At 38.8% G+C, this 72,089-nt stretch overlaps 1 protein-coding gene and 1 pseudogene across 1 annotated transcript; both read left to right on the top strand.

Annotated features, from left to right (window-relative positions):
* Positions 1 to 46,262: 46,262 nt before the first annotated feature.
* Positions 46,263 to 48,276, top strand: LOC149207329 (UDP-glycosyltransferase 89B2 pseudogene; annotated as a pseudogene).
* A 3,758-nt stretch (positions 48,277 to 52,034) lies between these two features.
* Positions 52,035 to 53,233, top strand: LOC149207328 (uncharacterized). Its single transcript, XM_089398005.1, has 2 exons — positions 52,035 to 52,124; positions 52,232 to 53,233. The coding sequence occupies exons 1-2, from the start codon at positions 52,035 to 52,037 to the stop codon at positions 53,231 to 53,233; spliced, it is 1,092 nt and encodes a 363-aa protein (XP_089254131.1).
* The last annotated feature ends 18,856 nt before the right edge of the window (positions 53,234 to 72,089 follow it).

Here is a 72,089-nt window from a genome sequence, read left to right as displayed (position 1 = left end):
TGGGCTTCTCACATCCTTGGTCATCTTTTTGTAATAGGAAAGCAGCAATAGTATGCTCAGATGCAACGGAAAAGATTATGAAGTCTCTATCAAACTTCGGGCTTGTGAGGACTGGTGTTTTAGTTAAAGCTATTTTGATTTCCTCAAAGGCTTGCTTAGCTTCTATTGTCCATTTGATTTTGGAATCTTTCTTCAGCGTGTTGTTCAACAATCTTATTAGTTCAGCCAAGTTGGGTATGAATCTTCTTAGGAAATTGATCTTTCCTAGAAAAGCTTGCAATTCTTTGATATTTCTTGGGTGAGGCACTTGGAGGATAGCTTGTATTCTATCCGAGTCAATTCTTATGCCATCTTCTGAGATTATGCGACCTAAGAGTTTGCCCTCTTCTAGGCCAAACAATGATTTCTTTGGGTTCAATGATATGCCATATTTTCTGCAAATTAGGAACATTTGTCGTAAATGCTCTAAATGTTCTTCGTCTGATTTGGAAAATGTAGTGAGGTCATCAAGATATATGACTAAAAAGTCATGAATCTCCTTTCCAAAGGCTATATCCATTGCTCGTTGAAATGTGGCCCCTACATTCTTAAGTCCAAAAGGCATTTTCACATATTTGAATGTTCCCCAAGGTGTTGTAAAGGCAATTTTGTCTTGATCATCCGGGTGAACCAGGATCTGGTTAAATCCTGAGAATCCATCTAATAATGAGATCCTAGAAGCTTCCACTACCCTTTGTAAAATATGATCCATCTTTGGTAAGGGGTAGTGGTATTTGAGAGAAACTTTATTCAGGTTTCTTAAGTCAACACACAGTCTTATCTCTCCTGTTTTCTTCCTAGTGGGCACCAGATTTGAAATCCTTTCTGAAAATCTAATAGGAGCGATTATTCCAGCTTGGTACATTCTTTTGACTTCCTTTTCGATAAGAGGAAGGAGAACTAGATTAACCCTTCTAAGTTTTTGTTTAAAAGGCTTTTGATTTTCTTTTAAAGTTATTGTGTGTTGGATGACCGAAGTATCATAGGACTTCAGGTCCTCATAGCTCCATGCAAAGACATCTTGAAACTCTTTAAATAGCTCAATGTATTTCAGTTTTGGTTGGGAGGCAAGGCTTTGGACAATTTTACCATCTTAGGATTTTGTGCAGTTCCTATATCACAGTCCTCAATTTCTACATTTAAAGACTGCATTTTTTGCTTTCTTGGTATATCATTCGAATCAAATATATCCTCCAAAGGAGTCAAGCCTGTGGGCAAAAAATTATCCTTCAACTCAATTACTTCAGCTTCTCCCTCAACAATTTCATCAAGGTCCATTTGTTTCAGCTCTTGTAAATTTTTGCTGGTAAAGATTGTTGGATGCAAAATGTGATTTGTTGTTTCAGCTGATATATTTTTCTCAATTTTGTCTATTTGCTGTTGATCACAAAGGGTGCTTGTGTCTATGTTTGTGCTTGAGAATTCCTCTTTCAAAGTCAAGAAATTATTGATTTGTGTATCATTTTCAAACACTTGCCAATTTTTGACATTATCTGGAACAGCAGGTCTGTGTTTAATTTCAGCAGTGAAGTGATGGTTGGGCTCAAATGGCAGCTTGCAAGTGCTGGCAAAAGTTGCCAAACTATGCGCATGTAGATTATGGTTTCTTGGAATTTTGGTGAGCTAAAATTCTAAGAAGGTGTTAAGTATTTCAACTGCTGCCCCTCTATAAACCCTTAGCCTGAGATCATTTGTAACAAAGTTTCCCTTCATCTGTTGGATAATGAAATCTGAGTCTCCTAGAATTGAAATCTTAGTCGCCCCTAGACTTCTAATCAGTTTGAGACCTAGTAACAGAGCCTCATATTCGGCCATATTGTTTGTACATCTAAAATTCAGTCTATATGCATGTCCTTCAACATGGTCATTCTACATGTTGTGTATCCAAATACCTGCCCCTGCTCCTAGTTTATTCACTAACCCATCAAACTCTAAGTACCATAAGATTTCTTGCTTACAACTATCATCAGGAGTCTTGGAAACTGTCTTAATGGGCAGATTTGGGTTTTGTAACTCATATGGTTTGCCTTGTGTATTCATTTCATCAATTACTTCAACAATTTTTAGATCTTGAGCAGTGGATTCTTCATTAATACTTCTTCCTTGTACTGATTCTAGAAGTTTGTCATCAGTTTTGGGGCAAATTTCAACATTGTATAAGATAAACGAATCCATATCTGAATGCATGGAGTAAATGGGGAAGTTTTGGTGTTTTTCTTGACTACTGACCACATATTTCATCAATGTTTCCCGGTACAATCTCTTTGGCTGGCCAAAGACTGAAATGGTGGCATAAGACATATCTAGCTGCAAAGATCCTTGGAGTTTTTCCCCCCAAGATCTGGACAAAAGCATTCCATACTTAGGTGGGATATCAGTTACCACTACATCCATTAAAATAGTCTCGGCAGGGTATTGTACTAAAGAAACACACAAATCTTTGATTAGGCCTAGACACCTGACCTCGCTGGAATCAAATGAAAGAAGTCTTTATAAGGTCATGTGATATCTAGGTCCAATCTTTCCATCACAGATTTAGACATCAGATTATGGGAAGCTCTTGAATCAAACATTGCATTATGTAGCACTTTGTCATGAATGTTTAAGCTTACATAGAATGGAGGAACTCCTCCATCTACTGTTTTACCATTTACCTCAGGACCAAAAATTAGTTCTGGTTGGTCATCTAAAACATTGACTGCATTTCTATTTTCTGATATTTGAAGTGACCTGCTGATTTGTTCCCTATAAACCTCATGTTTAGCCAATTCAGATAGTGGAATGGCTATTTTTAACTTGCCTATTTCTGTTTCGAGGTTGAAAGGTTTTTCCACTTGCATTTTTGTATTCCGAGCAGCAAGGTTTTCCTTTTCTGTTGTGTTTTCCGTGGTTTTTTCTTCATCATGAGTGCTTTTATGTACTAAATCTGCTTTGAAATTATTTTCAGGAGAGCTGTTTGCATTCTTTTTTGGAGGAGAGGAGGTGTATGGCTAGTCACTTGATGGCTGCAAGTCTGATATATCCTCAATCGTAGGTTCCTTTGGATTGAGGTCTGTTTTACCAAGGAGTTCTGTCAAAGAGGTTTTATCCTTTGCTTTCTTAGGCTGCTTGGTATCTTTCAGCTTGCTAGGTTCAGGCACATCTACCGTTCTGCTTCTTAATTTGTATTGTTTATGGACCTCATAGACGGCTGCATCATACCCTTCTCTTAAATCAAATGATTCTCCGGATTTGGTTTGAAATTGGTTGAAATTATGGGCTTCGTGGTCATCTTGTGTTAAGAAGATTTGTTGCTCATTGTTTAGCCCCATTAGGTTGATTTGAGTATCCTCTGTTGGCTCACTAGAGGTTGAGGCTTCGCCATAGTTCTCTTGAAATGGGGGTCTGATATTCTGATCAGGGCTAGCCTTCCCGGTGTTAGGATTTTGATTTTTTCTAAAGTTTGGATTTCTTGTGGTGTTACTTGGTTGACCTTCCCAAGAGGATTTCCTTTCAATGGTTTCCACTCTATCACCCAACCTATCCATACCTTTAATGATTGCATCTAGTTTTTTCTCAAACACTGAAGGCTCTTCTTTGAAGGGAGTCCTTCTTTCAGCTCTAGCTCGGGCTCTTTTAGAGATCAGATTTGCCTCTACACTAATAGCTATGCTCTGCATGTCTTCTAAGCTTGGAGGAGCTCTTTCCCTTAGCTGATATGCTATGTCAGAATCAAATCCATTAGGGTATTTGATCAAGGCCAAGTCTGGTGGAGGTCTAAGGTTTTGAGGGATAACATTGTAGACGTTATTGAATCTATCACAGTAGTCTTGGATAGTTTCTTGTGGGCCTCTTTTCAAGCTTTCATATTCAGACAGGATATGCAATGGGTCCTTCTTCTTTTCCTATATGTTCAAAAATGTTTGGTAAAGGGCATCCGGATCAGCAATTGTGTTTGTAGCAAGTGCCCTGAACCAGGTCCTTACATCACTGGTTAAGCTTTGGACAAAATTTTCATTCTGACATCGTTATCATCAATTTCATAGTTCTCAAAATAGTCCATCATTTTCTTAGTGTGTTGTTGGGTTGTAGAGGAGCCAGTACCATCGAAATAGGTGATTTTTCTTTGATAGTCTTGAGGCATAGCCCCTAGATTTGCAGGCAACTGCAGAGGAGCATATCGGTTTTCCATATTTACAGGTATAAATGGGATAGCTGGAAGCACAGGGATAACAGCTGAGATAAATGGAGTGGATGGAGGAGTGGAAAATGTGCTTTGAAGTGATGATGGTGAACTGGGAGAAGCTGCAACAATAGTAGAAAAGACTGCTGCTTTTCCAGGAGGAGATTGGTTAGGGTTTTGCTGAAGTATATCAAGATTTAAATCAGTAGAATTTTCTAGACTTTCTTGTCTTTTAAGGCTTTTAAAGATCAAATTAGGGTTTTCAAAAATAGTTGGAGGATTGGGATCTGGATTTGATCTAGTGTAACGAGTTTTCTTCTTTGGAGCCAGCTTCTAAATCTGTTTTTGGTATTTTCTAAAGATATTTGTAGAATGATGCTTTTGATAATATCTTTTTAGGAAAATATAAATTGTAAGAGCGTTAAATTTTCCTGAAGATTTTTTGGAAACAAGAGGAAACTGATCAAATTTTGAGACAGCTGCTTAAAGCCTAATGCTAGACTGGAGATTGACTGAAGCAACTTTTATTTACTCCTGTAAATGCACAGCAAAAACAGTTTCAAAGGCTACCTGGCTAACTTCAGGCTCCATCTGTAGCTTTAGAAAATAGACAGCAGTAACAAACACAGTCATTCAGTTCCCCAGTGGAGTCGCCAATGATGTTATCACTCAGGTTGTTCCCCAAAAGCAGTGGAAAAGGGAATACGGCCGAGGTAACCACTAACCAATCTTTTAGCTGCAGATTCTAGCCAATCTGCAACTAGAGAGGGCTCTCTCTTTATGATTTAGCTTTGTTTTGCTATATGTTAGGCTAGTTATGAAGTACAAGTATTTGTTTGGTGTTTGGAAGGTGACATTCAATAAAACGGAGCTGCAAAGTATGAGAAGTTCAGACCATTGGGTTAATGGAGTCAGTGAAAATGAATTTCTGGGTATGGTTTCTTAGGCAAAAGGAGGAACTACAGAGCAAGATAATTAAACATAGAACAATTTTCAAGCTAGAATAAGATGAAATGAAGTCAGGGAATGAAAGGAAATTAAGAATCTTTCATTATGCTAACAGAGGGAAAATGTGTAAATACTATCAAGGAGAAGTTAAGAATTCCCTAATTGTATTCAGGGTGTAAGAACCAGGGAGACAGGAGCAGTCAAGAATTCTTGCCTATGCTAGTCCTGAAGAAAACATAAAAATTGACAGGAATTGAACACAGAGTACAGCAAAGTAAATTATGGGCTATTCTTTTTTCCTGCAATTCAGAATATGATATATAGATGATATATAAAACATAGGAACAGTAAAACAAGAGTTAAAAAGACTTATTGATCCATGAGGTAACACGAGAATTCTGCAACATATTCTTTTGCCATTAATCCCACAACCAGCAAGTTCATCAGCAAAACATTCCAGCAATCTTTATTCAGAAGGGTTCTCAAAATTTACAGCGCAGGTCCAGAATGATATTCACCAACCAACAATAATACATCTCTAAGGGAGGTATTTATAAAAAGAGTTACAAAATATCTCATAGAGAAAATATCAAGCAATAACTTTATCCATATACTTCTTCAAAGAAGTAAATGACATTGAAAACAGAGCGCAATGAATGCAGGAGTAACTTCCGTTGTACTAGCTGCCTTAGGTGGTCTGATATATTTGACTTTTTGACTCAACAAGTCGGCTGGTAGCTGTCTCTTTAATTTGCGTTCCTGCGTTGCTGTCCCGGCCCTTCCATCTGTGCCTGATTCTGCTTAAATGAGCTACAGTTCTAGCTTGATTGCCTTCCTCTGTTGTTTTCATCTTTATAATATGTGGCATGCGCATTAAATTTGATTAAATGCAGGTGATCAAAAAGAGAACTAAAACTACCTTGGTAACACCTCTAGCATGCTCTGCCACCATTGGTTTGTTGGCAACTGGTGTCTTTGTAGTTTTATCAATGTTTCATCAGCTTCAGTATACCTGTAGTAATTGGGCTGGACTTCAAAAAGATGTGTTATTTCATGCTCGATAAAGAACAGATTTTCCAACTTGTCATATAAGCTCTGTCCAGAGGGAGGCACTATGTCTTCTGAAGTGCTTGATGATGCTTTGATCTAATTGGTAACATATGTATTCACCCTGTGAGCATATTGTTCATGTGTTAATAGTCTTTGATTGTTGGTTAATAAGTTGGGTAACCCTTTGCTCTGCAAGACTATCAACTTCTCTGTAAAGGCATTTATTTCTGTCTGGATTTCTTGGCACTTTCTTTCCAGGTTTTGTACAAAATTCCTCATGGTCAGCACCTTTTTCACTGTCAAAATGGTGCATGTTCTGTCCTTGATATCCAGAGCTGCTAGTTGTTCCCTGGTGTGAGTATTCAAAAAATGAATTAGTCTATTGGCCTGTTCGGGCATGTTCCCTAATAATGCTCTGGCCTTTTGAATCTCAACTTGAGCTATTTCTATCAATTCAATTTGCTCATAGATAGTCTGTATTGATCTCCATTGATCAGTGATGGACTGGCCAATTTTGGTCCACAAAATTGTTTTGATTTATGATAGAGCTTTATGAAGGGTAAGATCTTTTTCCAAGGATTTTACCTTATTTTCCAAGGCCTTTACCTCTCTTGTTTTTTCAGCCACAGTTATCTTAGATTTATCATAATTCACCTCTAACTTGGCTAGTTTCTCTTTGGCTTCCTTTAGCTCTGCCATTTGGAGTTCTAATTCTTTTATTTCCTTCATCAACTTTTCCATGCTCATGCTAGTATCTGGTATTGTTGTTGTTGTTGTTGTAGTTGTTGCTGAAGCCGAGGTACCTGCTGCTGATGCTGGGACAGCAGGAGGGACTGTTGTTGTAGTTGTAGGAGGAGCTATTGTGCTTATTGGAGCTGTTTCTAGTGGTTGGGAGGTCGACACTCCCTGCTTTCCTTGTAGTACTTCCTCCAATGCCTTCTCTGTTTCTGCTAATCTCTCATTCATCCTCATCAGTAAACCCATTGTGTCATCCTCTGCTTTCTGCTGTGCAACTTCTGTGGTTTGTGGATGCATTGTGATTGGCAGCTTTAATTGCTTTTTGAGGGCTGCAATGTCTTCTTCTTTCTTTTTTATTAATGCCTGGATACCTTTGGGATCCTTGGGATCATGTCCTAGCTCTATGATAATTTCTTCTAAGGATTTAATTCTGTTATCCTTAGCCAAAGAAGAAGCCTTTTCCAACTCTAATTGGGCAGCAGTATTATGTAATGAATTTTGCAATTTGTGAGCTAATAGTGCTTTGTTTGCCAGGGTGGAGTACACCATTTCTCCGGTTTGTTTATGTAATTCAATCTGGTCCATTGGGTGGATGTCTTTAGAGAGAACTTCCAGATTGGTCCTGATATAATTAGCAGCTGACTGTGGCTGCTGCATTGTGGGCTTGAAGTGACTAAGGGTCATTTTCCCTTCTTGAATATCATAGGCTGCCATTAGCCTTTTTGATTTGTGGGAGCCATTCTCAGTAATCGATTATAAAGTTGGATCCTTACTGGCTCATTTCTAGCCTTTATTTCAGTAAATGCTTTCTTGATATCTGAGCCTTGCTTGCTCTGTGGCCTGGTGGATGTAACCTCCACACTATGTTGTCTCTCTTGCTCTTGCTGATATGAGCTAGTTGATGTTTCCAAAATTGGAGGAATCCGTTGTTCAGTTCTTTCCTCACTGCTCAGGTTGCCTGTTGTCTCTCCCAAGAGTTCCTCTTCAGAGTAAGGATTTGACCTTTGCCTCTTTTCCCCTTGTTGTTCTGCTGATCCACTTACAGGTGTGTCTTCTTGTCTCTCTCTTTTTTTGGCTCTTTCTTCATTGGGAGGAGTTTGTAACACGGGGATTTCAGGTACCTTTGTCTGTGTTGAAGGACCTTGCCCTTGGCTTTGTTCCTTTGATGTATCTAGCTTATCTTCCATTGTTTCCTATTCCCCACCTATTACCTCCTTGCCTTTAGCAGATGCTGTGCTGGCCCTTTGTAATGGTTGTTGAGAAGTCCCAGCAAAAGATGTGTCACCTCTTATGTGTTGGGGCAGCTTGAAGGATACCTGTCCAAAAGAATCCAAGTCAAGCGTTTTTTCAAGCCCTTTAATAGCCTTTTCCAATTTTTCTTCTTCAGTAATCTCTTTATCTAATGTGCCTTCTACCCATTCTTGTTGATTAGCATATTGTTGAATTTCAGGGATTTTGTGGTGAACATATCCTGTAAGCTTGTTTTTGACTCTTCTAGAACTTATGAAATGTTCAGGGTCATATGGTGACCAATGAAAACTTTGTTTCAGCATAAGTTGATCCCTTAAAATCTTATCTGCTTCTTCCCAGGCTTCTTCCCTTTTATTGAAGATAAAAGGGCCCAATTGATTTCTTATCTTGAGTTGTGCCTTTTTCCTAGCACCATAGAAATGAGTCAAATCTGAACTAATAAATTGCCTGAAGTATTCCACGGCAAACAGTCTCATAGGGACATACTTTGGTAGCTTGTAGGGGGATAATTCACAGCCATAAATCCTGATCACTGTGTGATTTTGGTAAAAATACCAGTGACCTATACTGTAGGCCTTTGAGAGATGTAAAATTTTATGCATTTCAGCAGAGAGCCTGGCAGGAGGATTGTCATCAACAAAAAAGTGGCCAGATATATGAACAAGTCAATAAACTCACAATATGTATAAGGGGAGTTGTGGACTTCATGGAATACTGAGGTCCAGAAAATTACAGACCTCTTTTCTCCTTTGAAATCCAATCTTCTAAGAGAAATTTGGAAACTATCAGGTTGACAGTACAACAGAAAATTATAGATTTAGGATGTGTATTTGAACACTCTTTCTCTGTCCAAGCTCATGAATTACTCATGGATTTTATTAGCTATGGAGGTGGCATAATCATATTTGACAACAGGGGGCTGTCTGGGAGTAAATATGGACATCAACACTAAGACAGTTTCATCAATGTGCTCACTGGTTTTGAAACCCAAGATGTAGGAAATCATATCAGTAATGAGTGTTCCAGCTTCATTGAACCAGACTTGATTAAAAGGAGGTGGATGCCTGGGCTGGCGGTCTGGTTTCATGAATAATTGAGCAATTCTGGTAATCTCTGAACTGGGCAGTTTGGCACCTTGGTCAAGCAAGAGTCCCATGGTGAGGGGAGCCAGAGGCTGAGTTGGCTTAAAGTTCAGCATCTCATTTATGGATTGAGGAGTGATGTAGAAGAGGACAGTCCCAGATGGAGCCATAACTGCTCTTTGTGTGGGGTCATAATTTGCACAGCATAAATGGATGAAATCAGGGAGCACATTTACTGAAGGGAGGTAGTAGATAGGCATGTTGGACTCCCAGATTCCAAAGACATCAGTGTTGCTTCTGTAGCTATTTCTAATTTCACAAAAGGCTTGCAGGTGAGGCTTCTCTCCAATCATATCATTAATCTGGAAATCTCTGTCAGCAAGGGGCATCCATTCCAATTCCTTATGTGGTGCATTTAAGGGGGCAACATTCAAGGCCACTGGAGCCTCCATGCTTCAACTGTCTGTGTTTTAAATTGGAATGTGGGTCTGTGCAACAACAGAAAACAAAATACTGGCTCTGAGGTTTTTCTCAGGAAATTGCAGACTGAGTTTTAATTAGAAAACGCCTCACTGGGTAAAATTCATAGACAAAACAAAGTTTGCAGAGTTTAGTCGGAAAGCTGGATTAAAACAGTGGTAATGGTGCTCCTTTTGCAGGTGTTTTGACAAATTTAACTCAATATTTGGGCATTTTTGGAGATTTTGCAAAGGAAAGTTAAAAACAGGGGGCTTGGAAAGAAGACATTGGTAAATTCCTGTTTTTATCAACTCACTGTGTTTTTAGCTGCGGAAGTCGAGTTTTTTGCAGAAAAAATGGACAAAACAGGTATGGATGGGGCGTATTTTCAAGAGTTATGGACTGAATTTGTTGGATTATTGGTTCTTCGAGTGGAATGCAGAGAAAAAACTAGAAATACTCAGGGTTTGGGAGTAATGGAGAAATACCTGTGTTTTAGCGACGCGCCCGAGAGTAATTGGCCGGTTGGAAGATGATTTGTAGAGCAGGATGTCGGATTATGGTGGTCAAGGTGACGGACTGGAGCTTTGGTGGAAAATTCGTCGTAATTTGCATGCACAGGTTCCGCAAATCAACGAATAGAAATGGATGAAAACAATCACTTTCATGGGTTTTTAACAAAATTTGGGCTTTATGGGCTTTTTGGCGCTTTTTTGTGATGACGTCATCATGACATAAATTTTGTCATGTAGCGGGGTACGGAAGGTGACGTGTCGGATGACATGGCAGATGACGTGGCGGACACGGCGGACGAAACAGTGACGGGGTGGCAGCTGACGTGGGCAATGAAATCAGCAGCGGAAAGCGGGGGCGGTTTATGGTTTTATCACACCGCTCTATGTACCATGGTGGTTTTGGGCCGAACGGACGCGATAAACTGTGGGGGCGACACGCGTCCCGTAGTACAGTGGGAATACCGCTTTTCATCAGGTGCTATTTTTCGAATGTCGGAGGGGTTTCGATATGGACGCGAGCCGTCCGATCTGTGGGATCGGATCCGACGGTTGACGGGACGAGAAGTTAGCAGGGAGGTACGATGCGGGTCCCGCCCGTATAATATTCAATGTTTTGTAATGTTCTTCGGGGTTTTTAATATATTCACGCCTTGGGTGTATTGTTCGGGTTTGGTTATTTGATCAACCGAATGTTAATCAAATCCCAAGGTTCATGTGCACGGAGGGGCTATTATAAGGTTCCAAATGAACCTATAATTCCCAAAACACTATGGTTTACTTCTATAATTCCCGGGGCAGGGAATATTTAAGTTTTTTGGGGGTTTTTACGTATATCTTTATAAAATAGGGGCAGGGAAACATTATAAAGGAGCTATACAGTAAAGTTAATGTTAATATGGTTTTATGAATGGGGAATGCTAAGTTTATAAGGTAAAAACTTAGGTTTTTAGGGAAATGAAAGGGAAATGGAAGGATCTTTTTACACAAGAAATGTGGCTTGTTTTGGCTAAGTAAACACAAAGTTCTACTTAGTATTCCTCATAAAATGAAGTGAAGTGGGACCACTGGGCAGATCCCAATGTCCTTGAGGGGATGTTAGTAAATGATTTTTGGGGAGATTGAGAAGGGAAATTAGTCATGCTCCACCTGAACTGTAACCAAACAACTGCCATTGCACTTATGATGTTCATGAGAGATGAATTCCCTCCTATAGACAACACTGCTCATCAACCTGCTTCTGTAACACCAAAATTACCTACCCATTCTGCTACACCTAACATTTTTTCTTCATTTTATTTGGGTGCATTTGAACTAGCAAACCCTGATTCTCTTCTGTTTTCTTTTGACTGCCCTCCTATCTAAGTCTGCCCTTATCTCTTCCAGGGGCTCAGATTCAGCTGTTGAGACCCTTTGCTTCTCTACCTAACTATTTGTCTGCCAAGCTTGAACTGTTTGGACAGACTTTATTCTCTATCTCTAAAACAAGTAAATTCAAATATGGACTTGGCCAAGATTGTGCTGTTTGGCCATCCATCAGCTGTGGTAAAAGTCAAGTGATTACACACAATGGAATTCTTCAAAAAATGACACAGTAGTGGCATTTTGGACTAGCACACTTTCTTGGTCTTTTCTTTTGGGGTTCATTTTCTTTGTTCTTGACCATTTCATTCTTCTTGCCCTTTGATTTTTATTTTAGGGCATACCCTCTGTACATTTTTTAAATTTTTGATTTTTGAAAATATGGAACCTTTGCAGCATGGAAAGGATGATCATATTTGGCACTTCCACAGTCAATCATGAAATATGACACCTATTGGTATAGGAACCTAACAGCAGCAGCGCAACAAGCGAATCGTGCAAAGGCAAAGTGATAAAAAGAGAATTGAAGAAGCAGAGAAGGAGTTGCATGAGCTGAGGGAGAAACTCCAGAAAGAACAAGAGATGCGCCAACATGAGAAGGAAGCGCAACAACAACAGATTCAATAGGGGGCACATCACGTGCAGACAGACGAAGCAGCGCCCATACAAATAGTTGATTCTTCTGAACAACTGGCATCAGGCAAATAGGGTGAGCCCTCGTAGGGGAAAGAATTTTCTCATGAGATAGAACAGGCTCTTGAACAGTTGGATGCAGACATGGAGCAGCAGGAGTTGGAACAGGACACCGACCTCATGCCTCACCACAGAGAGGTCAACTCGCCCACTTCAATGCATCCAGATGATGAGCAAGTCTCGAATGACCAAGGAGGCACTGAGATCCTTGGTGGTCAGCCAAAAGAAGAGATAAGAAAAAACTCCTCTGATGAATCTGAATATAGAGTTGTGCAACCTGACAGAGTACCAACTCCAGAGGACCGAGCATCCCCTGTGCAAGTTGAAAACAAGTGATCGTGACCGATGTTCACAAGGACCTAACTACTTTGGCTGATGCAACTAGAGTGTATGCTGAAGCCACTAACTCCAGTGTTCGCTTCCTCATAATTGAGAATGAGCGAATGGTGAAGGAACTACAGGTGGCCAAGCAAGGAGGAGACTTGGTGACAATGTCCACCCGAGCTTAACTGAAGAAGGTAATACTAGATGAAGTATTGTCCTTGGACACATTCATGTGAGCATTGTACTCCAAGTTCATTACTGTGCATTAAGCAATCGTTCATCTTCATGGATGGCAGCATCGATGTGTGAGAAGAGCCGCATCTTGAAGAACATACATGCTGTCGTCGACAACATGCAAGCATGGACGATGAAGTACAAGGGAGCCCCTCTTCATTTGCGCAAGATTATGAGGGCCAATGCAGTTGAGCTGCAAGCACGTATCTGGAGTTAGATCGAGAACTATGAGGACCTACTGCAACTCATCACTGGTATACATGCTTCCCATGCACAAGTATTCAAGGGCATGGAGGTTGTGGTGCACACACATGCGATTCCATCACTTGGGACTCTCACCCAAGCAAAGACCAAGAAGCAGGTCCAACAGGAGCTTGACTTGTACTTCGACGAGTTGATGCATGTCGCCACCAGTCCAAACTTGCTTATTAGTGCAGACATCATGCGCAAGTATGCTACTGGTCCTACCAGATTGAGTACAAGGATGCGCATGCTTTCAGATGAATTGGACAAAGGAGCTCAAGCAGTGTACCTGTATGCCATGGAGGCAAGGTTCAGGTTCCAGACAGATGTCACAGCAGAACACATGGACAATATCAGAGACTACCAATCTTGGCACCAATATGTTACTATTGATCAACATGAGGATGTCGAGCAGTTGGACTTCTATAGTTTTCTAAGTCAGAGTGGTGTCTAGTTTGGCTTGTTCAAGCCATTGTTCACATGGGTACATGTGCATTGTAATGTTGAGTCATGTCAAGTGTAAGTCAAGTGTCAAGAGTGAATGTAACAGTCATAGAGTAGGTGAAGAGTCATGAGGGTAGTTGAACGGTCACAAAGGGGAATGTCAAGGGTCACCCCACCCTTTGCTATAAATAGTCCCTCATAACTCATTTTATAGGCTTTTGGTCAGCCAATATTCTACTAAGACTATCTTGAAGAAGGCTTGGACAGTATTGTAACATGCCTTGGCTTCTCCACTACACGGGGCTAGTATATCTCTTTGGAGGAGCAGACGGATGTGGCTATAACGTTCCACTATTGGGGCTAGCAGGTTTACATAGTGCATTGTATGATTGTGACTTACAGTTCTTTAATAATAAGAGCCAGCATATTTTCATGCATATGTTGTTATTGTAGTTGGACTGTTTTGGTTGCCTTAATGATATATGTTGTTTAACTTACGTACTTGTATATGAACTGATTTGTATGCAATTATATGAATCTTGTTGTTAATGTGTTGCATATGTTGTTAATGTTGTCACTGTTCGTGTCGACTGCTCTGCCAGACATCAGACAATCCTTTCTCATGAACCTTGCTATATCAACCGTCACACTCGTCTTAAACTAATCTGTGAGTGTTGTTCATGTTATCTTACCTTGTATGTTGTGATTGTCGCATCTGAGTGGACTACTCCGCCAAAAGATGTGCATGTCCTTTGTGTGGTGTGTTCCTAGCCGAGTTGGGACTGATCCCTTCCAACTTGGAACTCACCTTCACCTTCCTCTCCCTTCGAAGTGTTGGAACCTGTCGTAGACATTCCTTGACTCTCTGCATCAGTCACACCCTTGCTACTAACAGAGTTATCTTACTTGCCTCTGTAAGACATCGCGGTCAAGGAATTACCTTACGACCTACTACTGGGACTCCTACACCAAATGATCTGAGGTCTAATTTGGACTTCTTACCGGGGATATCCCCTTGACATGTTGGCAGGTCCAACACCGTCAACACTAAATTATAACGCTTCATGGGAAGTATGTTTTTCTTACAATAGTCTTTTTGGTTGTAGGTATGGTTGAACACTAAGGACAATGTTCCCTAAAGGGGGAGGGTTCTGTAATAGCCTTGGTGAAAATTCCATGTAACAAAAGTTAATAAATGAAAAATAATAACCGCGGTTATGGGACACTTATTCCAAGTTTCATGTTGGGAAAAATCATCCTAGTGTGGGTGTTCATTTGGTTTATTATGCTTAAGGAAATTGGCAAAGGCAATGGTAAAGGCTTTGAAAAGGAAAGAGGCATTAATTGGCATTTTATTTATGAAAATAAAGGAAATTAGGAGAAAAGGAAGCTGAAAGGTCAGTGGTTTCATGTGAGGAGGAAAATGAAGGAAAATAATGGAAAAATGAAGAAAATAGAAGCCTTATTAATAAAAAGGCTTCTAAGGATCAGTTGGTACCTTTTGTTAGTTTTAACCTTTTGTTAGTTCAATTTTGGAGCTCTCTCTATTCTCTCTCTCACACACTCTTAGACACTTAGAGTTTTCTTGGAGCACTTCAACATTGGATCAAGGAAATAAAATAAGGCAAGAGGAAGTAAAGCTCAAGCAAGGAAAATCAGGGCCTAGCACCTACAATGGGATTATTTGCAGGTATCAATTTGCATGGGTGATTTCCTTGCTAGCTTTTTACATGCATGGCTATGCATGTGTGTTCTTAGTTCTCTTGCTTTCTTGGGCATGGGTTTTTCTAGGTGTGATAGTGTTTTTCAGCCTTGCCTTTCCATTTGTGGATAACCATGGTGTGATGAGTTATCATGTTTTTGGTTGAGCTAGATTTCCAGATGGATTCAAAACTGGGTGAGGTGGAGCTCTGAAAGAAAGAACACATGGCTTAGTGACCCCTGAATCGAACTATGGGTTGCAGTAAAGCTAGATTTTGTGTAAACCTCGGTGGGCCTAGGAATCCTCAACCAGTGAATGGCGAGATATATTGGTAAAGCCTAGAGGTGGGTGCTCTCCATTAGGTCTAGGATTCCGATGGGATATATGGTAAACACCAGAGACTAGTGTCTCAATTATGACCTAGTGATCCCTGAATCAGACTATGGATTGCGGTAAATCCTAGAGACTAGGATACAAGAAATTCCTCACATTGTAGGTGGAGAAACTCCAGTGCAATCCATGCTTGTTTGGACCTACTGATCTGGTGAGGATTGCAGTAAAGCCTAGTTCTACTGATGAGAGTGAGGTTGTGTAGCCTCGGGAAGCCCTAGTTGATTTTTTGTTATGAGTCCCACATTCATGCTTGGAATAGGGCACAGGGGTGATTGGATGAAAGAAAGGTTGGGTTCAGCCAATCTATGATCGGGTGGTTCGTGGAAGTCCCATACTTGGTTGGCTTTTGCATCCATTAATAAGAGTTCCTTTCCTTGGTATTTTATGAGAAAATGTACTAGTTCATATGTGGCATTTATGGTTGATGTATCCCTATTATTTTTGTTGTTTATATGCTGGTTATGAGTATGTTTTATGATAGTAATGATGTATGGCTTTCATCATGTTTTGATTTGTAAATGAATGAACAATGAATATATGACCTAATAGATGATAATGCAGCTAATGTGATAAGGCATCAATGATTCTTAGTGATTCTCAGATAAGTATGAGACCCATATGCTCAGATTTGTTGTTATGACCTGTAGATTGCATATTTGTGACATGTTTGATGAAATGCTTGTCATGTCTAGTAGGGGTCCAGTCAAGTATTGTTTCAAGTATTTGTATTTGTATCATTGTCTCGATTTTACTTTTCATTCTTGAAGGTTTCATGGAGTTTTGGGAAATGGCCTGAGTTTTGGCCTTGAAAAAGTGGCACAGAATTTGGGGTCGCAAGCTCATACCTAGCTGAAAAAGACCTTTGTCTCTTGCATGCCCATGTTGTGAGAGCGATTGGAGGGCCCCAGTCACAAGCATTCCCATGTCATGGGAGTCACTGGGACTCTAGGGCAGTGAAGTGTCAAGTTGTCTCAAGGGTTGATCACTTGGAAGGGTTGGTTGGATCTTGTAGGTTCTGTGACATGTGTAGAAGGTTAGATTGGTTTTGTTTTGTTGGTTCCACTTCCTAAACTGTACATGGGGAGTTGAATTAGATTGTAGTAGCCTCTCGTCACATGTTTACCCCAGTGGACTGGTTAGCTTGGGTAAATGTGGGAGGAGGGTGTTACACAAACTTCAAGAGACACAATCAATTGTTACTTTGGACATGATCATCTAGAGTTGTTATCTATAAAATACCCAACGCTGCAACAATGAGATGTCTAGCATGAGGCCAAGCTCTAGGTGAATCTACAGGTCGTGGTATTCAAATGTAGGTTTAACAGTAGGAAATAAATCAATTTTAATTGTAAGGTTGTAAAAGCACTGAGCATAGATAATGATGGAAAAGAACTCCAGTGAATCAAGATAGAATGAAAATTTTTTGTCAAGGGAGAGCAAAGAGCATAGGAATGACTAAGAAGGAAAATGCTAAATTAAAACCTACACTTTGATACCATGTCAGGTCAGGTTTTAGTAACTCTATGCATGTGCTTTCTATTAAAAGAAACATTAATATATACATAGGAGAGAGACCTTTGGGATTCACATTCCAAAGTCTCTTCATTTTCTTATTATGTATTTACATATTTACAAAATATTTTCCCAATCTCAAAGAATTAAGTTTCAACCGATTTGGAAAAAACCATTTAGGAAACCATTTTAGGAGAAGGTTGAGTTTTCAAATACATATATATGATTGAGTAAGAAGGAAATATCCATTGCATTCACAATGAAAAAGTTTGTTTCTCGTGTTTCGAGATCCATACATCACACACATTGACACCACATTTCATAATTCATGGTTGAGAATTAATTCTTATTTGTTATGATATAAGTGGTTGTGTGAGTTTAGTGTAGGTAGTGTTACCCCAACGTAGTCAAAATTTGACTTCATAATTAGGTCTCTTTTGATGTAGATTTGATGGTGGATGCCTTTTCAAAGTATTGTTGAGGTTTTCTTCCACTTTAATATTCTTAATGGTTATGCTTGTTTTACATGTTATATATTTAATGATACCTTTATTTATCTTTCTTTTAACATTACATCATATGTGGGTTTGTGGTATATGTTATTGATTTTGTAATTCAATATTCCTTTATGTTGTTGGAGGATTTATATTTCTTTTAATTTTTGGTGCATTCTTAGTAAGTATTATTACATTATTATTTTAATCATAGTTATTTTAATCATAGTTAATGAACGAGATGGCTTTTATTAATTACATTTTATGGTGAAATAGTGTGCAATAAGGATATCTATGTAAGAAGCATCACAATGAAATAAATATTCTAATAAGTTTGGTGTATGATGAAGTAATCGTTTAACCATTAAGGAGACTATTTTGATGTGTTCTAATTATTTATTTCATTTGAGATTTATGTGCCATGGCTAAGTCCTTAAATGATACACAAGGACACTCATAATACATGATGTATGGTTATGTCTTTAAGAAGTGTTTCTTGGAAACAATTTTGTTTGGCGTGCGTCAGTAATGATTTCTCATGTCTATATGTTAGTGTTACTCACCTTTATATATTCGTGGCTTGTTTTAAAATGGGATATGATTGTAAGACCTAAAATGGTGTGTGACGCCCATGTTTTGGTCATGTGTTAGTAGGGAGTGTGTATTGGTTATAATGGTTTAGTATTGGAATTTTTATGACTGTGATAATGATGATTATTATCTCCTAAGCCCGCTAGGGTGTATCGATCATAAAAAAGGAATCAAATTAAATATTCTTTGAAATGTGATTTCGATATTTGAACATAGTTAAAACGAAACTATTATGATCATTATGGTTTGCATACAATGGGAGTTGGTTTTAGTGAATAATTATGTTATGAAATTATGTAAAATTATGTATTTCATTATAAAGGGTAGGGCATGTTAGAAAAAAGTGGAGTTCAATATCAACCTACTTTGTATTAAAAAATATTGCAAATATGTAAATCCCAAAGTGTTTTCTAGCTAGTATATCAACCAATTTTACCATGGAGGTCATAAGCAATAATCCTAATCATAACAATATTCTTTTTTTTAAGCTCATAATATTTAAAAATCAGTGTTTATTTACCATATTAGGTTTGATAAATATTTGTAATATTTTAATTTCCTCTTATTAATGATTTATTTGTCATTTTTGGGCTAAGTGTTAAACTTCACAAGGATGTAAGATTTGATATTATTGTTTTGATTAGCTTATTTTATGTTCCAATAGTTAAACTCAACCAAAAAAACTCTAGCCCGACCTATTTTTCAGCTTGTGATGGCTACTTCTTAAACTATAAACAATAATAAAGAGCCTATTCTTACCAAATTTTAGCAATTTATGCTTATGTTCTAAATATATAACTATGGTTTTAGACTCCATGAAAGTATATGTTATTTCAATAAGGAGAATGATGGAATGAGTGTTGCATTTGATATTAAAATTATAGTTAATAAAACATTTTTGGCTTTGCAATTTTATGGTAGAGGCCTATAGTTCATAACAATGTAAAATCACATAGATTCAAAATTATACACAAGTTTCCTTCTAATATCAATGGCTTTTTTCTTAACCCATTCTCAAAGCTCAACATTCCTACATGTATTTCAAGGCTGTAATAAGCCTTCAAACCATCGATAATTCTATCATTAACACTATAATTTTTTTTTAAATGGCAATTGAAATTGATGTCTAATTATTTGTAGTATTGGACATTCTGATGGTGTTATCACAATATAACTTAATTAGAGGAGAAATTATTTTCTTAGATTTCATTATCATAACCTTGGCTACCAATATTAATGGCAAACTCATAATGTTTTCAAATTTGTGAGTTTGTTATGAAGATCATCAGTAGTTTTTGCACGAAGAATGATGTCATCAACATACAATAGAAAAATGATAATAAGTTCAACCATGTTAGAATTAATGCACCTTTCCTCTTCTAAATATTGTTTGCTTTTGTCAATATAGATGTCAAAATATGTGGGAAGAAGAGGTATCATTTTTTTTTCTAAGTATGATTAGTCTATTAACAAAGGAGATAAAATTACAGCGAGACCGAAGTCTAAAACATTGCCCTGCAGAGAGGCAAAGGTGTCAAGATATACATGGAATGTGACTGCTCCAGTACAGGGAGCTCAGTCTTGCACCTTTTTCTGGGTTTACAAAAAACAAAAAGAGTTGAAATGCCATTCACCATCTGAACAAAAACATGCCCAATAGTATGGGCCGCCTGTCGAACTGTCATGACATGAAAAAACAAGCTAAACATCAGGAGATTCTTCAATAATCCGGCACCAACCTGTATCATAAATGTTTCCTTCAGGAGTCGTTGCTGTGTTGGATGGACCAGGGTCATCCGTCGCCATGTCCACGTTCGGAGCGTTGCTTGCTGGTGCCTCAGGAACCTGCAGAGGCTCTCTGCCAATCTCCAACTGGATATTCGATGTCTGAGCAGAAACAGGTTCTGGGCCTTCCTGAGGAGCACTCGGTTCGCCCTCTTGGGCTTCTTCCTGGAAAACCACTGAAATATGCGCCGTGATTCTTGGTCGATTCAGCCTGCTACAGAAGGTAAAGATCGCCGAGCCATAAGTGGGACGCCCTCTTCCGCTTCACGTGCTCGGGTAATGCCCAACAGAGAAGTCGCTAGAAGGGGAGGTCGACGCAGTGGATGGGCTGGAAGGCACCCTCCTGAGCTGTCCCTGACGAGACCTCATACGATGGTGATGACGAGGCATCGGGACGTCCAAAGCAGTGGTGAGAGAGCGAGGCGGAGTGGCAATGAAGACTGAGCCAATGGAGCGCGTGACCACAAGGACCAGGCTGGCTGATAACTGGAACACTACAATTCGCAGGCCTGGTGCCCGAGAAATCAACCGAAATGAGGACGGAGGCAGCTCTGCCATGCGTCCAGAGCTTGGAGACAGAGTCGCCTCTTCGTTTAAGCCACCATTATCATCAGGGAGGATGAGACTCGCATAAACTATGCCAAACTCAGAGCTCCAACCATTTTTTGGAGAATTCTGCGACTGAGTCACCAGGATTTGCACCCCCGCCGGCTCGCAATTGAGCTTTAAAACCTTAATCTCCTGCAAGTCTTGAGAATCATCCAAATTAATTGCCGCAGTGAATGTTGCCAAGGTTTGAAGCGAGCCAGCGCGTGCGAGCACATGGACCATGGTGCCAGACAGGGATGGTGGAACAGAGCCGATGAACATCGAGCAAGTGAACTCTGCATTAACCATATTCCCAAACCCTTCATTTATTTGCCTGTTGATTGTGCTGTACCACGTGGGCAGGTGTCGTGCCTTCTGGCACCACCTCTGTCCCATCCATAATGTTAGCTGTCTACGCACCCGCATCCGGGGGAAGAAGAGGTATCATTGCTTAACACAAATATTACAATTAATGTCGATTGAACATTCATTATTAGAATTCATCTTAGAAATAGCATTTTCATAAAAGCTAATTATAACCCTAACAATATAAAGAGGGCTAGGTCTATTTCTATAGCCTTTTCCATAGCTTGGTTCTAGCGAAATATCAAAGTATTTTCTAAAATCAACAAAATAATACATGAGATCATATTTTGAGTAGGCTACAATCCATAGAAATTGTTAGCTTGTTGATTGATTGTAGCTTATTGATTCCTGGAGCTAGTTTGTCCTTTAGTCCATTTATTATTATCCTCAATGCATTACTTAATTTTTCTTTCAAGAAATGTGTTTTTTTTTTCTAAATTGATACTAATCATGATAGTACGATATTTAGATGGATCATTTTGGTACCCATATTTGAATATAAGAACAATTAAACTTCCAATGCATTTTTAAGGGAAACCTTACTTCATAGCTTGATTAAAGTATGCTTGATATAAGGCACATATATCCAACTCCTAAGCATTAAAATCATAACTTGGTAACCTTCAATATCTTTATCATTATCATTTGTGATGGTAAGGAGAAGTGGTCTAAATGTATTCAATGACTTGAGGGTAACATGCAACTTGTTAAATTATGGATTGAGTCACCTATGTTGATATTACCTAATTCTTTAGGTTTCTAAGGATGGTGTACTCCATAATCATTTAGGTTCTCTTATACATTAACCTAGAAGTTTCTATTGATGTTTAGTCACTTAGATTTTGATGTTTTTTAATATTTTTATTAAATAATCATAAGTTTTTCTTACCTTATATATTAAACTCATCATAGAGGTAAGTATAAAATCTTTTATTTCAATCTTACATTTTAAATCCTTGAAAGATATTACCTGCCTCTGATAGGTAATTTTTAGAATATTTCTTTATGCACATAGGATTTTGCACTGCCTTTCTCTTATAATTCCCAATATTATCATTTTTCATATTATAGTTGAACAATCCCACTAAATCCTTGAGAAAATGGGAATCATTTTTATTGTCAAAGGGAACTTGATTACTAGTATCATGCATTGTGGTTTTGTTGACCATGTCCATATTTAAAGTTACCATGACGAGACAATTATTTGAGTTTGGTCCTTTATCCTTATTTTTGTCAACATTAACAGTATTTTCCAAATATTACAATACATTGACCCCTCAAACAAATAAACTATATAGTTGGTTTGCTTCAAATTAATGTCACAACCAACTCACAATAAATTTTATTCAAATTAATGTCACAACCAACTCGCAATAGATTCAACAAATTTTATTCAAATTAATGTCACAACCAACTCACAATAAATTTTATTATAGAGGATATCATATAATCAATCACACTTCTATGCTTCCATGAATGCATGTCCTAAGGTGAGAGGTAGGCTACTCATCTAACCGATTATAAATGATTAATTCATGGAAAAAAGACATCCTCAAAAGCTCGTTTCTATCCCAAAAAAATACTTTAGCATTTAAGGATTCGACTAAAATGTTCTTCATTTCATAAAGGGTTTATATTAGAATTATCCATTACAATATTGGATCAAGCCTTATTGGTTCTAGATTTAAAACCTCGAAGGAGAAGAATATCTCCTTAACTTTCAAAGTAGTGATATCATTTTTTATGTTAATAAAATAGTAATCAATAGAAAAATTGGGTCCCCCATCGTGAGTGATAATCACAACAATATTTCATAGCCGTGATGGCACAATCCAGAATCGCAGGCCACCTAGCATGCCAAACGTTCTCATCCAAGCTAGCATACAATTTGTTAAATTCTTAGGTCACTGTTGGGTCCCTATAATCCTAGTGATTACCCCATTACTATTGTAGTTATACCCCTTATTTATATTGTTGTGCCCCTATTACCCCCATATTGTTATTTCTGTGCCCCATAGAATCCCTCTATTGTTATTTTTGTGGCTTTATATTATTATTGTTAGGTCGGCTGGATTATATTGTGACTCCTTAGACTCCTATATATAGAAAGGAGGTTTTGTCATTTGTATCATCCAAGAATTGTTCATTTATGTAATGTAAAGGAGGTTGCCCCCTCGAAGAGGCTGAATTCTAAGGCATTGATCTATCTTTTCTATCTTTTCTTGAGCTGGTTTCATAACATTTGGTATCAGAGCTTTGGATTCTAGGGTTTCGCTGCTCCAAACAGGTCATCGTGGCATTTTCACTATAACTTTTTTTCTGTGACGTTTCAGAAGTCGCAAAAAAAAACCCATTTGATAAGAAATCGCACTGAACCTTGGGTCCAAATTTCAAAGCTTTTCGCGCGATATTTGCAGAGATATGATCTGAGGAAGTTGGTCTTTTGGGAGACTCCTGAATTACATTCAAAACAGGTGACCTGGGGAAAATGGTCATAACTTTCTCTCTGGGGATCGGATTGAAATTTTGTAAGAAGGTACAGAAAGAGGACGGACTGTAGTTTCTTGTGTGTGTGTTTTTTAGATTCAAAGGTTGAAACAGTGACTCGTGGCACGTCGTACAAGTTCGCTCTACTGAACCAGTCTAAAAGCAAGTCATTGTGGGAGATTTCACATAACTCTTCCTTGGAGAATCCAATTTGGCTCAAACTTATGGCATTGGAAAGAGGACGCAGAAGGATACTACAGGTAGAAATTTTAGAACTGGATAATACGAAATTACAGAGATACATCAAATTCAATATCAGGCTTCTATAAAGTGAAAAAAGGTGTGTAGTTTTTTTTTAAATTTTTGTGTAAGCTTGGTTTAACGGAATTCAAAGGGAATAGTAAAGCATTATTATCGGTAACTGATGCCCCGAGGAAAGAAAATGCAAACACCTAGTAAGGAACCTGAAAGCTCTAGCATGACTCACAAAGAAGGGGAAGAAACGCTACATGATATATCAAAATTACAAGAACAAGTGCAACAAATGTCACGCTCACAAAAGCTAACAGAAGCTAAGATAAGTGGCGTGGAATCTAAGATAAATGGCGTGGAATCTAAGATAAAGGGCATGGAAGCTAAGATGGATGATTCGAAGACAGATTTGAAGAGAGACATGGCAGATTTGAAGACAGACATGGAAGAATTGAAGAAGTTGCTACAAGAAAGGGTCACTAATGGTGAAAAGGTAGTAAAGGAAACTCATGATGAGAACAAAAGAAATGTTAATCATGATTCCATAGACGCTAATGTTGGATCAAAGAATCACCATATTCCAAAAATCGATATGAGGAAGTTTGATGGCAAGGATCCCGCCACATGGATATTACAGATGGAGCAATTCTTCGATCTCAATAATGTGCAAAACGCACAAAAGGTACGTATGGCAACTGTATATTTGGAACCAAATCAGTTTGTATGGTATCAATGGCTTTGCTCTCGTAAACAATTTATCACTTGGGCAATTTTTACGGAAGAATTGATAGCACATTATGAAGATACAAAAAGCAACACTTTTTTTAGCCAATTGATAAGTCTCAAACAAAAGGGTTCAGTAATGGAGCACATTGAGGAGTTCCAAAAATTGAACATAAGGGTAAAAGATATTCCAGAGGAGCATAGGATTGATGTGTTCATAGGGTCTTTAAAGGATAATATCCAACATGATGTTCGCCTTTGGGAACCTGATTCATTAGAGAAGGCATTCAGGTTAGCAAGAAAAATGGAAAGCAAAATTATGGCAACCAGGAAGCATACCACTCACAACTATAAAGACAGAAGTGTTGTTGCCCCTAGTCTTCCACAACCTATAAGGTTGACACCACAACAATTGGAAGAAAAAAGAGCAAAAGGGCTTTGTTACAGTTGTGATAGCAAATACACTAAAGGTCATAAGTGTGCTGAGAAGAAATTATTCTACATAGATTGTGAAGAGGAAGAAGAAAAGGAGCAAGAAAGGTCAAAAGAAGAAGATATACTCCAGGAACAAAGCCTAGATGAAGAACAAATAAATCCGACCATATCTTGTAATGCATTGGCGGGAATTACCACTCCTCAAACCATCAAGATAGAAGGACAAATCAAGAAGAAAAAGGTAATAGTGTTGATTGATTCAGGAAGCACCCACAATTTTATTCATTGTAGGGTAGCAAAAGAATTGAATTGCTTCCTATATCCAGCACCAGAGTGTCAAGTGATGATTGCAAATGGAGGAACAATAAATTGCTCTGGAAAGTGCCATAATATCAAGCTATCCATGGGAGAATATGTATTGACTAGCCCAATGCTTTCCATTCCAATGGGAGGTGCTGATGTTGTACTAGGAGTCCAATGGCTACAATCCTTGGGTACAATAGCTTTTAATTTTCAAGAACTTTTCATCAAATTTTCTACGGAAGGAAAGGAAGTTGAATTAAGGGGTATTGCAGGGAAACCAGGAAAGATAATCAGCTCTAATGGCATGACAAAGCTTCTAAAAAAGGAGCAAAGAGGTGTAATTGCACAATTATGTTCGCTAGATGTTTCCACATTGGAATCATCTATTTCTCCAGATCTCCAAAAAGTCCTGGACAATCATTCCAAGGTATTTGAGACTCCAAAAGGTCTCCCACCTATGTGTGATCATGATCATGCTATTCATCTGATTCCAGGAAGTGTTCCTCCAAACATCAGGCCGTACAGATATCCCTATGTCCAAAAAAGTGAAATTGAACGTATGGTTGCAGAAATGCTAGAGGCTGGTATAATTCAACCGAGTCAAAGTTCTTTCTCAGTGCCAGTAGTATTGGTGCACAAGAAGGATGGATCATGGCGCATGTGTCCGGATTATAGGGAGCTCAACAAGCTCACTATTAAAGATAAGTTCCCCATTCCTGTTATTGATGAATTACTGGATGAATTGCATGGATCAATTTACTTCACCAAGTTGGATCTTCGTTCGGGATATCATCAAATCAGAATGAAGATTGAAGACATTCCAAAAACGGCATTTAGAACTCATGAGGGTCATTATGAATTTTTGGTCATGCCTTTTGGCCTTACCAATGCACCTTCAACATTTCAAGGTTTGATGAATTCAATTTTCAAACCATTCCTTAGAAAATTTGTGTTAGTATTTTTTGATGATATACTAATCTACAACAAGTCTTGGAAGGATCATGTTGAACATGTTGACAGGGTGCTACAACTATTGGAGGAGAAACAATTATATGCAAAAAGATCCAAATGTTTCTTTGGAGTCCAGGAGGTGGAATATTTGGGTCATATTGTATCTCATGAAGGAGTTAAGGTAGACCCTAGCAAAATTAAAGCCATTAAGGAATGGAAAATCCCCACATCCATAAAGCATCTGCGAGGATTTCTTGGGTTGACAGGGTATTATCGCAAGTTTGTTAAGAATTATGGGAGAATAGCAGCACCTCTAACAACATTATTGAAGAAAGATTCATTTTCATGGACTCTGGAAGCAACAAAGGCCTTTGAACATCTTAAAGAGGCAATGTGCCAAGCACCGGTCTTAGCTACACCGAACTTCACAAAAACCTTTATTGTGGAATGTGATGCTTCAGGAAATGGAATTGGTGTTGTTCTAATGCAAGATGAAAGACCCATTGCTTTTGAAAGTCGTCCAATCAAGGGAAAGTTTTTAAGCAAAGCTATTTATGAGAAGGAAATGTTGGCAATACTCCATGCACTTAAGAAATGGCGACCCTACCTAATGGGAAGACACTTCAAGGTAAAAACGGATCATGATAGCCTTAAATACTTTTTAGAACAAAGATTATCCTCTGAAGAGCAACAAAAGTGGGTCACAAAGATGTTGGGTTATGACTTTGAAATCATCTACAAAAAAGGGAAGCAAAATGTGGTGGCAGATGCACTCTCAAGAAAGGATGAGGATGTGGAAGCATTGTTGTGTGCCATTTCTATTATCCAACCAATTGGATAAACGAAGCAAGGGAGGAATGGAAGAATGACGAAGAAGTGTGGGCACTTATTCGAAAGCTACAACAAGATTCCAGTACTTCTGATACATTTAGCTGGCAAAATGATTCGTTATGGTACAAAGATCGCTTATACCTCTGTAAGAATTCCCAGCTAAAACAAAAGATTCTTATGGAATTGCACACTTCTCCCTTAGGAGGGCACTCAGGATTTTTAAAAACTTACCACAGGGTTAAGAAGGAATTTTTTTGGGATGGCCTTAAATCAGATATTCAAAAGTTTGTGGCGGAATGTTTGGTTTGCCAGCAAAATAAAGTTGAAACAATTAAGACACCGGGTCTATTACAACCTTTATCCATTCCAAGCCAACGTTGGGAGGAGGTTTCAATGGATTTTATCACAGGTTTACCCAAGTCTGAGGGAAAGAGTGTCATCATGGTGGTAGTTGACAGACTTACCAAGTATGCACACTTTTGTGCATTATCACATCCATTTAAAGCCAGTACAGTTTCTACTGCATTTATGGAAACAGTTCAAAAGCTACATGGAAACCCAAAGATTATTGTAAGTGACAGAGATCCCATTTTCACTAGAAATTTTTGGACAAAATTATTTTCTTGTCTTGGTACTCAGTTAGCTCATAGCTCATCTTATCATCCTCAATCTGATGGGCAAACTGAGATAGTAAACAAATGTTTGGAAGGATATCTTTGTTGCTTTGTATCTGATAAACAAACACAATGGGTCAAATGGTTGCCTCTGGCTGAATGGTGGTATAACACTTCCTTCCATACAGCAACAAAAATGACCCCATTTATGGCACTTTATGGGTATCAACCACCATCCATCACATCATATTTAAGAGAAAATTCTAAGGTTCAGGCAGTGGAACATCACATCGAACATCAACAACAAGTCCTCCAACTCTTAAAGGATAACCTCGTGTTGGCACAAAATAGAATGAAACAACAGGCAGATCAACATCGCAGTGAAAGAAGTTTTGATGTAGGTGATTGGGTATTCCTACGGCTACAACCATATAAGCAAATGTCCCTAAAGCAAGCTAAGAAGGATAATAAATTATCACCAAAGTATTATGGTCCGTACAAGGTGTTGCAAAAGATTGGTACTATGGCATACAAATTGGAGCTTCCTGCAGCTTCTCGATTGCACCCAGTTTTCCATGTTTCATGTTTAAAGAAGGTTATAGGTGACAAGCTCCCAATTCAAACAATATTGCCAGAACTTGACGAGGAAGGAAAAATTATATGGGAACCGGAAGCAGTCACAGAAACAAGAACTCGACAGCTATGAAATTGATCAATTTCAGAGTATCTTATCAAGTGGAAGAACTTATCCACTGAAGATTCCACATGGGAGGATGAGAATTTTATGCAGAAGTATCGAGAACTACTCAAGCGTTGAGGACAACACTTTTTTTGAAGGAGAGGGGCATGTTGGGTCCCTATAATACTAGTGATTACCCCATTACTATTGTAGTTATACCCCTTATTTATATTGTTGTGCCCCTATTACCCCCATATTGTTATTTCTATGCCCCATAGAATCCCTCTATTGTTATTTTTGTGGCTTTATATTATTATTGTTAGGTCGGCTGGATTATATTGTGACTCCTTAGACTCCTATATATAGAAAGGAGGTTTTGTCATTTATATCATCCAAGAATTGTTCATTTATGTAATGTAAAGGAGGTTGCCCCCTCAAAGAGGCTGAATTCTAAGGCATTGATCTATCTTTTCTATCTTTTCTTGAGCTGGTTTCATAACAGTCACACGAGAATTTAGAAAGGAGGTTGTACTATGTGCCTTGTATATTAATGATGAAAGTGAATTATGATTTGGAAGGCCTCCCAACATCACGCGGAGGTGGAGCTCTCCCTTAGATATGCCTTTGTATTCAGAAATCAGTACTGCCAATTTTTTTGTGTTAGACATGCAGTTATCAGGTAGCTATGTCAGTCATTTCATTGCTGACATGCACCCCCCAGTCAACCTTACAATGGGTATTTATTGGTTATCTCAAACCTTGATAATTTGGGTTGTGTTGAACTTGTCGTTGGGTCCTCTCTCTCCGCCAAAATTCACTTGGCTTCTTTGGGGCTCAGGGTGGCTGACTCACTTCACGCTGATAATTCGTTTATCAAACTGCCTCCCCTGTAGAATCTCAATTCGTAGATTGCTCTAATAGGTCCTCTTCCTACCTGTGTCATGGTTTTTGGCTCTGGCCAAGCTTTACTGGAAATAATTATGAGGCGCTCCAAAGTCCTGGGATTGTGGAATTTAAAGAGTCCATCATCTCGTTCCAGAATCATTCATTTTCTCTGTATAGGCATCACACAAATTGGAATAACACAAGCAAGTGTGGCGATTCAGAGTCTCTTGACGGACACTCAGAGTCTCACTAGGCAGGGTGGTGGTTCATGGTCTCTAGTTGGCGACCTCCAGTGACTCCCAGCTCGTGCGAGTGGTTCGTGACTCGTGGTGCCCAGCTCGTGGCTTATGTTTTTGCTAGTGGCTTAATTGCTAGTGCTCATGTTGGCCATGTTGCTCGTGCTCGGGTCGGTCGTGTTGCTTGTGCTCAGGTTGGTCATGCTTATGTTCAATTTCTCATGCTCAGGTTGCTTCTTTCAAGTCACCTGGAATGCATGGCTCCGGGTAGGCTAGGCCCTATTCTTGGCGGACCTTTACATCCAAATGTGTTCTTGGAATATCTGACTTTTACATTATGAGTACTCTCTACTATCCAAATTTTTTCTCTAAAAGGTAGAGCCTACATGCATGTTGTCCCTCACTATCTTTGTAAATTTGTGGAAAGTTTTCACTTTCTCTGTGGGATGGTCGGATGACTTAGCCAAGTGTGGCAATGTAATTTCAAGATTTTAAACTTGTGCTACTGTTATGGTTTTTTTTGGCAGACTAGCACAAAGAAACTTTTTTTAATGTTTTTTTCAAGTAATGAGCAAGTGAACTTTAAAAAAAAATAACAAAATTAGAAAAGCAAAATTCTCAAGGGTTAACTGAAGTGATCATAATCCAAATGTGTGATCTCTTCTCTAAAATTGGGGAGGTCATGAGCTTGAATGTCTTGATCCCCTTAAGATTAATCTCCATAATCACAACTAACATTTTACCTATTTACCACCCATGGATCATGGGGAAGTACTGGAAAGCATTTTGTCAAGTTTTCTTGCCAAAAGGAAAAAGGTTTAAGGAGGGAAAAGTAGAAATTGTATTATTTTAGAGAGAATATTAAGTCAATTGTTTTGGTTATAAGGATTATTGATTTACACTCTAATCTTTAATTTAATATTATTTTTCTTATACCAACAAAGATGGTCTATCGCTTCAACATCCTTCATGTTTCCATATTTCAACAAGGCAATATAATATCAAATGAATTGACATCCAACATGGCCTAGGTCCCCTTCCTCCATCGGAACCCTATTCAATTCCCACTAGGGCTTCACCCTGATGACAATATCTTACCATGCTCATTCATAAATGAGGTTTCAAAATTATGAAATATAAAGTCAATATATTGTAGGTTTTGGGGATGAGGTGTAGGCTACGAGGGGGTTTATAGGTATTGACAGTCATAGAAAAGGGTATATACTAAAAGTGAAGAGTTGTTTTATTGGAAAGATGTATTAGGTGAAGGGTTCTAAAAAGGGATTTTGGGAGGTATTTATCAATAGTTAGTGAAATTAGGTGAATTCTTTAATATAACATGAATACACGTGCTATGGCACAAGTTAATTAAGTTAATACCCTATGGAAATTCTATGTATATTTGTTACTTTGAAAAGTCTTCTATTTCCTATTATTACCTATTTTTCTTTCTTTCTTAGATTTGTGTTTTTATTTTTAATTTTTTTGAACTTTTTTATCAATTAGATTTGATCTTGTCAAATACAATCTTAGTTTATGTTAGATTATGAATACACATCATTCTTTTAATTTGGAAATTTGTTAAATTAAAATGTTTAAATATCTTTTAATCAATTATACCAAGCCTATCACAAGAAGGCTCATACCAATAGATATCTCCATGCTCAATCCCACCACTGCCCAACTCAATTTTTTGTTTTCTTAAAACTCTTGTTTCCAGAATAATTTTGATTTCTACTCCCCATGACCGTAACATAGAAAGATCCATCCTCACTAACGCTCTTGAAACCAATATCTATTGTATGTCATAGATCATCAAAGTAGTCCACTCTACTTTTCATCCAAAAACTAACAACCCCCATCCCTCACTTGGAATCACTTATCATATTTTTGAGTTCTCAACCAAAAAAACATTAAAACTTACTTCAAACCTCACAAAGCTTTAAACAAATTTTCAAAATTATCAAATCTTTAAAGCATACCCCTTGAAATACACCCCTTGTATTTCAAGATGTTAACTAGATTCCTTACTTTTTAGGATAGATCATATATTAGTCTAACCAGTACATCTATCCAAACTTAATTTAAAAAAACATATTGCCAACACTTTTTATAATTAACTTACAAAATTTAATATCATTAAACATTCCCATAATATCAAACACCTCATTTCCATATTCCATAAATTAACTTTGATCATAATAAATCTCAATGTACACTCCCCACTACTCCTTTGGAATCATTAAACAAGTCCTCAAATTTGAGAAGCATCCCAAGAATATTATTTAGGAAGTCATTTATAAACTTAGGTACCCAGTGAAACCCGTTATCCATTGTCTTTTCGAATAGAAATGTTTTTAACTTCCAAGAAAATTCTTTATAAGAAATATGTCTTCGCTTTTTAATAAACCGGTAATTAAAGTTATTTTACAAAGATAATAATTATAAATGGTAACGATGTAATGGTTTTTTTTATTAAAATTTAATGATACAATTTTAAGTAAGATTGTGAGTTTTGTTGTTTGAGATACATATGTGAATGCATAAATAGATTTATCGCCATGAAAAAATTCAATGACACTAAAATTTTACAAATTAAACAACTTAAACTCGAGTTTTTAAAAATCTCTATCAGATTTTGATTAAAATTAACTAGAAAAACTGCTTTGAAAAAAACCATTTCCTCTATAAGTTAAACTACGTCATTTTAAATATTAAAATTTATAAAGTATATATGCATTTTTTTACATTTAATTATATGATAGTATTGATCATTATTTTCAATTTAAATTAAAAAAAAAAAAAATCTAATTTTTTTTTTTCTCTATGTGGTTCATGGTCCCAGAGATCAGTAAGCTACATCCACAAAATATTTATAAAGTATATATGCATTTTTTTTACATTTAATTATATGATAGTATTGATCATTATTTTCAATTTAAATTTAAATTTTTTATTTTATGATTTTTTTCTCTATGTGGTTCATGGTCCCCCGAGATCAGTTGCCGCTACATCCATAGAGATTAGTGACTGCTACATCCACAAAAAAAGTATATATGCATTTTTTTTTTACAATTGATTATATGATAGTATTGATCATTATTTTGAATTTAAATTTAAATTTTTTATTTTATGGTCCTTTTTGTCTCTGTGTGGTTCATAGTCCCCGTAGATCAGTCCGCGAAATAACGGAGATCAGTGACTGCTACATTGTTTTTGTCTATGTGTGGTTCATGGTTCTCGTAGATTAGTCCACTAAATAACGGAGATCAGTGACTGCTACATCGTTTTTGTCTCTGTGTGGTTCATGGTTCTCGTAGATTAGTCCACTAAATAACGGAGATCAGTGACTGCTACATCCACGGTTCCCGTAGATCAAACCACAAAATAATAGAGATTAGTGACTACTACATCCACCAACGGAGAACGGAGAACGGAGACTGCTACATCCACCAAAAAAGTATATATGCATTTTTTTTACATTTAATTATATGCTACATCCTGCCATCCACGAAATGATCAGTGACTGCTACCATCCACAAAATAACAGCGATTGCGACAACGATTGCGTTCAGTGATTGCTACCATCCACGAAATAATGGAGATCAGTGACTGCTACATCGAGTGTCAAGAGAATTGAACCCGTGACTTCTCAATAAAAATGATGCTTTAATAACAAGCACTTGACCAATTAAACTAACCCTCGAAGCTTATTTTATCATCATATTATTTATATCTTTTTATTAATTTTCAAAATAAAACTATTATTATATAATTTAAAAATTATTTTAAAATGTAATTTTTTTAATTTCAATAATAATTAATAAATCAAACCAACTTTTAGGAAAACAAATTATTTGGAAACAAACTTTTAGGAAACAATCTTATTGGGACGCACACTTTTAAATTATATTTTGTTGACTATAACAATTAAATGATTCAACAGCAACCATTTTTTATTTGATTGGAAAGCAAAGTACAAGTCTATTTTAGTGGCTCAAGAATCAAATGACGCAACCATAGCAACAATTTGATTTGGATACAATGATCTAGATTCCATAAATTTATATGACCATCTCTAGACTAGAGTCCTTAGGGAATTGGATTCTCAATATAGAATATGAGTATTAACCCAAACCAATGCACACCTTAGTTTTTTTGTCGTTGAGTTTTCAAATACATATTTGTTATGATATAAGTGGTTGTGTGAGTTTGGTCCATGAGCAGGTAACACGTGTGATGTAGAATATGTTGTTTAGGACTCTACAACCACAATCTAGTCCTTTCAATTTGATTTCCTTTGGTGTAGATTTGATAATGGAACCAATTTTTTTTATTTTTTTTAAGATTCTTTCCACTTTAATATCAAGGTCAATTATTGTGCTCGTTTTACCAGGTATGTTTTACATACTTTAATATCAAGGTCCATTATTGTGTTTGTTTTACCTGGTATGTTATATATTACTTTAATATCAAGGTCCATTATTGTGCTTGTTTTACATGGTATGTATTTAATGTTACGTTACTTTAATATCAAGGTCCATTATTGTGCTTGTTTTACATGGCATGTATTTATTGTTACATTGTTTTCCGTATGTATTAGCTACATTGTTTTTGTTGTTGAGTTTTTTTTAACTTTTTACCAATATGTAAATCCCAATGTATCTTCTAGTTAGTTTATCAATTAATTTTACTATAGAGTTCATGAGCATTAATCTTAGTTAGTTTATTAATTAATTTTACCATAGAGTTTATGAGCATTAATCTTAACCATAACAATATTTTTCTTTTAAGCTTATAAGGTTTAAGAAATAGTGTTTATCAACTATATTAATTTTGATAAAAAAAAATTAATATTGTAATTTTTTGTATTAATGTTTTTATTCTCATTTCAAGGTTTAGTGTTAAAATCCATAAGGACGTAAGATTTGATATTATTGTTTTGATTGTCTTATTTTATGTTCCACTAGTTAAGGTCAACCAACAAAACACTAGCCCAACCTCTTTTTTAGCATGTGATGGTTACTTCTTAAACTATAAACAATAATAGCCTTGCCAAACTTGAGTAATTTAAGCTTATATTAAATATATAATCATGGTTTTAGACTCCACAAAAGTATATCCTACTTCAATAAGAAGAGTAGAGCAATGTGTTAGGTAATAAAACAATTTTGGATTTGCTCAATTTAACTCAATGGAGGCCCATACTTCACAACAATACAAAATAACATATGTTAAAAATATACATAAGTCTCCTTCTAATATATATGGGTTTTTTCTTAACCCAATCTAAAATCTCAACATTCATATATATATATATATATATATATATATATATATATATATATATAGATATATATATTTCAAGATTGCAGTAAGCTTTAAAACCATTAATTTTTCTAATCTTAACACTATAAGTTTTGTTTTAATTGTAATGCTCTATCCCACTCCCTTAAATATTCTCAGATTTTGGAAGGTATTACTTATTAATCAACTTGACCTCCAAGGTCTATTATGAAGATGGGGTTACAAAAAATCATTTTATTCCAAATTTAACGGAATCAACTTCTAATATTACCATCATATTTAGCTCGTCGAGATCTGGCGATATAATTTTTACCTCAATCTGACTTTTGGGTTGAAAGTTATGCCCAATCAAAGTTTGACCAACTAGATAATGCCATGTCAGTAAAGAACTGACACATGACACCCACATGTGACCCACGTGGGTCTTCCATGTCATCCTTGATAGTCCTGCACCTCTCACATACCCTGTGTGGCATCCACGTAAATGTCATCTAGCTTATCAGTACCTTCCACACGTCATCTCAGTCATAGATATTCCAACTACATCCCTTTTCAAGATTACTTGACAACAAGCAGGCTATGAGCTGCACACATGTCATCCCAGCCATGGTTCCATCCAATAACTCATAGAATTTAGGACACAAGAGGGTCCCACCCAAGCATACATCATCCCGGACCTGGCTCCTTTCGACTACACTCCTTTACAAATCTTCTTGGAGAGCTCGAGGCCACACACACATCATCCCAATCCTAACTCCTTCTAAACTACGCCCCATTTAATATACACAGAGAGCCCAGGGTTGCGAACATGTCATCTCAATCCCAGATCCTTCTAAACCATGCTCCATTCAATCTAGACTAAGAGCCTGGGATCGCAGACCTGCATAACATATCAAGTGCACACTTTGACCAATAAATGGACAAAGAGGTGACCACCAAAACTATAACTCTTTAAACATTCATATATATATATATATATATATATATATATATATATATATATATATATTTCAAGATTGCAGTAAGCTTTAAAACCATTAATTTTTCTAATCTTAACACTATAAGTTTTGTTTTAATTGTAACGCTCTATCCCACTCCCTTAAATATTCTCAGATTTTGGAAGGTATTACTTATTAATCAACTTGACCTCCAAGGTCTATTATGAAGATGGGGTTACAAAAAATCATTTTATTCCAAATTTAACGGAATCAACTTCTAATATTACCATCATATTTAGCTCGTCGATATCTGGCGATATAATTTTTACCTCAATCTGACTTTTGGGTTGAAAGTTATGCCCAATCAAAGTTTGACCAACTAGATAATGCCATGTCAATAAAGAACTGACACATGACACCCACATGTGACCCACGTGGGTCTTCCATGTCATCCTTGATAGTCCTGCACCTCTCACATACCCTGTGTGGCATCCACGTAAATGTCATCTAGCTTATCAGTACCTTCCACACGTCATCTCAGTCATAGATATTCCAACTACATCCCTTTTCAAGATTACTTGACAACAAGCAGGCTATGAGCTGCACACATGTCATCCCAGCCATGGTTCCATCCAATAACTCATAGAATTTAGGACACAAGAGGGTCCCACCCAAGCATACATCATCCCGGTCCTGGCTCCTTTCGACTACACTCCTTTACAAATCTTCTTGGAGAGCTCGAGGCCACACACACATCATCCCAATCCTAACTCCTTCTAAACTACGCCCCATTTAATATACACAGAGAGCCCAGGGTTGCGAACATGTCATCTCAATCCCAGATCCTTCTAAACCATGCTCCATTCAATCTAGACTAAGAGCCTGGGATCGCAGACCTGCATAACATATCAAGTGCACACTTTGACCAATAAATGGATAAAGAGGTGACCACCAAAACTATAACTCTTTAAACTTAAGGCATAAGGACCCAAGTTTGCGAGTCCACTAATAGTGAACGATTTACTGCAAGGAGGTCAAGTACCTTTAAACACTTGAAAACAATAGGTTTCAGAGATAAGAAAGGGACAAGGCCTTATCACCAATTCACACCTCATTCCTAACTTAGCAAGGAAATGCATTGGTTAATCAAACCATCCTAGTTTGCTATTACGTTCATTCATAGAATCTTGATCAACAATTTGACGAAGATCATATACAACTATCATATCATTCATATCAAAATGTTGAACATTTCAGTCCGTAATAACTATGCATAGTAACTCAAATTCATATTCCAACTATGAATAAAATCAATAAATAATGAAATTTAAACATTCATGTTTATTCAAGTAGCTTATAGCAATGACAACAACATAGAGTTCTATGAAACCAACATAACCATGAGAACATATAAGCAAGAATTCATCATTAGCATTTAGGAATATTAACGCCCCCCATTGCTAGTGCAAGTCCACGTACTTCCATATCACAAATTAGACATTATTATTCATCCGCAACACAAGTATATACAAGAGTAAGTACACTTATCTAATTAACTTGAATGGATGGAGACTGAGGGAGGGACTTCAACTCTCCACCCAACCATAGGCCAACTACACTATAGTATTTCTTGCAGCTAACCACCCCCGAGCTGAATTCATCATCTGAGGAGTTAATTCCTCAAGGGAATTTCACATCGATATCAAGTCAACTACGAAAGAGAGGGAATGCACTATCTAGGTAGTTTATCAAGTTCCTCATGCAGTAAGCACCACAATGACTCTTCTGCCTCTCTAAATTCAATCATGAGGATCCATAAAAGGCTTAGTGAAGTTTTATTCAATCCAAGATAGTGATCTCACTCTAAGGGTGGTTTATCAATTGGATTTTCAAGGAAAGCATGACAAGTGTTTAAAGCCCACTATTCAAGTTGTTTATCGACTTACTTGGCAAGCACCAAGTGGTTTATTAGCCCCCAAGGCAAGCACTTAGTGGTTTATCAACCCTTTTCAACAAGCACTTGAGTGTCTCAACCTGCCAAGTGATCTATCATCCCTTTTCAGCAAGCACTTGAGTGTCTCATCCTTCCAAGTGGTTTATCAGCCTTCCAACAAGGCCGATGGTTTATCATCTCTTTTAGCAATCTCTAAGTGGTTTATCAACTCTCTAGAAAGCACTTATAGGTTTATCGACTTACTCATCAAGTACCAAATGAGTCATTATCTCCGCTAAGCCTTGACTAGCTCATCACGCACCAATAAGAAACCACTAGCCACATCGAATTATAGGGAACAATGTCCCATTATAGGGCATTGGCTCATAGCCATCTTCTCCACTCTTCTCTTCTATTTTTTGTTGTGCTTCCTCATCGCTCCCCTAGGTGCTCTACTCCATTGATCTTGCACTTTCTCTTATTCTCATTTTCTCATTCTACTTCGTTTCTTTTTCATGTTGGATTTTCTCCCAACAATTCCCACGAGAATAGGGACATCATGGGCCTCATCCTTTACTTATGACTGCCCATACACAACTTCATTTCCTGTTGAGCAGACCATTAATACATCAAGGAAATGGATGGGGAAAATAAATGAACTGGCCTAGGTTTTGGGCTATCACTTGCACAGGAAAATCTTCCTCGTCAAACCTATGCATTCATGTCCACTCCTCCATCTAAGCCATATTTACATTTTCTTACATTTATTTACATCAATAATTCACATAGTAATATTTATATGAGGGGTAGAAAAAAGTGTTGTTACATTAATGAAAATTGAAATCAATGCCTAATTATTTGTAGTATTGCACCTCCTTCAGGTGCTATCACCTTATAAACTAATTGGAGGAGATTTTTTCTTTTACATTTCGTTAATATAACCTTGGTTTATTAATATTAATGGAGAACTCATAAATTTATCAAAATTGTGAGTTTGCCATGAAAATCAACAATATATTTTGCGTGAAGAATGGTATCACCAACATACTAGAGAAAAATGATAATAAGCCCAACCATGTTAATACTAATACACCTACCATCTTCTAAATATTGTTTGATTTTTTCAATATAGATGTCAAATGGGTAGGAGAAAGAAGCATGATTCCTTAACACAAATATTACAATTAATGTTCATTGAATATTCATTATTATACTTCAACTTAGAAATAACCTTTTCATAAAGGCTAAGTACAACCCTAAGAAGATAAAGAGGGTTGGGCGAATTTTTAATATCCTTTTCCATAGCTTGGTTCTAGGGGCGATTTCAACATCTTTTCTAAAATCAACAAAATACTAAATGAGGTTGATTTTTGTGTATATACAATACATAGAAATAACTCCAAGGGTGGAAAGGTGATTAATTGTAGCTTTTTTAATTCGTAAAGCTAGTTTGTCCCTTAGTTCTTTTATTATTGTCATCAATGCATTGCTTAATTTTTCTTTCAAGAAATGTAATTTTTTTCTAAAATGGGACTAATCATGATTGTACAATACTAGATGGGTCATTGTGGTACCTGTATTTAAAAATACTAACAATTAAACTTTTAATACATTTTTAAAGGGAACCTTACTTAACATCTTGATTAAAATATGTTTGGTATAAGGCACATATAGCCAAATCTCAAGCATTAAAATCATAACTTGGTAACTTTTAGTATCTTTATCATTACTATTTCTGATTGTAAGGAGGAGTTTTGTTCTACACGTGTTCAGAGACTAGAGGGTGACATACAACTTGTTAAGATAGGGGGGCCAATCATTTTCATTAATGTTACCTAATTCTATAGGTTTTGTAGGGATGATATTACCCCATAATAATTTAGGTTCTCTTTTACATAAATCTAGAAGTTTCTCATGATCTCTAGTTAAAGACATACTATTTTTCTTACTATCTCTGTTAAACTCATTAAAGATGCATCTCTAATATCCCTTCTTGCAATGTTACATTTTGGATCATACAAGGGGCTTAAAAGATATTATTTTCCTCTAATAGGTAGTTTATAGAATACTTCTCTATGCATATAGAAATCTGAAGTGAAGTTTTCTTATAATTGTCAAAATTGTCATTTTCCATATTACAATTGAAAAACCCCTATAAATATTTGAGAAAGTTGGAATCATTTTTATTGTTAAAGAGAACTCGATTACCAGTATTATGCATATTGTTTCCTTGACCATATATGTATTTAAAGTTACCATGATAACTTGGAAGTTATTATAGTCTGTTTCTTTATCCTTATTTTTCTCAACATTGACATTTGTTATGCCATTATGATGGTGGAATACCACACCCTAAGGGGAGTATTACAATACCACTAACCCCTTAAACAAATAAACTATTTATTTGGTTTGCTAAAAAACAATGTCACAACTAATTTACAAGCAATTTTATTCAAAATGGGAATGCAAGATATGATATAATCAATGACACTTCTACCATTCCCATGAATGCACATCATAAGATGAGAGGTAGGCTAGTATTCCAACCCATTATAAATTATCAAGTTATGGAAAAAGAACATCCTCAAAAGCTCGTTGCCATCCCAAAAGCATTACTTTTCATTTAAGGATTAGAATAAATTTCTCTTCAATTTGTACACAATTTATATTAGAATTATCAATTAGAATATTGGATTGAGACTTACTGGCTCTATCTTTAAAATATCTAAGGAGAAGAATATCACCATGTCTTTCAAAGTAGTGATATCATTTTCTATATTAATAAAAGGGTGATTAATAGAAAAATAGGATTCTTTTAGAAAGTAGAGTTACAAAGGGTAAAAATCCCAAGGGTTAGCTCAAATGATCATAAGCTAGATGTGTGATCTCTTCCATGAAATTGGGTAGGCCATGTGTTTGACTCTCTTGACTCCTTAAGGTTAGGCTCCATAATCACAATTAATAGTTTACCCTATTTATCATCCATGGATCATGTAGAAGTATTTGAAGGGGTTTTGTCTAGATTTACTTGGAAGAAAAAGAATTTAAGGTGGGGAAGTAGAAACTATATCCTTTTAGATAGGATATTAAGTCAAGAGTATTTGTTATAAGGATTACTCATTTACACTTTAATCTTTCAGTTGAAATCAATTTTCTTATACCAATAAATACCACCTACCTCTTCAACATTCCTTATGTTCCCTTGTTTCGACATTCAAATGAATTAGCATCCTACTTGGCTTAGGTCCCTTTCCTCCATGGGAGCCCTAGGAAATTCCCATTAAGTCTTCACCTTGATGATCAATATCTCCATGTTCATTCATAAATGAGGTCTTAAAATTGTGAAAAATAAAGTCAATATATTATAGGTTTTGAGGTTGACTATAGGATGCCAAGGGTTTTATGGGTATAAAGGGGCATAAAAAGGGTATATATTAAAATAATGAGTTGTTTTATAGGAAAGATGTATTAGGGGAGGACTCAAAAAAGGATCTTGGGAGGTATTTATCAATACTTAGCGAAAATAGGGGTATTCTTTAATATTCCACGAACACAAGTGTTATGTCACAAGTTCATTGAGTAAAGACCCTGTGGCAATTCTATGTCTATTTGCTAATTTGAAAAATCATTTATTTCTTATCATTACCCATTTACCTTTCATTCTTTTTTTCTTTCTTATTAATTTTTTGAACTTTTTTCTCAATTAGACTTGGTATTGTGGGATAAAGTCTTAGTTTATGTTCATAAACATAAATCACTCTTTTAATTTGGAATTTTTCTAAACTAAAATAATTAAGTTCTTTTGAATTGATTACACCAAGTCTATCATGAAAAGCCTCATCACAATAGATATCTCCATAATCAATCCCACCAATTAACTCAAAAATTTATTATTCTTAAAACTCTTGTTTCTAGAATAATTCAAATTTCCATTCCCCATCACCTTAACAAAGAAATATCTATCATCATTAATGCCCTCCAAGCCAATGGCTAATGTATCTCATAGATCAATAGAGAATTCCACTTTGGTTTTCATCTAAATACTAACAACCCCTCTCATCCCTTACATGGAATCAATTATCATATTTTTAAGATCTCAACCGAAAGGAACATTAAAACTTACTTCAAACCTCACAAAATTCTAGGCAATTTTTCAAAGTTGTCAAATCCTTAAAATAAACCTTATTCTATAAGAAGTTGTTAGCTTTGCTAGCTAGATTCCTTGTTTTTATGATAAATCATATATTGACCAAACTAGTACATATATCCAAACTTGATTCAAAAAACATATTTTCAACACTTTTCATAATTACAACTAAATATGCTATCATTAAACATTATGCCCTATTCCCTTTTTTTGGGTTTTTTGGTCATTCCAAACCTTAGTGCATACTTCCCACTACTCCTTTTAAATGATTAAAAAGATCCTCAAAATTGAGTGATATCCTCTTTTTACTTTATTAATATTTATCATTATTTATTTATATTTCTTTTTATTTCAACTCTCTTACTTAATCCATTCATTATTTTTTTTATTTCCTTTTTCTTTCCAACCTTTAATTTTATTATTTTACATTTATTAATCTTGATCATTATCTAGTTTCATATTATCTTTATTTTAGTTTTATTAATTAATTATTCATTATCTTCACCCTAACCTTCATCTTCTTATACCTTGCTAATAAGCTTTCTTTCATCGCTTGTATTTTCTTATTATTCTTATATTCTGCTTTGCCATCCATATATATATATATATTATTTTTTATAAATTTATCATTCATGATGATGGTGATTATGATTATAGTGGTTAACGTCCACTGAGACCAAATTGGTCTATCGGACCTATAATTTCTTTAGTTTTTAATTGTCTGGCTCCTCGTCTTTCTTGGCGAGATTGGTGTTGTAGCTTTCTTTTTTTTCTTTATGGTCTTCCAAATTCCTTTATCTTGCATCTCCTTCATCTCTTTTGGTTCTTAGGACATTAGTGTCTTAGCTTCACGGTCTATTGTGTTCGTCCTTTTGAAGATAGTCGGAGAAGAAGTTTGGTCTAGGAGATCTGGTTTGTTGTTAAATGAAGATTTATTTTGTGCGATATTTGAATCCTCATAATTGTTGATGCTTGAAGGGTCGTCGAGTTCTCTTTCTTGTTGTTGGGCGGGGCTTTCTCCCTGCTTGTCTTGAGAGTTGTTTCTTTCTTGCTCGATTTCTTGTGATTCAAAGTTTGCTCTAGAGTATTCTTCTTTGATGATAGTGTAGTGTTCCTTTTGTGCTCCTTCCCACCATGTAGATCTGTGGTGGTTTTTTCTAGCAGAATTTTTCTGGGAGGCTTTTGGGCAATTTTTGGCTAGATGCCCTGTCTTAAAGCAGGATCGACATCTGAAGAGGACACTTTCATAATCGAGTTTCTAGTTCCACACATAGTCTTTACTTGTTAGGTTTATTTTAGTTGGGAATCCGACGCTGAAGTCCATTTCCACACAGATGCGTGCATAGGTGGTTCTGGCATATTCCTCTGTTTCTGGGCACCTGTAGTAAAATTTCCCAATTGCATTTCCAATGGCTTTTAGCGAGGAGAGATTCTAGATATGCAAGGGTAGGCTTGGCAATGTCACCCAAACTGGTGCTGAGGTTATGACTGTTGTTGAGGGATCAAATGATGGGTTCCATGGCTTCATGAATAGGCTTGAGTTTTCCCAAAACCAAGGACCGAAATCTAGAATACATTGTCTGCTTTCAAGATTTTCAAAATATACTATAAAAAAACCCCTAGCATAGGGGTAGATATTAATTTCATCAGAAATGACAGGCTTCCATACCTTCGAGATCCAATTGTGAAAAGTTGTTAGCCGTGGCCAAAAACCATTAAACAGACATATTAGGGCACTTTCAGAAAACTTCAAAGCCTCATCGAGTGAGGCCTGGACCACCTAGACAGTGGGAGCTGGGGCTTCACTGACGATATGGGCAGGAGCTTGCCCTCCAGAAGCGGATGGAACTGAGCCAACAACTATTTTCGCGAAGTTGGGAGCCATATTTTACTTGCCCATAGAACCCAGCCACTAAGAAATAAGGCAGAAGATTAGATCTAGATCTAGTCGCAGAAGATTGAACAGGTGGTTTGTCTATGAAATTGGTTGTTGCCTTTGATAACCCCACAGCATGAGACAACGGAAGCCGAGACCCAGACACAGAGAAATAAAGCAGAAGATTAGATCTAGATCTAGCCGCAGAAGATTAGATCTAGAACCCAGCCACAGAGAGAAGATTAGATCTAGATCTAGATCTAGCCGCAAAAGATTAGATCTAGAACCCAGCCGTAGAGTCTCAGTAAGCCTTTTAATCCTAGCTTTGATAAGAGAGGAAAAAACATGTCGCTAGGCACATTGCCTTCATTCCAAATCGCAGACGTTTGATCCAAAGCAGTGCCACTGGTTCTTAAATTCCACAGAAAGTCTGTCCTTGATCACATGTGAAACATATATCTTGCAGATGCTGGTTAAAGTGTTACAGAATGCTATGTGGAAATACACTGCACAGAGGACCATGAAACAAAGAACCCTAAAACCCTCAAGAAACTCATTCCCATTAATTCCACAAGGCCGAGCTTTCATTTTCCTGATCAGCAGTGGGAGGAAGATTAAGATCCAGCAAGAACAGGGCCCTCCGCGGGGACGAAGAGGCCGCCTGCTCAGAGGCTGCAGCGTTGAGAGAATTGTTGGGAGATTCGAACTCGAGCCGGTCGCTTCCAGAGGAAACTTCACGTCTCTTGTTTGATACGAAAGCAAAAGCTACGGCGTTCAGATCCGGCTGCTGAGGATGCAGCGCCTGAGTCCAGGAAAGTGTGGACGCACCCCATATATATATATAAAATTCAATTTCAACTCCTATTAAATTAATTATTTATTATTTTCATTAATTTTTTTATCTATGTTAATTTACCTTAATTTAACTCTTTTTTACTAATCTTTACATTAAATATTATTAATTTTTAATATTTAAGTAAATTATCCTTATGATATATAATTGTGATTCTTTCACTCAATTTTATTTATTATTTATTTATCATTTTTATAATTTATTTTCTTTAACCCATATCTCATATATTTGAAATAATTTTATTTTACTTTTAAACTTATTATTTTATTTTTTATTTTATAAACCTATACATAATTAATATTAATTAAATCATTATCAAAATTAATAAATATATAATAAAAAAATCCAAAAATATACAATTTAAAAAAGTGTATTTTAATTTCTAAATATATGGTATATATAAAATATATATATTAATAATTTGATTTAATTTTTTTTTATTTCTTTTGGTTTTGGTTTAAACCATTTATTATTAAGCTAGCTAAATCATATTTTAAACATCCCAATAAAAAAATAAAAAAATAATGATTTTATTATAATAAATACTAATAAACATCAAAATACTCAATTTATTTCTTGATATATCTTATGTTGCTAAAATAATAATAAAAAATCATAAAAACTAATTAAATGGTTACTTTATTTTAAATGATTAGTAATCATAAAAAATTAATATATAATTTAAACATATTTATATTGAAAAAAAACATAGAATAAAATTCATAACATGGAGATTCACTATACAATGGAGATTCTTAATTTGTAAATAGGTTTTGGATACAATATTATGGATCAATACCATCGCTTATCAATACCATATGCTCCAAAAACCATATCTCATTTCATATGACATTTATCCATGTGACATTTTTTCAATCAATCAATTCAATAAATAGATAAAAATATCATATCTACTTTAGAAATAAATCTCAATCTTTAATTTCTATATATTATTAAAAATATTCTAAAATAATTTGTGGAAATTAAATCTCTATTATACACTTAATAATTATGATAATTAAATTAAAATTATGAAAACCCTAAAAAAACATGCTTAATTATATATTAAAATTCTTATAACCTAATTTAAATTTAGAAAACTTTTATTTTTTAATTAAAATTTTTTAAACTATATTAAGTAAATCCCAGGCTAGATTTCTAAAATCCGTCATTCTAATTAAGAGACGCATTATTTCAATAATATCGCATTTTTATATTCCAATTTTTAGTCAAATTTCGTTCGTACTTTATTATTCTTTCTCTGCATCCTATTGAATTTTTATATACGGATATTTTTTTAATTTTATTTAAATGGAGTGAAAAGAAATCACTATATTAAAAAACATAATAATAAATAATAATAATTCTGAAAATTTATTATAATCTAATTATGAAATCAATAGTGAAACAATTATTATTATAATTTAATTATGAAATCAATAGTGAAACAATTATTATTAGTTTTATTTTTTAATGCAGGTTGAGTCATTAATATAAAAAACCACTTCACAACTAATCATTATTGGCTTTATCCCAAATGCAGATTGAATCATCAATATTAAAAATGACATGTTAATGCTCATGGTCAATACGAGTGTCAAATAACTCTAAATTTTAAAAAGTTAATCATTTTTTTATGTTCTAAAAAAACTAACTCTTAACCAAACAAAAACAACTATATAAACATGAAAAATTCCTCCATCCCACTGAACTTTCAATAAAATAATTCTTATAATTAAAATACGGAAAACATATTCATAGTCAGTGACATGATTCTGAGTATGATCAAAACTCCAGCCTGATTTTGCACAGAAACGGAAAAATATATTCAAAGTAGTCAGAGTGGCATGATTCTGAGTATAATCAAAACTCCAGCCTGATTTTGCACAGAAATTGCTATTAATATGATATTCTTAGTGACGAAACTTGTTACTAATATCGCTTCCTTTCCTAATTCCCTACCAGTTACCTAACTGTTTAGTTGAACGGTGGAACACGTTCCACTGACTCACGTGGTACAGCAGAATTGTTTGACTCAATGGAAGGCCCACCTTCTCCTCTGGTTTTCCATCGGATATAACTACTCTGAAACCCAAACATGGCGCTCAAATCTTAAAACCGAATCTGACAGGGCTGCAATGGCAGAGAACATGGAGAAAAGGCCTCACGTTCTTGTATTCCCATTCCCGGCACAGGGCCATATGATTCCCCTGCTCGACCTCACCTACACCCTTGCCTCCCATGGCCTCTCTGTAACGGTCCTCACCACTCCGCGAAACGAATCCCTCTTGAATCCTCTTTTGCAGAGAGCTTCGTTAGAGGGTCTTCAGATTCAACCTCTTATCATTCCCCTGCCTCCCACTGAAGGACTACCGCCGGGATGTGAAAACATGGCGCAGCTTCCTTATCATCTCATACCACTCTTCATGTATTCATTCAAGGAGCTCGCTCATCCAATAGAAGACTGGTTCCAACAGCAAAAGGAGAGCTCAGATTGTGGGTTCGGCCCCCCTGTTTGCATTATCAGCGATTTCTTCCTCGGATGGACTCAGAACATAGCTGCCAAGCTTGGCATACCCAGGATAGTATATCACCCATCCGGTGCTTTTGCTGTTTCTGTCATCTATTCTCTGTGGAAATACATGCCACATGAACAGGTATTATCAGATAATGATACAGTCCATATTCCTGAAGTTCCTCATCCTGTCAGTTTTCCAAGGTATCAAATCTCGCGCCTTGCTCGCGCCTATAAGAGGTCCGATCCTGTCTCTGAATTCATGAGATGTTCCATGAATTTAAATGTAAAAAGCTGGGGTACTATTATCAATACCTTCTATGATCTAGAAGCTATTTACATAGACCATGTGCAGAGAGTTTCAGGTAGGCCTGTTTGGTCTGTGGGTCCTCTGCTTCCTCCTGCTGTATTCGAGGCGAAGCAGAGAAGAACCATGATTGAAAGAGGCAAACCCCCTTCAATCGATGATTCCGTATGTCTTCAATGGCTTGACAGTCGGAAAGAGAAGTCTGTTATTTATATTTGCTTTGGCAGCCAAGCCTGCCTTTCAAATAAACAAATCCAGGAGATGGCAGAAGGACTGGAGGCAAGTGAAGAGTCCTTCATATGGGTTATCAGGGATCCACCTAGTACTATGCCTGCTAATGAATATGGTGTGATTCCACAAGGTTTTGAAGAGAGAATGAAGGGAAGAGGTCTGGTAATTAGAGGTTGGGCACCTCAGCTCTTGATCCTCTCTCACCCTTCTGTTGGGGCTTTTCTTTCCCACTGTGGGTGGAATTCTACCTTGGAGAGCATCACACTGGGAGTACCAATGATAACATGGCCTATGAGTGCAGATCAATACATAGATGCTCTGTTATTAGTTGATTATCTCAAGGTTGCAGTCAGGTTTTGTGAAGGCTCCACCACAGTGCCCAACAGAGATGACTTGAGAATTGCAGTTAAACGACTGCTGGGAAATGAAGGAGAAGAAACGAAAAGAGCAGAGGAGCTGAGTAGGGCAGCGAAAAGAGCAGTGCAAGAAGGGGGATCCTCCTACAAAAATATGGAGGACTGTGTAAGCGAGATTAAAAAGCTGATCTTGCATATCTGAATAGTCAATGTGGATTATAATTTATCATGTTGGATCACCAGGCTATAAAGCATTCAGTGAAATTGGGTGTTTTTGGCTAATATTAGTCCATAGAATAAAATAGAAGTGAAGTATAAACATCAAGTACAGAGTAACTGTAAATGGGTGTCAGTTTTCGCAAGTAAATCTTTGTTTTTAGGAGTCTAACTCGACATATATGGCCAGATAATACAAAATATAATTTTAAGGTAGATTTTAAGAATATTTTGAAATGAAAATGATGTCAAACAATTGATTTAGTTCTTTTCCATTAAATTCCAAAATATTTTCAAATTTTAAAATTAAGTTAAATTTAGCTTTAATATCTATGATGCAAAAATAATAATGATTGCGGATTGCTGTTTTCTTTGTAATAGACTTAAGAGGTCCGATATGAGACATTTCTTACTGCAAAAATATTTGAGTCACAAAAATATTAAGGAAAGTTTCAGTTGCTTACAAAAATATTCAATGCCCCAGATTACTGCTCATCATTCCTTAACTAAATTTATCTGACTATCACAAGCTAATTTGTGTGGATTAAAATAGGGTGTCTACCTTTAAGGCCCAAAACTCTCTAATGCTGCATCTCTGACATATTACACGATAATCCAGAACTCCACCATTCATGCTTGTATTTCTGATATTTCCCCTACTTTTATGTAGCGTACAGTTTTAGGCATGCTATATTTTTTTCAGAAGAAAAAGCTGATTCATGCTTGTATTTCTGATATTTCCCCTACTTTTATGTAGCGTACAGTTTTAGGCATGCTATATTTTTTTCAGAAGAAAAAGCTGTATAAGAAAAAGCTGTATAGTGCTTCTATTATATTCAAAAAGGATCAGTACATACATGAGCGAGATTATATTTTCGGCATAGAATCTTAATCAGAAAGTATTTCAGTTTTACATCATTTTTGTTCATAAGACAAGTATGAAGTCTGTATAGAGTTCTTACCATTATGGAAAAGTATTTATCAGTTCAAAAATATGACAATACCTGGTCAAAAAAACATTTTATCCAAAAAATAGGAGCATGAAGTATACCAGATTTTGTCCACTTTAAATACCGGGCATAGAGAAAGGCCAGATAACATATGTTGTAGATTCTACAGAAATACTCAGATTCCACTTACCACCATATGGAGAATGTACTTGATTCTTTGTGTGAGATTTCTTCAAACGGTTTGCTCAAATATTATAAATCTATCCTATCTGACACTGAAATTGAATGTTCAATTACAACCACAACGCTTTCTTAATAGAAGTGTGATATACATTTGAATTTCGATTGTTTTTCAAAATATTATAATTTATATTTAAAAAAATTTGAGTGAAAATTAATCAGGGAATTAAATTATTTAATATTGTTGTATTTTTAATATAATATTTTGGAATATAAATTATATAATAATAATTAATTTTATATAAATAATATGCATATTTATTTATTTGGTTCATTAACGTTTTCTTTATAGAAGTGTGATATACATTTGAATTTCTATTGTTTTTCAAAATATTATAATTTATATTTAAAAAAAATTGAGCGAAAATTAATCATGGAACTAAATTATTGGAATTAAATTATTTAATATTGTTGTACTTTTAATATAATATTTTTGGAGATTGGAAGGGATGGAGACAGGATGGGAGATAATGCGCGAAGGTTTGGGTTAGGGTTTCTGAAACCCTCTGCAACTTCTGAACCGTGCTGCCCTCCGTTACACGCATTCCACTGATGTCGTCTCTCCTCTAACCGCCATGAGCCCTTTCTTCGTTTTCACGCGGGGGGACTACTATAAGGAAGAGATACAGTGCCGCGACTACCGGTTGACATCCTGTGATGGTTTGTTACCTGCCCAGCACGGTCCGTTAACTGAGAACTGTCGTTTTCTCCAGGTTTCTCTACTCACCGAGGTGTCCCCCGTTCCGAGACGCAGCTGGCAATGGAGGATCTAGAAGCTGTCGATTATTCAGCTAACCCGCTGGAAGGGGTTTCCATCTGGCGCTCACCCTTTGCCACATCAGAAGGTATGTACAATTCGGGCCTCTCCGAAAATTACTCTCCGTTCTCGCTTAGCGAACAGTCGAGGTCATATCCTGTGGTCCTCCCGGATGTACCACCTACCTGGCCTGCACTCTCTACCCCCCCTCACTCTCCGGCAACCCTCGGTTTCGTTTCCGGCTGCTTGAACCCTAACCCTGGATTAGAACCACCGGCATCTGGCTCCACTTCCCGGCCGATACTAACCCCTACTCTGCCCACTGTCTTGGTCGGTCTCTCTGGGTCACTCGGTCCTTCTTCCGGCAGTTTCACCTCCATACCTCCGCTCTCTGGCCCCCCTAATGCATCAGGCATCTGTGACCCCTCCTCCTCACAACAGATCTCGGCACCGTTGAATGTTACTGCCCCTCCCCTTGGTCGCCCACAGAACATTCCTCCCTCACAGGGCCCTAAAAAGAAATACAGGTGTTTCAAATCAAAGGAGGACGATATCTTTCTCAGGCTGGAGGAGGACATCCAGTGGGGTGAGACAATGGAATTTGCAGATTGAGTACTGGTCGAGCGCATCAGAGGTCGGAACTATTCGGCAGCACGTTTGAAGACCTGGGCAGCAGAAGTTTGGGGTCATCATTTGGTGGGCATCCCTTTCGTGCAAACCTTCGTGAGGGGATGGTTCGCATTGAGGTTCGCTCGTGTTGATCATACCAATTGGGTCTTGTCCTCCTACTGGCACTTTGAACATGCCCCGGTGCTCCTTAAGCGATGGACTCCCTTATTCGACCCCGAGACAGAGCAGATTGGCATCGGGCCCGTATGGATTTGGCTCCCAGGGCTACCTCTACATTACTGGTCAGAAGATATCTTCAGGAGGATAGGCAATGCCATTGGCACCTTCATGGACTATGACAAATCTTACCAGCAGACAGGCATGATGGCATATCCCCGGATTCTTATTAATCTGGACACTAGGGGAGGACTACAAGAGTTCATTACCATACAATGGAGAGACACGGCACGCAAACAGATTATTGACTACGAAGGCATCCCCTATCGCTGCCGTAGATGTCACAAAGTGGGACACCTCTACAGGGACTGTCCACTCCTCCGGAAAGAGATGAGGAATGTTCAGGATGGAGAGGCCGAACACCCCATGGGCAACTCCCCCAGGTTGAATCCGGAGAAGAATCAAGAGGAGCAAGCTCATACACATGATGTTGGTGGACCCCGTAGCACTCCAGAAGCAGCAGACACTGCTATAGTCTCCACTGCTCCCCTTCCTTCATCACCGGCTCCTGTGCGTCCAGCGACTGAACAAGCGGGCATCGTGACGACGGGTATGTCAATTTCATCCTCCTCTCCTTCGCCTCCTGTTTCATGCATATCATTTGGCATTACATCTCATCACATTATTAGCACATCTCCTATTTCTGCACTATCATCACCAGTGGCTTATCGTTATCCCCGGGACTTGCCCCCTCACCCCTCTCTCATTTGCTCCCTCCCGCTTCCTTCTCCGGTGGCCTCCCCTTGTCAACCATCGCTGATATCATCATCCCTCACATCCCTCTCCATTCCTACCTCCCCGGTATCCCCCCGTTATTCTCTCCGATCCCGATCGAAGGACAGAGGTCTTGATGTCGTTGGGCTTGACCTTGAGGTCGCTCCTATTACCCTCAAGAACTCTCGTGGCCGACCCTCCCGCATTACCAAAGCGAGACAAACTGCAGACGAAGAAGTTGCCCTCGGGCGACAGCAAACTATCTTCAGGGCCCTTAGAGCGAAGAAAGGCCCCCTATCTCACCCTACATGAAGATACTATCTTACAATTGTCGTGGGTTTGCTAGTTTAGCCAAAAAACTAGCACTCAGGAGATTGCTTATCTCATCTCAGCCAGATATTATTTTCCTACAATAATCCCTCTGTTTGGCCGAACCTCTTACCCATACTCTCAACTCCTGGCTACCTAATTGGACCTTCCATGCACTGGATGCGTCCGGGCGATCCGGTGGATTGGCTATTGGGGTTAGCAACAGAGCAATGGCGATTCGGAACATTTGGGGTGGCAGAGGTTACATTGGTTTAGACATTTTTGCTTACTCTGTAGCTTTGGATATTTGAATCATCAATGTCTATGGCCCTTGTGCCGACCGTGCCAAATATTGGAGAACCTTACAGGAATCTGAACTACTTCAAGCGGACAACATTATTCTTGGAGGTGATTTAAATTTTTCCCTTGGATTCTGCGAGTCATGGGGGCACTTGGCGCAGGTCGACTCCTTATCAGATACATTATCCAATCTACTGGAGCAACACCAGTGGGTGGATATTCCATCTGCCAGAATTCAGTATACCTGGACTAATAACCGAAGTGGAGAACAAAGCTTGGCCAGAAGACTCGACAGATTCCTTATTAAGGAGACACTGCTCAACAGACTCCCCCGAATTCGTCAATGGGTCGGCACGGGAGGCATATCGGACCATCGTCCTATATTCTTAGAAGCAGTGGACATTAATCATAAAATCAAGAGCCCCTTCAAGTTTAATGCCTCTTGGTTAAAGGACCCTTCTTATATACAATTGGTAAATAACTATTGGCAAAACAACCTTATCAGGGAAGATGAGGACCACTCAGAGGGCTTCGTTAGAAAATTAACTGAACTCAAGCAGATATCCAAAATCTGGGCACATCAAAAGCGTATCCAAGATAACCAAACTCTGAAGGAGGCGGAAAGTGTCATTGCTGCTTTCGAGGATTCATCATCTGGGACCTTCCCCACCCCTGAGAGAAAGGAACAGTACACCACTCTTATAGCGAAGAGCTCTCATATTCTGAAAGAAAGAGAAGAAAGTTGGAGGTTAAGAAGTAGGGCAATTTGGCTCACAGAGGGGGATGATAATACAAAATTTTATCATAAATTTGCCAATGGGCGCAAATCCATCAACACTATATGGGAATTAAGAGATGAGCGAGGTCAACCTGTATCATCTCAGAAGCACCTGGCCAAACTAGCTACAGAGCACTACAGGGGTATATATAAAGCTCCTGGAGATATTAATATCATGGAAATCATGAGGGTGGCTGAACTTTTCCCCAGATATGTAGCACAAGAAGATTTGGATGAACTACTGCAGGAAGTGACTATGGAAGAATTGGAGGCTACTTTAAAATGGTTTTAAAAAGATAAAAGCCCAGGCCCAGATGGGTGGTCCATTGAATTCTACATCACTTTCTTTGAAATCCTGGGGAATGACCTACTGAAGATTGTAGAGGATAGCAGAAGGAGGGGTAGAATATCCTCTGCTATTAAATCCACCTTCATTGCTCTTATCCCTAAATCGAATGACCCTGTCTCTTTCGATGACTTTCGCCCCATTTCTCTCTGTAATTGTCTTTACAAGATCATTGCCAAGATTATTGCCAATCGCCTCAAGCCTATACTCTCGCAGCACATATCTTCAGAACAATTCGTCTTCCTTCACCACAGACAGATACATGAGGCTATTGCCACAGCACAAGAGCTCATGCACACCATGCAGATCAAAAAACATAAAGGAATGATTCTAAAAGTGGATCTATCCAAGGCCTTTGACAGAACTAACTGGCTGTATATAAGACTGCTGCTAACACATCTTGGTTTCCCCTATGAATTTATCAAATGGACGATGAGTTGCATCACAGATGTATCCTATAGTGTGCTTCTCAATGGTGAAGCTACTTCTTTCTTCACTTCAGAAAGGGGGCTCAGACAGGGATGTCCGCTCTCACCTCTGCTTTTCTTGCTTATTATGGAAGGATTAAGTAGAATTATTTCATCAGCTCGAGATAGGCATATATTGACTGGCATTAAAATTGTGGATAACTTCTATCTCACTCATCTGTTATTTGTCGATGATATTCTGATCTTCCTGAATGGAAGCATTGGGGACTCCACTACTCTCCATAACTCAATTCTTCTCTTCCAGCATGCTACAGGTATGAAGATCAATGATAATAAGTCCACGATTACCACAGTCGGTTGCTCTCAACATGAAACCGCCTTTGCTGTACAACGTTTCCCCTTCAACTCTCTGAACCTGTCGGATGGTATAAAGTACCTCGGTTTTAGACTAAAACCTCTCGGCTACAGAATTGCCTACTGGACATGGCTCATAGCGAAAGTGGAAAAAAGGCTTCAGGTATGGTACCACAAATATCTCTCTCGTGCAGGCAGATTGGTCCTCATTAAAGCTGTTATTGAAGCCACTCCAATCTATTGGATGACCCTAGCCTGGATACCAAAAGGCATATTGAACCGCTTACAAAGTATTTGCTGCAGATTTCTTTGGAAAGGTCACCATCCGGGGAGGCTTTTTTCCTGGGTCAAATGGGACACCATTGCCAAACCCAAACGTTGGGGGGGATGGGGTATTAAGAGGCTTAGCAGCCAAACTTGGGTGGCATCTCCTCACCTCTAATAGTCTTTGGACTCGTGTTGCATATGTAAAATATATCAAGCCTCAGAATGTTTTGGACTGGATCTGTATGCAGCAAGGAACTAGCCAAAACATATCCAATATCTGGAAAGCGGTCATAGGCTCCTTACCTCTACTGCGTGAAGGTATCACTTGGTGCATAAGGGAAGGTAATGCAGTTTGCATTGGACTGGACCCGTGGGTCAGCTGTGGCAATGCCCACAGATTATCAGCTGATCTTATAAGGTATCTACAAGGCAGAGGGGTAACTCACATTAAACACATTGGCGATAATGAGAATTCCTCCTTTCTCCAACAGGCATGGACTACCGCACAAGTGTTGGAAATACCTGAACAGTGGCAACACGAATGGTTGGAGTATACGGATGCACTCACTCAAGCTCACATCAGGCTCACAGAAGGACCTGATGAAATCATCTGGGCCTTTGCCAAGCATGGAGCATATTCCCCGAAGCTAGGATACTTAAGGCTCATGGAATCATACAAGCCCCCGGATATCCTCCCCACCTGGAAAGCGCTCTGGAAACTTAAGTCAGCACCTCGCACACGATTATTGATGTGGAACATTCTTTTTGACAAAATCCCTACAGGCACCAATCTCATGAAGAGATCATTTTATGGTCCCTTTCGATGCCACTTATGCCGAGGGGAGGAAGAAAACACAGAACATCTTTTCTTAAAATGCAGCACTGCTTTACAGTTTTGGCAATCCCTCTCACTATTCAAACTTGAAAGACTGGCAAGGTAATAACCTCATGGAAGCATGGAATAACTGGTGCCAGAATCACACCGGGAAATCCATCAACATTCCATTGCTGGTCTGCTGGGCATTATGGATTGCGCGCAATCAGGCCATTTTCAACTTCAGGACCCCTCATTGGCCCACAATCTTACACCACACGATTGTTGATTTTGACATGATACCTGAAGAGGAATCCTCTGCCCCCCCGCACCATTAGACCTAAGATCATCGACAAATCTAAGCCCTGGGCTTACTTTGATGGCTCGGCACAGGATGCTGGCTGTGGGGGAGGGGCCATACTATATCTCAATGAAATGCATTGCTTCAAGATACAAATAAAACTAGGCAGAGGCACCAATAATTTTGCTGAACTGTGCACGGCTAAACACATCATACATTTTGCAATTCAAAAACAATGCAGACACCTACAGCTATTTGGAGATTCTAAAATTGTTTGCAACTGGCTGAATGATGCATCTCATTGTCATGCATTTTCATTGAGGCACATTTTAGATGAAGCTAAAAGACTGATTACTTCTTTTGAATCATTTGTCTGTCGACACATCTACAGGGAACAGAACACAGTCGCCGACCAGCTATCCAAAGAGGCAGCGCACAGACATGGAAACGACTGGTTGATACAGGAGGAAATCGACGGAACATTCTACCAGCATTACCACAGACCTTTTGATGATCATATTGGAGATGGGCTATAAAGCCCTCACATAACAGTACCATTTTTTGTTTACAGCATGTATATATATCTACTGTTTAGTCATGAGTACAAACTCTTTTTTGGTTTTATACAGTTTATATGAAGCTCTCTGCGTAGAGCATGGACACAATTTTGATCACTGCTAGTTACAGTTTCGGTAGGCTCCCTGCGTGGAGACAACTTGTTTTTTTTGCCAGATCTATAGACTGTGAACTCGACAGGCACTGCTGCCTCCATATGAATATGCTTCGGCATCTACAAAATGTAATTTCTTAATATTAATAGAAATTACGACTTTTTCCCAGGGGAAAAAAAAATATATATATATATATATATATATAATATTTTGGAATATAAATTATATAATAATAATTAATTTTATATAAATAATATGTATATTTATCTATTTGGTTCATTTTAAATGGTTAGGAACCAATATTGTTATCTCTTTTATTTGGTTTAATTCTTGCAAATGAAATGATAAACTTTATTGTAATGATTTCAAGATCAACATAAGGTTAACACATAATATTTAAAAAAATTATTAATAAAAACAATATTACAAAATTTGTATAAATAAACTATTTCGATATCTTTTTAAATAAAATATTTTTTTGGATAAATTAAATATACTTTGAAATATTTAAATGGTGTACATTTAATGAAGATGTGTAATTTCCTCCATATTTAAGATGGAACTGACATGGGACACATGCATACACATATGAGAGGACCAACATAAATGCATCTTAACTCATGTGTTGAGAGTAATCAAATCCTTAAGGTGTACACTTTTTTCAGATCGCATAGCTTATAAACTTAAAGAAATGATTGCACCTTAAGGAATTTGATCCTCTAAACCTATAATAAATCTAGAATTAAAATAGATATACATTAAATTTTATTTATTTATTTGATCAATTTTGTAAAATATTTAATTGGTGAAATGTTTATATAAAAATAAAGAATCAAATAAAATGAACTAAAGAACTTATAATTATTTAATTAAAGTGAGCTTATAATTATTATATATATTTTTAAAGAAATCGGTAGCATTTTATATTTCAAAACAGGAAACGGGCCAAGTCCCTTACATTCAAAATTTGCTCTGCTTCAAAGATTTCCAAAGTGATTTGAAAAGAGAGTCTATTGCAACCCTATTTATTTTCTACTATTCGGCATACAACATTTATACTATAGTATCACCAAAAGATCCAATAGAGTTTCACAAAACAACATATCATATCAACTATACATATTAAAAACAAAAATTATCTACATGTTGCCTTCCATTTTTTCGCAAAGACTGTCCTCCTAGACTGGGTCTTCAAGGTGATCAGTTGCCCAATTCCTTTCATGTGCAAGACACTCCTGTCCTTCCTCCCCAACTACCTGAACTCTAAATGTGGGCATTTCCTCAATCCCGAATACCTCCTTTAACACTTCGACCATCTTGGATTCCACCTTAACCTCCATGTTGTCAACCTTGAAATGTGAGTTGATCATCTTGGCATTCAAATGCTCCATTGTCTTCTGCAACAACTTGAGGTCTTTCTTGATGCCTGAGAGGTGAGTCATCACTACCACCAATTGTTTGTGAACCTCTTATGCTACTTGTTTCCCCAACTATTCGACCATAGCCACGATATCTCCCATGGGCTGAATTCCTTGCTCCCCTAGACATGAATAACTCTTAGTTTTAACTGTTGCATCCATCGCCTTAATATAATTCTCTTCTCCTTGTTGAATGATGCACCCATCCTTTCAAATTGAATAATCTTCCCTAATCCTTGATCAAACTCGACATGAACCACCATGCCTACAACCACCAATTTGCTTACTGATTGAACTGCTATCACTCTTCGTAGCACAGGTGAAGTACTAGGTCTACCTTCCCCAAACTTAGCATTTAATATTAAGCCATTTGTCTTCCACTTGGCCATCATCATGGAATTTAAATCTTTATTCCTCCATCTAAATTTAGGACATCCCATTTACTGGCTGAGACTCCCGAGAGGATCCTTCCAAGCCTCAAAGCGATACTTAGGTTGGTATGATTTGTCTCCTTTAATGCACCCTTTATTCCCTTTTATATTTGGAGTTATATCTCTTGATTGATTTTTCATGGAATGTGACATATTTGATTATTCGTTTAATCTAAGATCAAAACCCCTTGTTTTAAGGAAACACCTATGTTGGCATGATTGTCTGCCTAACATGGAAAATATTATAATCTTCAAGTTGACTTAGGAGAATCCCTATTCGAAGAAACATAGGGGATAGTTCAAAGTCAGAATGTTTCCCAATCTTGGAACATCTTTGCAAGATGACCACTGAATCTCCAAATATACTTAGTTGTCATAGACCTTTGGATATAGCTATTTTAAGTCCTTTCTAGAGCGATAAGGTTTTTGTAACAACCCTAGTGAAAATTCCATGTAATAAAAGTTAATAAAGGCAAAATAATAATCACGGTTGATGGGACACTTAGTCCAAGCTGAATGTTGGGAAAAAGCATAGTGCGGGGGATCACTGGTGATTGATTAATCGCTAAGGAAATTAGAAAAGGAATGGAAAAGGCTTTGGTAAGACAAAATGACATTTTGGTACATTTATTTTTCAAAATAATGGAAATTAGGAGAAAAGGGAGGTGAAAGGTCACAAGTTGCATGTGAGGAGGAAAATAATGGAAAATGAAGAAAATAGAGGCCTCATTAATAAAAAGGCTTATGAGGATCAATTCACAGACTTTTGTCAATTCATTTTTGGAGCTCTCTCTCTATTCTCTCTCTCTCATACTCTTGGACACTTAGATTTTTCTTGGAGTACTGTTGGAGGAGTGTTGATACTTGGATTTTTGGAGTAAGAAGGCAAAGGAAGAGCAGGAAAGTGCAAGAGGACATCGCGATCAACAACTACAATTAGTTTTTCTTGTATGTACTGAGTTGCATGTATGTTTTCCTCGCTAGTTTTGGCATGCATGACATATGCATGTGGTTTATTGTTCATGATTTGTCATTGGCATGGACGATTTCCTGAATTGACAGTGGATTTTCCTAGCCTTACCATTTCTTGGATAACCTTGGTGTTGTGGATTCATTTCTTTGTTTTTTTGGTTGGTTCTCATGTTTCCTTTAGCTTGGGTTGAGTTACTAGTTCTTGGAAGCCTTGGTTGGAAAAATGCTCTGGAAGCCTTGTAACAGCTTGGGTTGAGTTACTAGTCCTGGAAGCCTTGGTTGGAAAAACGCTCTAGAAGCCCTTAGTGGGTTGAGTTACTAGTCCTAGAAGATTTGGTTGGACAAACGCTCTGGAAGCCCGGAGTAAGCTGTGGGTTGAGTTAGGAAGCCTTGGTTGGAACAATGCTTTGGATCCCTGGAAGCCTTGGGTAGAGACCAATCTGGTGATGGTTTTATGAGGTTTGACCATAAGGTGGAATCATGATTTGATGGGTTGAGGTGGTTGGCCTCTGGAAGCCCTTGATGGTTTTGATTGATGTGTTTTATGAGATCCTGCATTCATGCTTGGAATATGGCACGAGGGTCACTAGCTAAAGAGAGATTTGGCTCAGCTAACTTGATTGTTCGTTACATTCCCCAAGCCCCATACATACCTTGTTTCAATTATTCCATCGAGGTTATAGATCACCCCTCCCACCCCTGCCTCCCTCAGGTTACCTTTTGAAGCACCATTGAAAAAAAGTTGCGGTCGACCCAAGCTTCTTTGTCATTCTTCAAATCTTTCCCTGTACAATCTAATGCAGAATGACGGAATTTTATAGGTCTTGAAGCTTTCAGTATGACCTTAAGTTTAGTTTATCTTAATCCACTCTTTTTCATTGTTCCTGAGGGTGTCCAAATCTGAGTTATCAAATCCCCTGGCAGATATTGCCTCAAAAAGAAATTGCATTCCTTTTATAGCTTTTGTTGCAGGAGAGATTTTATTATCTTGGAATATTGCTTTATTGTGACATAACCAAATCAACCAACATAGATATTTTTGAACTTCCATCCAACATCTCATACTTATGGAATCTTTACTTCTGTTGAAAGGGTATTGGGATCGCTAGTGGAAAAACATCTCATACCACTCCGTTGGGATAATATGGATTTGGGTTAGCCGCTGAAGAGTGGCTTTCTAGGTTCCAAGGAGAAGGGGCATTGGAAAAGAAGATGTGATCCAGGTGGATATTGGTGGCCACCCGCTAATTCCACTTGGATCCCATCTAGTGCTTCTTACAGTTTTTTTCAGTTTCCTTAATTATAGTACAGTTTACTATTTTTAGCAGTTTTTCGGGTCCTAAACTTCCGGAGCCGTTTTGAGGCCCTAAACGATGTTTTTTGGGAAATCTTCCGCCAGCGATTTGTTTGATAAATATCATCTTTTCCATCGTAGTCCTCGGAGAGATCTTTCCAACGGGCTATCATGCATGTCAAACGGAGATAGTACGACCAATTTGCGACCCCGGGAAGTTGATGTACCAACTTACCCAAAAACGGGGCCCACAATTTGGCGTTTCATCTTCTAGGGTTAGGTTTTGGAATGTGGAGGGTCTTCCATTGTTTCTCAACAATAAATAGGCCTTCGAGCCTCATTGTAAGACAGTTCAGAGGCATGTAGCCACCACATCTCTTCTCAGAGATAAGTTACCATCGCCCTAGCTGGTTTATTCCCATTTCTGTTTGTAAGCATATTTCAATATTTTACAGTAATGAATTGAGGTATTATTTCCACTGCATATCTGTCTTTATGGTTATCTCTGTATTTTATTGCGTTCTTGTTTAAATTCGGATCAGTGGTATCAGAGCGGTCTGCTTTTCTTCTCTGTTTTTCTTTGCATGTCCCCAACGAGGTCGGGATATAAGGAGTTAGGGCTTGAACTGGTCGAACCTTTACAAGACCAGCCTCGCAAATCCCGACGGCCTCCCATGGCGGATGAAAAGAAAGACGAGGGGGCAGGAGATCCTATCAAAATCTTGCTCGAAGAAGCCCTCGAGCGACAAAGGAACACAATGATGGACAACTTTTCCCAAATCCTTCAGCAGCTACCCAGGGGCGACACATCGGCTTCCAACAACAACTCTGGAAACGCCACACCATTTAAGGTACAAGTTAATTTTGAAATCCCCATATTCGAGGGTCAGATAGACGCAGATGTCGTCAATAAATGGTTAAATGTGCTAGAGGGTTATTTTTCTGTTCATGATTTTTCTAGTCGGGAAAAGATTATTTTCGCTCTTCTCAAAGCAGCCCCCCACGTCAAGGATTGGTGGGAAACCTACTGCGAGCAGAAGGATGAAAGTACAGGCTCAATATTTTCAGTCGCACCAACTTGGGATTCATTCAGAGATGCCATCAAGGAGCAGTACTACCCTGTCGGAAGCTATGAGGATCAATACATAAAGTGGACCACGCTACGGCAGGGAAGGGACCAAGACGTACCAGAGTTTACCAATATTTTCCATACCCTTCGCACAAAGTTGGGTATCAAGGATACAGAGCAGCATTTGGTACTCAAATACCGTGGCTGCCTGCACAAGTACATCCAAGAAGAAATAGAATTCCTGAACATCTCCTCGCTCGGCACAGCATACCGATATGCCGTCAAGGTCGAGCAAAAGTTTAAACAGAAGAAGCGAGACTTTGGGTCTGCGAATCCGAAACAAGGGAAAGGTGCCCCCAAACCGCAGAACAAAGGACAAAGCCAAGGTGGGGTGGCCCAAGACAACCCGCCAAAGTTGCAAGCAAAGAACAGCGCTGCGAAGCCGAAAAAGGACACGGGAAAGTGGTGTGAGTTCCATAAGAGCTCCACTCACAACACAAGTGAGTGTCGGGCCAAGCAGTCACTGGTGGCCGAGCTAAAGGTTTCAGAATCAGATGCATGTTCTGACTCTGAGTCAGAACCCGATAAGGGGAATGACAAAGGGAAGCAGATTATCGATGCGGAGCCCAACGCCACCATTGCCACCACGAAGATCCAAAAGGAGGAACCTAAAGATCCAGAGGAGGAGGAGCATCTCTTCCACTCCCAGATGTGGGTAAAGGGCTCCCCGCTACAGTTCATTGTCGACAGCGGGAGCCAAAAGAACCTCATTTCAGCAGAGGTCGTGAAGCGGCTGGGCTTACCGACCACAGCACATCCACAACCATACACCATTGGGTGGTTGCACCAAGGACGGGATCTTCGCGTGAGCCAACAGTGTCGCCTTCCATACAACATCAAGCCCTTCACGAATGAGGTATTGTGTGACATTGCTCCCCTTGAAGTTTGTGATGTGTTATTAGGACAACCATACTTGTGGAAGCGACATGCTATGTATGAGTCAAGGCCCCGTGCTGTTATCATTACTTTGAGAAATAAGTTGTACAGGATACCAGAGGTAGCACCGCCTACCGCCATCTCTTTGGTTACTGCAAAACAATGCAGTAAGCTCATTTCCAAAATCGGGAAGTTTGTTTTCCTGATGATATGCCCTCAAGAAAAGAAGAAGACGGTGGCCACGACCTCCAGACAGGGCCCCTCCGCACGACAACTACAGATGGACAAGGTCGTGGAGGAGTATGAGGACATCTTCACCTCCCCCGTAGGGGTTCCTCTGCACTGTCAAGTCAAGCACTCCATTGATCTGACCCCAGGTTCGCCACTGCCCAATGGACCAATCTATCGGCGCTCTGTTCTGGAGAATGATGAAATCAAGAGGCAGATTCAGGAGCTGCTACAAAAAGGTCTTATCCATCCGAGTTCATCGCCCTGTGGGAGCCCGATCGTGCTGGTACAAAAGAAGGATGGGACTTGGAGACTCTGTATTGACTATCGGGCGCTGAACAAGATCACTGTCCGTAATAGATACCCAATCCCACGGATTGATGACCTCCTGGACCAACTAAAGGGGGCAAAATATTTCAGCAAGATCGATTTGAAGTCAGGATATCACCAAGTACCAATCGAACCCTCCGATGTGTGGAAGACTGCCTTCAAAGCCAAGGAGGGCCTTTTCGAATGGTTGGTTATGCCTTTCAGATTGACGAATGCTCCTACAACATTCATGAGGCTAATGGACGACATCTTGCGGCCATTCACCAACTCATTTGTAGTGGTATACTTGGATGACATCTTGATCTTTAGCAAGACTTGGGAAGAGCACCTCCACCACATCCGACAGGTTCTCCAAACACTGCGACAACACAAGTTATGTGCCAATTTGGAGAAATGCACTTTTGGCATGACCCAGGTTCAGTATCTGGGATACATTATTGATGAACGGGGGGTGCATGTGGATCCAGCCAAGATCTAGGTCATTCGGGATTGGCCATCTCCAACCACTCTGATAGAGCTTCGCAGCTTTCTAGGCCTTGCCAACTTCTACCGCAGGTTCGTGTTGGGATTTTCTCATATCACTTGGCCCTTGAGTCAGGTCACCAAGGGAGGAGCGAAAGCAAATTTTTTTTGGTCTGAATCTCAACAGAAGGCATTCACAGAGTTGAAAGATCGACTCTGCATAGCACCAGCTCTTGCATTACCATACTTGCAACAACCATTTGAGGTCGAGACAGATGCCTCTGACTATGCTATTGGGGCAGTCCTTACTCAACACGGGCATCCAGTGGCATATCACAGTGAGACACTTTCAGACACAGTCCGGAAGTATCCCACTTATGACAAAGAGATGTATTCCATTGTGCAGGCCTGCCGACAATGGAAGCATTACATTTTGGGGAAGGAAACGGTCATCCACACGGACCACCGACCCGTGCAGTTCATACAGACCCAAGGGAAATTGCAGAATGATCGCCATCAGAAGTGGTCCACATACCTGCAACAGTTCCATTTGAATTAGAAGGGCAGCACCAATAATGTTGCAGATTGCCTCAGTCGACCACCGATCATGGCGTTAACCACCGTGCTCAACTCTTGTGGGCACGAGACTTCTGATTGGCCACTGCTCTACAAAAGCGACCCGGAATTCGGCCACACATACCAGACACTCTTGGAGGGTCAGCATGTTCCATATTTTCACCTCCAGGATGACCTATTATGCCACCTGGGTCACCTTTGTGTTCCTTCAAGCGAGCGTGCCAAGATGATCTGGGAAGCACACTACAGTCGAGCCGTTGGGCATTTTGGGGTCAAAAAAACCGTGGCAGTACTACAGAAATATTTCTATTGGCCGAATCTTCGACAGGATGTCGGGAAGTACATCAGATCATGCACTGCTTGCACCATTGCCAAACCGACCATCAAGAAGCAAGGCCTCTATACCCCATTGCCTATGCCTAGTCGACCTTGGGAATCCATCTCCATGGATTACATGTCAGGCCTCCCTTCCACTAGGCATGGAAATGACTGTGTTTTCGTGGTCGTCGACAGGTTCTCGAAGATGGCCATTATGGTGGCCTGCAAGAAGAATATCACAACAGAAGCCACTGCCAAACTCTTCTTTGAACGAGTATGGGTACACTTTGGGATCCCACAGTCTATCATTTCAGATCGGGACAGCAAGTTCCTCAGTACATTTTGGTCTAGCCTATGGTCGATGCTGGACACCAAACTCACTAAGTCCACAGCCTTCCATCCTCAAACTGATGGCCAGACTGAGGTCGTCAACAGGATGATTGTACACATTCTGCGCATGTACAACTCAAAGCATCCACGCACATGGGACGAGAGCCTACACTATGTTCAACACAGCTACAACCGGGCTCTCCACAGCTCGACTGGCCACAGCCCTTTCCAGGTGGGATTGGGATTCCAGTCACTATGTCCCATCGATGTGGCCATGCCATTTGCAGCTACTCACGCAGATTCTGCTCATGTCCAATCTGAAACAGATAAGGCAAACAGCTTCATTGAGCACATCCAACATATTCGCCAGCAGGTCCATGACATTTTGGAGAAATCAAATGCCAAGTACAAGCAGCGACATGATCAACATCGGGTGCCACACAAGTTTCAAGTGGGTGACAAAGTCTGGTTGCATTTGCAAAAGGAACGCCTTACCGGAGCCTATCGGAAACTCAGACCACTCCGATATGGCCCTTACACCATTACCAAGGCTATGGGAGACAATGCTTTTGAGCTCAGCATTCCCCCATTCCTTGGCCTGCACCCGGTGTTCAATGTCGACCACCTTCGGCCATACTTTCCACCATTACTAGACACATCCGACATTGCAGAACAACTCACACCCACAGAGTTAAATCCAGCTTGCATGGAACAAGTTGCAACTGATCGGATCATGGACACACAGATCAAGCACACTCGCCAGCAAAATATCCAACTGTATCGAGTTTCCAAAGCAAGACAACTCCTTCACCAGGGCAAGTGGCTCACCAGGGACCAAGTGCAGCAGAAGTTCCCTCATCTCATGGAGGAACTCAACGCAATGGGGACCATTGCTTCCTAAGGGAGGAGGAATGATCCAGGTGGATATTGGTGGCCACTCGCTAATTCCACTTGGATCCCATATAATGCTTCTTACAGTTTTTTTCAGTTTCCTTAATTATAGCACAGTTTACTATTTTTAGCAGTTTTTAGGGTCCTAAACTTCTGAAGCCGTTTTGAGGCCCTAAACGATGTTTTTTGGGAAATCTTCCGCCAGTGATTTTTCTGATAAAAATCGTCTTTTCCATCGTAGTCCTCGGAGAGATCTACTGGAAATAATACTGAGAGGGGGGGGGGTGAATCAGTATTATCATATCAATAATAATTTTCAAATTTCATGCTCAGAAACATATACGCTACTTCAGTTAAGTGAACCTGTGTGTACACGCTACTGTGTCTAAAGCAACTAGCGTATATCCAGAAATCTTATGATTCAGTTAGCTTATCTTCAGTAAATGCATCAGAACATTATTAACCACATTGACAGTAAATAGGTGCAGTATAACAGAACAGATCATCACATAAAAGCCACACACATGAACACCATGATATAAGGTGGAAACCCAATGTGGGTGAAAACCACCTGCTGCAATTCATCTCTTTCTTCTTTAATAAGAAACTTCTTTTACAATGTACTGGTGCAGTCCTTTACCAGCACGCAGGCTACAACCTACAGAGGGCTACAACCCTCTCTCGTTTTCCAACTACTTCTGGAAGGGAGCTACAACCCCCTCAGCTCTTGTACTAGCCGATCCATTTACTAGTACGTAGGTGCTGACCCTACAGAAGGCTACAACCTTCTTTCCTACAGGGACCACGTTTCATCAATTTTCAGACTGGATCCATGAGTACAAAACAAACACTGCTTCAATACAAACATCAACTTATACTTGCATCATAATCACCCAATACTGAATCACTGAAACCCTGTCATCAAGAACACAGAACACAAACCAGAGCCCAGAACTCTGCAGCAATCACCAGAATCAATAGCAACCTGAAATATCAAATCTTATTATGCATACGCTACTTCGCTATACCAAAACCGCGTGTATACGCACTTTCTCCAAAGGCAACCCGCGTGCAGATCTAGAAATAATTACTTATACCTTCGCTGTCAAATCCGACCCTTGCCAAGCGTCCCGAAAAGATAACCAACAATACCAGATCTCCTTACTTCATCAGACATGCCTTGCTTCTACAACTTTGCCTAATGATCTTCTCCTTATATAGCCTTAGGCACTTCACAATACCACGGACCAAAACCATAGTAACGCAATACCATCAACTTCAAAACTAGGGATCGACACGCCCGTCGAGACACCATGGTCCAAAACCATAGGCACAACTTCCAAGGACTAACCACCACAGATGGAAGAAGGATGTGTTAGAATCCCTGACTTGCAACCATAGATTGCGATACTTTAAGCGCCAAAAATTTTCTTCTTGTCTACTTAAGGAGAAAATTTGTTGGGCAAGATCTCTTTCTCGATGAAGATGCTCTTCCTCTATTTGGGCTTCCTCCATCTTTTTGTAGTGCTCTTCTAATTGTTGAACCTTATCTCTCCATTTTTTCCTTGGAGATTGGTAACTCTCTTTTAACCATTTCCTTAGATCCTTCTTCACATTGTGAAGCTTTGACTCCCACACAAAGTGTGGGAAGCCCTGAATGGGAGTAAGCCAAGCTTGCTCCACCAAAGACCTCACTCCTTCAAATTGAACCCAATCAATATTAAATCTTAAGGGAATAGGACCAAGATTTTCCACCTTCTCCAATATAAGTGTGATTGGACGATGGCCTGATTCTCCTTGAGCTTCTATTGATGATGCACAATCTACTCCTTTAAGGAACCAGTTACTATGTATCAAGAAGTGATCTAGACAATGATCCGGACTTAAAAAGGAACGCAACAAATTACAGATATAACCATAAACACAGATATGCAGCGGAAATAATACATCATTTCATTAATATAAAATACTGAAATATGCTTACAAATAGTAATGAAAATAAACCAGCTAGGGCGATGGTAGCTTATCTCTAAGAAGAGATGTGGTGGCTACATGCCTCTGAACTGTCTTAAAATGAGGCTCGAAGGCCTATTTATTGTTGAGAAACAATGGAAAACCCTTAACATTCCAAAACCTAACCCTAGAAGATGAAATGCCAAACTGTGGGCCCCATTTGGGTAAATTGGTACATCAACTTCTCAGGGTCGTAACTTTGGCATAGGATCTCTGTTTGACGCGTACAATAGCTCGTTAGAAAGATCTGTCCGAGCACTACCACTTTGGGAAGGGAAACATCGGTCCATGGACCCATGTTGCCCCCAGATTTCCCAAAAAACGTCGTTTAGGGCCTCAAAACAGCTTCGAAAGTTCAGGACCAGAAAAACTGCTAAAAATAGTAAGTTGTGCTACAATTAAGGAAAAAGAGAAACAATGGTGGGTGTCCAGGTGGACTTGGCAGGTGGCCACCAATATCCACCTGGATCATTCCTCCCCCCTTAGGAAGCAATGGTCCCCATTGCGTTGAGTTCCTCCATGAGATGAGGAAACTTTTGCTGCACTTGGTCCCTGGTGAGCCACTTGCCTTGGTGAAGGAGTTGGCCTGCTTTGACAACTCGATACAGTTGGATATTCTGTTGGCGAGTGTTCTTGATCTATGTGTCCATGATCCGATCAGTTGCAGCTTGTTCCATGCAATCTGGATTTAATTCTGTGGGTGTGAGTTGTTCTGCAATGTTGGATGTGTCTAGTAATGGTGGAAAGTGTGGCCGAAGGCGGTCCACATTGAACACTGGGTGTAGGCCAAGGAATGGGGGAATGTTGAGCTCAAATTCATTCTCTCCCACAGCCTTAGTAATGGTGTAAGGACCATATCGGAGTGGTCTTAGTTTCCGATAGGCTCCAGTAAGGTGTTCCTTTTGCAGATGCAACCAGACTTTATCGCCCACCTAAAACTTGTGTGGCACCCGATGTTGATCATGTCGCTACTTGTACTTGGCATTTGATTTCTCCAGAATGTCATGGACCTGCTAGCGAATATGTTGGATGTGCTCGATGAAGCTGGTTGCCTTATCTGTTTCGGACTGGACATGAGCCGAATCTATGTGAGTAGCTGCAAGTGGCATGGCCACGTCAATGGGGCATAGTGGCTGGAATCCCAAGCCCACCTGAAAAGGGTTGTGGCCAGTAGAGCTGTGAAGAGCTCGGTTGTAGCTGTGCTGAACATAGGGGAGGCTCTCGTCCCATGTGCGTGGATGCTTTGAGTTGTACATGCGCAGAATGTGCACAATCATCCTATTGACAACCTCTGTCTGGCCATTAGTTTGAGGATGGAAGGCTGTGGACTTAGTGAGTTTGGTGTCCAGCATTGACCAGAGACTGGACCAAAATGTACTGAGGAACTGACTATCCCGATCTGAGATGATAGACTGTGGGATCCCAAAGTGCACCCACACTCGTTCAAAGAAGAGTTTAGCAGTGGCTTCTACTGTGATATTCTTCTTGCAGGCCGCCATAATAGCCATCTTCGAGAACATGTCGACGACCACAAAAACATAGTCATTTCCATGCTTAGTGGAAGGAAGGCCTGACATGTAATCCATGGAGATGGATTCCCAAGGTCGACTAGGGGTAGGCAGTGGGGCATAGAGGCCTTGCTTCTTGATGGTCGGTTTGGCAATGGCACAGGCAGTACATGATCTGATGTACTTCCCAACATCCTGTCGAAGATTCGGCCAATAGAAATAATTTTACAGTACTGCCATTGTTTTCTCGACCCCAAAATGCCCAGCAGCCTGACTATAGTGTGCTTCCCAAATCATCTTGGCACGCTCGCTTGAAGGAACACAAAGGTGACCCAGGTGGCATAACAAGGCATCCTGGAGGTGAAAATTTGGAACATTCCGACCCTCCAAGAGTGTCTGGTATGTGTGGTCGAATTCTAGGTCGCTTTTGTAGAGAAGTGGCCAATCATAAGTCTCATGCCCACAAGAGTTGAGCACAGTGGTTAACGCCATGATCGGAGGTCGACTGAGGCAATCTGTAACATTAGGTGCTACCCTTCTTATACTTGATATTCAAATGGAACTGTTGTATGTATGTAGACCACTTCTAATGGCGATCATTCTGCAATTTCCCTTGGGTCTGTATGAACTGTAGGGGTCGGTGGTCTGTGTGGATGACCGTTTCCTTCCCCAAAATGTAATGCTTCCATTTTCGACAGGCCTGCACAATGGAATACATCTCTTTATCATAAGTGGGATACTTCCGGACTGTTTCTGAAAGTGTTTCATTGTGATATGCCACTGGATGCCCATGTTGAGTAAGGACTACCCCAATAGCATAGTCAGAGGCATCTGTCTCGACCTCAAATGGTTGTTGTAAATCTGGTAACGTGAGCACTGGTGCCGTGCAGATGCGATCTTTCAACTCTATGAATGCCTTCTGTTGAGATTCAGACCAAAATTTTTTTGCTTTCGCTCCTCCTTTGGTGACTTGACTATAGGGCCAAGTGATATGATAAAACCCCAACACGAACCCGCGGTAGAAGTTGGCAAGACCTAGAAAGCCGCAGAGCTCTGTCAGAGTGGTTGGAGATGGCCAATCCCGAATGACTTGGATCTTGGCTGGATCCACATGCACCCCCTGTTCATCAATAATGTATCCCAGATACTAAACCTGGGTCATGCCAAAAGTGCATTTCTCCAAATTGGCACATAGCTTGTGTTGCCGCAGTGTTTGGAGAACCTGTCAGATATGGTGGAGGTGCTCTTCCCAACTCTGGCTGAAGATCAGAATGTCATCCAAATATACCACTACAAATGAGTTGGTGAATGGCCGCAAGATGTCATCCATTAGCCTCATGAAGGTTGTAGGAGCATTCGTCAATCCGAAAGGCGTAACCAACCATTCGAAAAGGCCCTCCTTGGCTTTGAAGGCAGTCTTCCACACATCATAGGGTTCGAGTGGTACCTGGTGATATCCTGACTTCAGATTAATCTTGCTGAAATATTTCGCCCCCTTTAGTTGGTCCAGGAGGTCATCAATCTGCGGGATCGGGTACCTATTACGGACAGTGATCTTGTTCAACACCCGATAGTCAATACAGAGTCTCCAAGTCACATCCTTCTTCTGTACCAACACGATCGGGCTCCCACAAGGTGATGAACTCGGACGGATGTGACCTTTCTGCAGGAGCTCCTGAATCTGCCTCTTGATTTCATCGTTCTCCAGAATGGAGTGTCGATAAATTGGTCGATTGGGTAGCGGCGCACCTAGGGTCAGATCGATGGAGTGCTTGACTTGACAATGCAGAGGAACCCCTGCGAGGGAGGTGAATATGTCGTCATACTCCTCCACGACCTTGTCCAGTTGTAGTTGTCGTGCGTAGGGGCCCTGTCTGGAGGTCGCGTCCATCGTCTTCTTCTTTCCTTGAGGGTGTATCATCAGGAAAACAAATTTCCTGATTTTGGAAATGAACTTACTGCATTGTTTTGCAGTAATCAAAGAGATGGCGGTAGGCGGTGCTACCTCTGGTATCCTGTACAACTTATTTCCCAATGTAATAATAACAGCATGGGGCCTTGATTCATACACAACATGTCGCTTCCATAATTATGGTTGTCCTAATAATACATCACAAACTTCAAGGGAAGAAATGTCACACAATACCTCATCTGTGAAGGGCTTGATGTTGTATGGAAGGCGACACTGCTGGCTTACGCGAATATCCCGTCCCTGGTGAAGCCACCCGACGGTGTACAGTTGTGGATGTGCTGTGGTCGGTAAGCCCAACCGCTTCACGACCTCTGTCGAAATGAGGTTCTTTGGCTCCTGCTATCGATAATGAACTGTAGCGAGGAGCCCTTTACCCACATTTGGGAGTGGAAGAGACGCTCCTCCTCCTTTGGATCTTCGGGTTCATTTTTCTGGATCTTGGCGGTAGCAACAGTGGCATTGGGATTCGCACCAATGATCTGCTTCCCTTTGTCATTCCCCTTGTTAGGTTCTGACTCAGAGTCGGAACATGCATCTGATTCTGAAACCTTTAGCTCAGCCACTACTGACTACTTGGCCCGACACTCACTTGTGTTGTGAGTGGAGCTCTTATGGAACTCACACCATTTTCCCGTGTCCTTTTTCAGCTTTGCGGCGCTGTTCTTTGCTTGCAACTTCGGCGGGTTGTCTTGCGCTGCCCCGACTTGGCTTTGTCCTTTGTTCTATGGTTTAGGGGCACCTTTCCCTTGCTTTGGATTCGCAGATCCAAAGTCTCGCTTCTTTTGTTTAAACTTCTGCTTGACCTTGACGACATATCGGTATGATGTGCCGAGCGAGGAGATGTTCAGGAATTGTATTTCTTCCTAGATGTGCTTGTGCAGGCAGCCGCGATATTTGAGTATCAAATGCTGCTCTGAATCCTTGATACCCAACTTTGTGCGAAGGGTATGGAAAATATTGGTGAACTCCAACACGTCTTGGTCCCTTCCCTGCCACAGCGTGGTCCACTTTATGTATTCATCCTCATAGCTTCCGACAGGGTAGTACTGCTCCTTGACGGCCTCTCGGAATGAATTCCAAGTGGGTGAGGCTGAAAATAGTGATCCGGTACTTTCATCCTTCTGCTCGTAGTAGGTTTCCCACCAGTCCTTGACGTGGGGGGCTGCTTTGAGAAGAGCGAAAACAATATTTTCCCAACTCAAAAATTCATGAACAGAAA

The sequence above is a fragment of the Pinus tabuliformis genome, chromosome 1_2 (assembly GCF_031772625.1).
Source record: "Pinus tabuliformis cultivar Carrire ecotype Pingquan chromosome 1_2, CPIR1, whole genome shotgun sequence".
NCBI lineage: Eukaryota > Viridiplantae > Streptophyta > Pinopsida > Pinales > Pinaceae > Pinus > Pinus tabuliformis.
This window is presented reverse-complemented; position numbering and strand designations above follow the sequence as displayed.

Coding starts and splice junctions, on each gene's coding strand:
- LOC149207328 (XM_089398005.1), top strand. CDS start 52,035: ATGCACTGGATGCGTCCGGGCGATCCGGTGGATTGGCTATTGGGGTTA. Junction 52,125..52,231: donor GAACATTTGGGGTGGCAGAG/GTTACATTGGTT, acceptor AGAACCTTACAG/GAATCTGAACTACTTCAAGC.